This window comes from Diprion similis, chromosome 2 (assembly GCF_021155765.1).
Source record: "Diprion similis isolate iyDipSimi1 chromosome 2, iyDipSimi1.1, whole genome shotgun sequence".
Taxonomy (NCBI): Eukaryota; Metazoa; Arthropoda; class Insecta; order Hymenoptera; family Diprionidae; genus Diprion; species Diprion similis.
The window spans coordinates 361943-434031 of NC_060106.1; the positions used below are offsets into that span (position 1 = coordinate 361943).

Here is a 72089-nt window from a genome sequence, read left to right on the forward strand (position 1 = left end):
GAAACGCAACACAAACACAGCACACAACCCAAGTACACGCACACGAACATCATCACCGACACAAAGGCTCAGAGACCGGGTAGAAAGAGCACTGGACGAGGCGGAAAAACTAGACACGTGGGTGAAACAGACACGAACACACGACCAGACACCCACACACCAAACACAAAGACCGACATACTGTTAGATATAAGTTAATCTAACAGTTTTATAGAGTAACATCTAGAGATATTTATCTAGTCTATGACTGAATCTCTTGAGTTTTGGTTGTCATGGGTGTTCCTAAATTCTCTCACTTGTTTTGCATCTGCAAATGGCTGTAAACACGTTCTAATAATAAAAACTTTTTCATCGCAAGTTATCGGGTCCATCCTTTCCCTAATGTGACATAACTATAACACATACGACACAGCCATGGCTATTTACGGACTACAACCAGCACACACCAACGAACGACCACCACACACCGGATACACACCCAAAAACACACAAACCACTGGAACAAAAACACAACACCATACACGATACGCCACCACACCAAAAACCCTACAGATGACACACACGAGACAAAGGACAAGGGACTACCCACCCTTTCCAACAACCCAAAAAATCAAGACACACGACACACGACAGGCTAAACGCACATTACAAACCCTAAACGCATACGACCCCGCCTCCCTACCACCACGGACACAGAAACGGACACAGAAACGGACACGACAAACACCGACTCCGACACAGGCACGCTAATAGAAGTCAGGACACACACAGACAACGCGACAAAACGACCAAACACACCAAAACGAAAAAGACAGATGAAAAAGAAACAATTACAAATGGAGAAACAGGACCGGAAACGCGGAAAACGATAGGACAAAAATTTAAACAACGCACATAGAGCCGCACGCACATACACATACACACACACAGCCATACACACAACACAAGGACCGCCACTTTTTTTTTGCTTTGTTAAGAACAGTACGTAGACAGACCAAAAGACAGACCGGAGACGAGACGACAGACGGGGCGAGAAAAAGAGAACACAAGCCAACCACTAAACGCAACAGACCACACACCGGGTGCAGCGCAACACAACAGGTCAACACAGAGAAGAAACACAGACGAAGAAAACACGCAGACGCAACCCAGAAAACGCAGAGAACGACGCCACAAACCGGGGAACCAACACGAAAATTTAAGTACACATTTACGTAACAATAAGTAAACAGAAAACACACAGCAAAACAAAAAGTAACAAAAATGTGATAAGACAGAAATCGAAAGTACAAAGTAAAAATAGAACAAGAGCACTAAGAATAGAACAACAAGTATTAGTAGATCTAGCACGACACAAATTAGGATTAAGACAGGACAAATTAGATTTAAGAAAACACCAAGTAGATTTAAGGCAAACAGTAGAATTAAGAGAAAGAATAATAGGTATAGAATAAAACTAACTAGAATAAGAACACACACACACATCAAACACGCACACAAACACACCAAGTAACACACTACTCATCATCCCTTAACCCCTCCCACAGATTGGCAGAGCGACAGACAAACGGAACGACACCCAAAAAGGCACGAGGAGAAACAACAAACATTCAACCAACAACGACATCCAGAACAAACACACAAAAAGGCACGTGGAGAAACAACAGACATTCAACCAGCAACGACATCCAGAACAAACACACAAAAAGGCACAAGGAGAAGCAACAGACACGCACTAACATCGAAACCCAACACGAAAACCAAAACAAAACAAAAAAAAACACACCCACACGACCACACCACCCTTCTCGCTCACTCTATCGGCCTCGCCCCGTGTAGGGAGGGGGGAGTTGTGACGTTGCACCCCGCGTGCACGTCACAATAAGCCCCAAACCCGCGGAGCGGGGCCGAACAATGCCGAACCGGCCCGGGCGCACCCGAAGACGCGCCGGGCCGGCCGGAGAAGTCACTCTTGTGACAACCGCCGGCCAAGACGGAAGCACCGACGAAGTCACCGCCACGTCAGAGAAAAGGTCAGCTGATCCGTATTTGCTCCTCTGTGCAACCCCCACGCTAATCGCCCCCTCCTCCCGTCACTGCATCGCACCACGGCACCCTCCCCAGATCTTACCCTTCCACACACACCCCCACATACCCACACACTCACACACACACCCTCTCAACTACACCATCATTTATACATCATCCGTAGTTTTAAGGAATTAGATTCAAGTACACGCTAATCGGCCGGGGCGTGACCGGCCGCCACGTGGGACCACGCTGTGTAATTTAGTTTTTAAGGCCCCTCGGGGGACAAGAAAATATACGTCCGATATTTGTTCTGCACGACTCAGACGCGTGAACTCTTTCTCTCTCGTCTCTCGTCTCCTTCCGCTCTCCCCAAATAGGTGCGAGGCTCACCCCTTGTCACAATTTAACCAAAAAATTATCAGCTGTTTGGCTATTGTGAGTACTTGTAACTATCTAGTGAAAAAATTCAAATTTGGTATTCGTGTGACCTTATATATAACAATATTTGAGAAGTTATTTTCATGCAATTTTATTTCATGTGACGGTGAATCTGGACATGAGAGGCGAAGAAGATCAACTTCACAAGGTCATATTTGATGCTGCAAAGGGCAGAGACATGATGAGATGCTTCGGTGCTACGAGATGCAGGAGACGAGCAAATACAAAATGTAAGATGATTTAATCAAAACATTCGATTATATGCGTTACTGAATCATCTTGGACTATATATTGAAGAGAATATAATTGTTTGTGTTGGATTTCACTAAAATGCGATTTACTCAAATTGTATTTTTAGTTACTCGAATTGCTCCTTGCGCATGAGTTCTGCTCCGATCAACTTGTCCTTCGTAGTGAAGACTCACACATATGTTATACACAAAATGAAGGGTCGATATCATTATACTGTATACGGAACATAGTTTTTTATGTCCCAGATAACATGAAAAATGCTAAAGTTTTGTGGAAAAAACATGTTTTTTGTTATTATGTAGGGATGAGTAGATCAATTTGAAATCCGATCCTTAAATTTCTTATTTCTCTGCCTGGGTGCGCTGAACACTCTCTGCGAAGATGAGGATCACAGGAATTTTTCTAATGCGCAAGGATCATTTTGAAGTTTGTTATGTTTTCACTACTTAACGGTGCGTAACCTTTGTATTTTTTAACCAATTCTTAAGCTCAAGAAGGCATTTTCTTAGTTTTTGAGTATACTTTCACATGATCTAAAGGGTATTTCGACGTGACGTACATATCTTCAAATATCGAAGCTCACGTAATTCAAAACCGAAAAAGAACTTAACAATGCCATTTTATACGAAATTCGTCACAAAAAGACTCCAACACATTTCAGATGATGCAGAAATAAAGAAATGGCACGAAACCCACGGAATCGCAATAGTAAATTTTTAATTTTCGTGCCATCTCTTTATTTATGCATCAAATAAAAATGTGGTGGAGACTCTTTGTTCAGAATTGCGTATAAAATGGTGCTGTTAAACCGCTTTCCGTGTCTGAGATCCGTAGCTTCGATATTTGGAGGTATATACGTCAACTTTGAAATCGACCAGGGCACCCCCTTAATATAGGATATCAAATTGGACAGCACATCTCATTATCAGTCGTGCGATGTTTACCAGATCACATATAAAATGATAACATAAATTAAGTATGAATAATAGTACAGTACATAAAACATTTTCAAAAATTCACAGAATCATCGAATATATATTAATGAGAATCTATTTGTTGGTTTTCTGCCTTATTCTGCGATTTGCACAGCATATCTCAGTGTCAGTTGTGAGATTTTTACCAGATCAAATACAAAATGATGGGGCGGTGTCGAAGTTCCGAATTTGAAAAGTTCCGAAAGCGCAGAATGCCGAATTTTTTTGTGGCGAAACTTAAAGTAAAGAAATCAAACTTTAACGAAAGGTCAAAGATTCGAATTATCGTTAAACCGACGGATCAAAGTCCCGAAATTCATGGTCCCGAAAAGTAAAGTACCGATAGAGCATAGTTCCGAAAAGAAGAGTTCCGAAAGAGCAAAGTTCCGAAAATGTGAGAGAAGAGTGGTAGCGGCTGTCGGTAGATGGCGTGAGTGAGTGTGCATTAGGAGAGATAGGCCTATCGAATTCCTTATATGCTTATAATAATTTTTTTGCAAGCTTGAAATGACTTTTTCTACGATTTTTTCCACGCTGCACGAAGGTATTTTTTATTTGTATTTATTTCCATTATTTATACTATTTGTTAACAACAATTGTGTCATAAAAAATTGTTCGACAACGATTTTCTTTTATTCCTATATTCATACCTTATTGATATCACCGAATCATAATTCCCGAAAAAAATTCTGATATCAGAACATGAATATTTTCAATCGTGTTTTCATGGCTTTTACTGATTATTAGCGAATAATTTCTGAACAACGCAAAAAATGAAATACATTTCAATGGCAGGATATGGGTAAACATTTGTTAAGCATAAATGGCAGTAACGAGGATGTAAATAACTTGAAAACTCATTGACATTCACATAATATATTTTCAGTACGACTAACATCATTCAAAAAAAATATGCAATAATCGCCAAGTGCTGCCAGCTGGAAAAAAATTCTTGGAATAATAGAAACGATCGATTGGTTTATACCTGCTCTCCGAAACGACTAGAACTTAATTGGGAAATTATTCCAATGAACAAAATATTTTGGAATATTATTTCCTTAAAGTGTATTTCGATTTTTTTTAGATAATTTGAAATTATTCGCTAATAATCGGTAAAATCCAGGGAAAAACAAATGAAAATATTTATGCTTGGATATCAGAATTTTTTTCGGTGATATAAATTGGGTATACTTACAATAACAAAAAAAATCGCTGCTGAACAATTTTTTATAACGAAATTGTTATTAACAAATAGTATAAATAATGGAAATAAATACAAATAAAACAGACCATCGTGCAGCGCGAAAGAAATCGTTGAAAAATTCATTTCAAGCTTGTGAAAAACTTGTTACAAACATATATTGTTATTGCAAAAATCGATTTCGTGATAAAGTGTATGCTGTTTGCATTACTCAAAAAAATATTGTATCGTGCACAAAAATTATGGTTATTTTACACATGTGTACCTGTGACTTTATTCTAGCGTTTCCCATCATAATAATATTGGTATCATTGTGATTTGTTGAACAATAAAATTTTCACCATGGCGTATTGTAATAGCAACATCAGAATTTTCACTCAGTGTATCGGTAATAAAATACACCAATATCAAAATATGAAGTTAAGGAATTGAGAATACACATCTGGTGAAAATTGACACAGTTGAATAATCATGTAAAATGTTCGTTTATTGGAAATCATAAATGCGAATAATTAAGAATTCAAACGGTTAGAATTACCATGGTAATCTCATAGAAGGCTAAAAATATGGAGTTGATGCAGACACACGTCCGATGCACCTGTTTTAAATTCGAGATTCTCACTCTTATCTGAGTTGACCTGTTCAGGCACATATCTTTTTTTATCGCGATTCATTGAACAATTTCGCGTCTTGGATAGTCCAATTTAAATCTGGTATCAGAAAGTATATTGCGAAATGGCTGATCTAGTAGTGAAACGTTCATGCGAATTTCACGTTTTTACGTAAGGTGCGTAACATACTATCATAATAAACAAAGTGTGTGTAGCGAGTACACTGCGCATCAGACTGTTGCACTATAAAATAATTTTCAAATTGCCATCGTGGTACCCTCTGGAAAGTTTGCTTGGGTTCGAAGAGAGATTCCCCACACATATGAGCGTTCTATGTTACGTTTAAGGTGGGCCTCATTCGATTTTTGACTTCTCTTTTTTGAATTTACAGTGGCGATGAGCGTATGTCGTACGCTGGTCTCATACCAGGAAAGAATAGGGAAGGAAACATACCTCTGTGTTACAAAAACAGACCACATTTTGGTCAAAAGTTTGTATAACGGATAGCGCTACTCATAGCGCTGGTATCGTATATGGCAATCTACGGATATTGTTTGTCGTCCGATCTACGGATAGTCGGGTGGGAATGTATGAAACGTTGTTCGACGAATAATGCAGGTCCACCTTTTTCATACAAGTTCGTCACACGCCCATGGCTATATCCTAAAACGTGCTCCACAAGTTGTTGCTGGATTCACACGCAAAATTTTTGTTTCTTAATTGAAAAAGTTGTGATCCGACATTAGATATTTTTTGATTTTACAATTCAAGGAAAATGTTTACCACCAAAGTTCTCCGTCGTATCACCCACTATAAAATTAGTTTTGTACAGAAATCACGTATCATTGATTTTTCAGTATAATTTTTGCCGTATTTTTCATGATACGTCAGGAAACTCATTCGCCGCGTAGGACGATCGTTCCTTGAATTTGTGGCCCAAAGCTTAACCAGCTACGTCGCATAATTAGCCAACAATAAGCAGTCCATCCGAATCCACATTTCTATTTCTATTACTTCTGACAGCCGAATAAAATAGTGTGCAAACGAATCGTGATGAAAGTTTTTAGTGCCTGCTTTCAAAATGTGTCACCAAAAAGTACTTCTGAGCGACTGTGCGCGATTGAGACAAAAGCAGTACTCGGAGGGTGAGTAGTCGAATGCACAAATGTTTGTGGGTACTTCAGAATTGGTCAGAAGAACACTATCCTGAAATCAAAAAAGTGAAAATGGTTCGGGCACCCCTCACCACTATATGAAAACTTTCACCACAGGCCCGGTACGAGGCCAGTTCCACCGCCAATGTCGCCAACTGCGGCCCCGCTTTCAGTCCCAGTACCGTATTATTGCTGGTTATCATCTAGGATGATGAGGTAGGTCCTACGCTCGGGGTCCAGATCCGGACCTGTATTGTTAATCAGCATTGCGCCAATATATACCAAACGATGCTTAGATGCCAGACTTTGCTTGCAGTAGTAAACTTTTCATGGGTCGTGGTCCGGCTGATGGCGGCCACCGACCTGGATCCATCGCACGGCCATATTTACTGGCTGGTTGCAATAGCATTGATACTATGTGAAAACTTGATAAATATTTATTGTCATTCCTAACGAACTGACGAATACTCTAACTTATACCGAATTAAAATCCCAATTAGCAAATTAACCCGGAAGTAAAATGAGGGAGGAGAGTTATCACCGCATTACATAAGTGGGCTGCATGTGGTCCGAAATCCGTTGTATCAATAACGCTATTTAAAGCGCTGTAGGTAATGTGCTCTGTAGCGGCACTCCACATGCGTAAAGCGAAGAAACATTTCAATTGTAAAAGTCGCTTACCTTTGACGTTAATATTTTTTGACTGGTTTTTTCAGTCACTCTTGTAATTGGCCTGTCTGTGGTGAAAATCTGATTGCCAATCTACCAAACAAATCGTAAACAATACATTTATGCACAATCGGTTCCGGCCTTCATACAATATGAGTGCCATGACTAGAAATGGTTCGAATTCGAACGAATTATTGTTCATCCCCACAAACCATAATTCCGTTCGTATAAAAAAAATAATCGTCTACTTGCAGCGAGATGATGTTCCAGCGCATAATTTTCCCTGATGTGTCAGTTATTTTCATTGGGTGAAAATGCGCTGTGTTGTCAAAACGGTAGTGAATTAAATGAGAATAATTCATGCAGAAAGAGGAAGGATCCAATTTTTTGAACAGTTCGGCAAAATGACAGGTAAGTGGAAATGACCAATTTTTAACTTGTTGTTCCGCAAGCGTTTTATCTGCCAGAAATTCTCAACATTCGTATTATGTTGATGAGAAGTATCGATCATTCAGAAATATTACGATGTGTTTTTTGGAGTTGCGTTGAGAAAATGTTTACCGTTAACCTGATTGGTATATCATGACCAAAGTTTCGCCTGAATTGAAAGTGTGAAACCACACGCAGATGTTCCCGGCCGTCTCGCCGATTTTTATCAAACGTGCCGTGGATCAACGTAAATCAATGTGGATTGAGTGAAAATAACCGACGCAGATAGTCGAAGGAATCAATTTTTCGGATGCTAACAGGTAAGTGAGAACGTCTGATTCTTACATTGTTGTTTCGCAGGCGTTTTTACTACCGGAAATTGTCAATGTTTAAATTACGTTGTTGAAAACTTCGGGCTATTATGAAGTATAATATGTTTGTCGGATTTGCGTAAAGAAAAATGTCTGACCGCTGTCCCGATTAGTAATTTATGACCAAACTTTCGGTGGGATTCAAAGTGTGAGATCGTGCGGAGATATTTACTGCCGTCTTACTGATTTTAATCATACGTTCGGTGAACTGAGGAAAATTTCTGTGAATTGAGTGGAAATAATTAACGAAAATACGTGCAAGAAACCAATTTATTGGGATGGTCGCGCATATTCGCAGATAAGTAAAAATGTCCGATTCTAAGATTGTTTTGCAAGCATATTCTATATGGAGAAACCTTGAGATTTAAACTGTCTCGATGTCAAACGTCTATCATTCGGGAATGTGATAACATATATATACTATAAAGCTGCGTGGAAAATAATGTTTGACGGCAGTTCTGATTTCTGAATTATGAGGTTAATAGGATCAACCTACTCACCTCCCTCACCTCGTCTGATTATGTTCAAACGTTTGTAAAAATCAATGATAACTCCACTTTGTACGTGATGAATATTGCCGTCCCGATATTGTACACGCAAGACCAGCGACGCTTTTGTAGGTTTTAGTTCCTGCTATTTTGTTTGACTGATCCCGTAATTTTTTGTGAACTTCAAAATTGATTCGACTTCGTGCATCGCTAATTTATATTCGCGCCTCGTGATTTCGGGCCTTTAAATTTCTTAGAGATTTGAAAACTATACCACACTGTACAGCGTAGTAAAGAATTTTGATTTCCCGTGACTATATTCGAGCATTCGGTGTTAATTGTTTACCGTTTTGTGTTCTCGCTTCATTGGTGTGATTTTTTTTCTTTTCAAAATTTCTGAATTAATTCAATCTCGTGATCCGTCAATATTTTCGTCTTGTTCAATTTCTGTATCAGTCCCGGTCTCGTTTACTTTTTTTTTGAATCTTAGAATCGATTCCATTTAGTGCTATTTTTGCACTTCGAATTTTTTTTTCTCACTCTGTTTCTTTTGTGTTCCATCGTGAAACCAAAAACTGACGTGCGATGTGAATATTTCTACTTCGCGTTCGTCTGATCAGGTAATTTTTTGAAATTTAAATATGTTACCACTTTGTACAGCGTAGTCGACAATTGAGGAAAACCTCATCCAAGAAAATGCCTGCTCGTCCCAACCAGAGAGTTTTTATCCCACGTAACGAAAGGATCAAAAGTGGGAGGATCTACAACGTGAACAAGAGGACAGCCAGAGGAACTGCGTAAGCATAAAAATTTTCATATCTTATACAGTGTATAAACTTGGCCCAGCGAAAATTAATCTTTCTGAAAGCGTTTATGTTAGAAACTCATGGATGATAAAAAATAAATTTAAAAATGTGAAACGCGCAGGAAATTATTGTTCCGTTCACTTTTGTGCTTTGTTTCGTCGCCGCTGCACTATACTCTATGACCAGCATATCTGCGGATATGACGGAAAAAATCAAATCTTTTAAACATTTATTACTAGCCACGTTTTTCGAGAGTGTTCTCGCTGCGCTTCCGTATCGACATCGACTTGTGTTATTTGTCGGTTGTACGTGGACGTACAACAGTCAGCTGTTGATATCCTATTTACGTTATCCCGTTTAGTACACAAAATCTGATCTATTCAGAGGAACGTAGATCGCTGCAAACATTTGATATTATCGTATTCATAATTATTCGAAAAATTTGTTCATGCAGGTTGGGTCTCTTCTACGCTAAGCTCAGCGGCACGTGTCGTCACAAAGGAAGTTGAAATAGTGTAGATTTAGATTCCGAATGATCCAAATGCCGGTTGTCGTAATGCTCAAAGAAATTCTCATCATTGAATTCTCAGTTGACCTTGCTGATTATTTCTTCACATCTCTCTCTAATATTTGATGTTCACGTATGATTCGGAATTCATGATTGCTCGGAACGCACTGAGTTCGAACATGAAATGAAAGAAAGTCCATAGTTGAATTCATCATGCTCATATCCTAGTTTCTTACATTCTGAATCCATAATTATTACATCTCAGATTCCATTAAATCAACTGTACAAACTTGTACTACGAATAAGTAGTTAGATTTTACTGTGATTGTATTTTATATTCTCGTTTATCGCCAATTATAAGATGGTCACGTGGTGGCAGCACGGAGATGATTGGCCAGGATCATCAGGATTGCAGCTCAGACCGATACATTGTACGTTCAACGAGTCCATCAGTCATCCGTTTCTTCGAATTGTATCATTGTTGAATATCGTTACCACTATCTATTTTATACCTAGTACTCCTCTTCAATATTTCCATACTTGAATAGTATCGCATACCTTTTTTTTATAATAGCGGAGCTTTTCGCACTTTCACGTTCGGTTAGTTTTGTTTTCTCTTCTTCTCTTTCCTGCTACGCCGCCATATTTTGTTGACGCTTTGTCGTGGTTTTCTAGTTTGCCATATTTTGCGCCATAATTATTTATCATTTGTGGGACTGCCCAATACCGCAAATAACTTCTATTCCTGCACGTATTTACTACTTATTTGTTTGATCACTTGGCATCCGTAATTTCGTAATTCAATTATGATATCATCTTACTAACCCGGTATATATCTGCCATTTTCGTATCACTGGCTTCACCTTGCTGTTTCACTCAAAATTCATCATAATCAATCTTATTTATGATAATATCATTCACTGTCCTCTTGATATTTTGCTCTGCCTTCACTTGAATTGTCAACCCTTACTTTGATTGACTTCAAATTGTTTTTGCATGCTAGCCTTTCCATAACCGAATCATATAAATCTTGTCGACCGTCATCAATTTGGAGTTTGGAACGTCATGTTTCGCTTCATTTTTTTATTTTAATTCAACTCAGAAAAGCGCGGGCCTATTTTATGTTGGGAATTTTCTGCCAACTTTTCTGCTTGATACAATATTACGAAAAAGCAACCGAATCTCTTAATATTTGATACTCGAATGGTAAAATTGTAACAGCCACTAAAAAATTCTGTGTGGCTGAAGTAAGTAACGTTAACGTAACTGTACATCGGAGGAAAAAGTTACTATTTCAGAAGTTTATCGTGACATTGAAGTAGTCAAGCTTTCCAAATATTAATACGTTCCGCTTTAATGTGACTTACTGGCTTTCAGGCATTCCTACAATTGCGAAATAACAATCTTCTCTAACGTTAATCATTACGATAATTTTATTAACTTCAGCCTCATAAAATTCCATTGTGTTATTCCAAACACAGATGAATCTCTATCGCTGAGAGTGATTTCTAGCTCAAACAAGAATCGCTTATAGAAAATATTTAAACGCAAACCAAAACCAAACAAGAAAAAGGTTAAGAATACAAAAATTTCCAGCAACGGCTTAATCATTTCTACGATTTTCGATTAACTTTATCTGTAACTTTTTATTGATATTTGATTTTATGAGACGTAATTACTCACACTTGTATTTTCTTGGGTGGAAATAAAATTTCTGTCAATTCGAAAAATTAGTTGGAAAATAGAGAGGATCCTTTCCGCACGAATGGAGTGGGCTTAAGATTTTCGAACAAGGAAGCAGTTTTTTTTTTTTAGGATTTTTTAAGGACACAATGTTCAAAACGATATTTTTATTTATGAATCGCAACAAATGTCGATTTTCTGATATATTTTGCATACATTTTTTGAAAAGTTAATTGAAAATTGAAAAATTGAAAGAATAAAAATTCCAATCGATGCATTTTTGAAGAATTTATGACTATTAAAACATAAATAATTTCGAAAAATTCAGATCACGTTAACCACTTGATGAAAAATTGTATAAAAATCATGCAGCCCTTATTGACAGAGTACAAAAAGATAAACAAAAATCAGGACTAAATCAGGTCATTTTTTTGGTAGGTGTGTTAGCATGGTAGGCCCCATATACAACACTCGTGACAAGGAGTTCATTCAACTTTTCCAAAAGATATTGGAAGTTTTTCAAAAATTTGAAGGGGTGATTACTAACATCACCAGAGTTGACTTTTCTTACTTGAATTGGCGTATCTATGCTGATATCTGTTCACTGCATTCCGACGGCTGCTTCTTGCACCTAATTAATTTAATATTATTCCTATCATCTAATTTTTCTATATCGCTCTCTTAGCGTAACTACTACTGCTGCTATTAGTCCACCGCTAATACCACACTGTTTCGATTTTGTTTTCGTACAAATTCACATAAGCAGTGACCATTTCTTGATTGAATTATAATAAACGAAAATTCACAGTTACTTGAAATGCGCCACCCAATTCTGCCGTGGTACTGCAAAAAAACTGGGCGATGGTCCAATTATTCCCAGCCAAGACCATTCGGAAATCTGTAATGCAGATGCAGATGCTCGGTTAGTAGCCGAGTTTAGAGCAGCGTTGAAATCAGCACTCGAGCGGCATTACTGGAAATTAAGAAATTTATACGACGTGACGGTGGCAGTGTGAGTATGGATTTGAACTTGACTTCCATTTTTGATATGATGAAAATGTATAATTATTACATCTTTCGTGACAAACTATTTGTTTCTTGATTCATATGCAATCGATGTAAGTACACGGAGAGAATTTTATGGTAAATACTATAATCAAAGTATTGTAAAAAGCTCTAACATATTTTAGTGATAACGAATACTATTTTTTATTATCATAAATATGATATGAATAATAAAATTTACCACCTGTATATTAATTTTTATTATCTGTTAAGTTCTCATCAGATTGTAACCTTAACTATCAACTCGAATCAAGTTAAATATCTGAATAATAACTTTTAAAATTATGTTGATAACTCCTATAATCAATGATCGTGATCATTACCATCAGAGCTCATATTATTTCGCGTCCTATTTTGGCCAACATTCAGCGCTGCAATCTCAAGTCTAGACATTCCAATAATTTCGATAGAGATAAAAAAAATTTCATTCATAAGCGCGATTGCCTCTTTTTTTTCCGAGGAGTTGCGGAATCCAAGTTACGGATTCACGCCAGTCATACGGGCTAGCGCGGATGTGGGACTCCAGGGTGACCTACCCACTAAACCGCCACCTCCTGTGCAATGCCCCCAGCCAGGAACTATGGTGATATTACTTCTAGCTGGGGGCTCTGTCCGTGTATGTCTTGTCAGTCTGTCCGTCCGTTTAGTGCGGGCCGTCCGTCAGTCATGTTACGTCAGGCAGCCGTCCGCGTTCTTACGTCGTAAGATTGTCTCTGTATAGGTGACAACGAGTTGCCACCTTTCCGTACTGTGGAGCATCGCCCCGACAATGTTGTCGGGAGTAATGCCTCCCACGACCGTCTCAAGTCTCTGTCGCTGTTCTGTCCAGCGGTCACATTCAAAGAACGTGTGTTCCGCGTCGTCTCGTCCGTGTCCGCAGTACGTACAGTTGGGCGTCCGTACTCGGTTCATGTTATGTAAGTACCGTCTGAAGTAACCGTGGCCCGTCAGAAGCTGGGTGACGCAAAAATTCACATCCCCGAACCCCCTCTGGATCCACGGTCTGAGGTCCTTAATAAGTCGTCTCGTCCAGTTTCCCGTCGTTTCTTCCGTCCAACGTCCTTGCCACGTCTGCATCGTCGCGTCTCTTTCCGTCGTTGCCGCGTCCCGTCGGGTCACGTCCGCGTCTCTTCCGTAGACCCTCCTACGCTCGAACGCAAGAAGGTCTATGGGAATCACGCTCGCCACCACCAGAACAGCCTCTGCTGAGACCGTCCGATAGGAGCAAGCGATCCTCAACGCGCTCCGTCTCTGTACCGTCGTCTTCGCGTGAAAGTAGTTCTTAGTCTTTAGGGAATGTGCCCAGATCTCCGCCCCGTAAAGCAGAATCGAGTGTGTGGTGGACATTAAAAGTCTCCGTTTCCCCGGTCTCGGTCCGTTCGTGTTTGCCATCAGGCGGCTTAGGGATGCTATCCTTTCGGCCGCCTTCTGAGCTGTCCGTTGTATGTGAGGCCAGAAGGTCATCTTCGTATCCAGGGTCACCCCCAGGTACTTGACTTCCCCTCTGGTCTCGATCTTATCCGTCCCGACCGTCATGCGTAGTGTGGTCGGTATGCGTCTTCTGGTGAGAAGCACCAGTTCTGTCTTTTCCGTCGCGAGTTGTAGTCCGTGGTCAGTCATCCACCGCCCGACTCGTCTCATCGTCTGGTTTAATACGTATTGTGCCAAGTCTGGAGTGCGCTCGACTATCACCGCAGCCACGTCGTCAGCGTAAGCGACTAGGCGAACGCCGAGCGGGAGCTCCAGTCTCAGCAGGCTGTCATAGATCCCGTTCCAAAAGTCAGGTCCCAGTATGGATCCTTGGGCGAACCCCGCGGTGATCTGTCGCGTCACTTGACCTTCGGTCGTTCCGTAGTCAGTCGTCTGTTCCGAAGGTAGTCTTCCACAACCCGGAGCAGGTAAGGCGGGACCCCGAAGTCGCCTCTCAGCGACTCCAAGATGTCCACCCACCTGGCCGAGTTGAAGGCGTTCCTGACGTCCAGTGTCGCCAGCAGCACGATAGGTCGTGCTGCGTGGCAGTGCGTGTCTGTCTCCCGGAAGGAGTCGACCACCTCCTGGATCGCTCCGATCGTCGATCGACCCCTCTGGAAGCCAAACTGTCGGTCTGATAGTCCTCCTCCTTTCTGTATTTCGTCCGTCAGTCGTGGTCGCAGTAACTGTTTGAAAAGTTTCCCCGTCGTGTCTAGTAAGCTCAACGGCCGGTAGGCCGACGGTGCGCTGGGGGCACCCTTACCCTTAGAGATAAGGACCAGCTTTGCCGTCTTCCACCGGTCGCTGAAAGTCCCTGTCGTGAGGCACGTGTTGTAAAGGTCGAGAAGTATCTCCGGCCTCAGGCTTGCCATCAGCCGAAGAACCTCCGCCGGTACCCCGTCCCGTCCTGGCGCCTTACCCGTCTTCATTGCCTTGGCCGCTCCGACGAGCTCCTCAGCAGTAAAGACGGGGGCCGGCGCTTTCGCCAGTTCCACCGAAAGCTTGTGCGCGTCGAGTTTGTCTACGTTCCCACCGCGGGGGGTGCTGGATCCTCGTCCGTATCGTCGTCGTCTCTCCTGCCACTTCGAAGACGATGTACTGATGATCGCTGGCCGTCTAGCCCTCGAACACCCGCCACCGCCCTACCCGTGGCAGGATCCTGTCCGCCGTCATCGTAACGTCCGGGATGGAGTCTCCAAATCCCGGTCGTCTGTACGTAGGTACGTTTCCCGTGTTTGCCACTACCAGGTCCAGCCTTGCGGCCATCTCTAGCAGTAGCCGTCCGCGTCTGTTCGTCTCCGTCTTGCCCCACTCGATCGCCCTCGCGTTAAAGTCCCCCGCGACCACGAGGTCCCCGGGCAGGTCCCTGAGTCCGTCTTCAAGGAGCGCAACCTTTGCCACGAACTCCGCCGCAGCGCAGTTTGGGGTCAGGTAGACGCTGACGTAAGTGACAGCGCCCACCCTAGCCCAGACGTAGTCGTCTCCTACTCCACGAGCGGCTGTCCGGGCTCGGGCGGCGCCCCTTACCCAGATAGCTGCTGTCTCAGTCTCGTTCGTAATCCAATCCTGTGTTTGTCGTACCCTGTACGGCTCGCACAGGATCAGAATGTCGGCGTCATGTTCGTCCGCTATCTGTGGTAGTAGCATGTCTGCTGTCCTACTGCGGTTCAGGTTGCCCTGAACTATCCTGTCCGTCGTCCGGCCCGCTTCCTGCACTCCTACAGCGCAACCCGGTACACAGCACACCTTCCGGAGCCCGAAAAGTGCGCCGCATCCCCGTGTCCCGCCTTGAAGCACAGTGGGCAGTTTGGTCTGTTCTTACAGTCCGTCGCGAAGTGTCCCGTCTGGCCGCACTTTCTGCAGCACTTAGTCCTGTCCTCGTCCGTGCAGTTTGCCTTCGTGTGGCCGTAGCCAAGGCACTTGTGGCATTTCGTCACGTTCAGTCTTTGTCGAACGCGGCAACCCACCCATCCAATCCCGATCCGTCCCTTGCTAAGCAGCGCCTTGACTTCGTGCGATTCAAGGTCGCAGACAGCCATGTACTGCTCGGCTCGGTTCGGACCAAAGATGTGGACCCCGAAGTCCGCTTCTCGTCCCGTCTCTCGTCGCAGTGTCTGTATCACGTCGTCTCTAGTCGTGACACAGTCAAGGTCCATGATCTCCAGTTGTACTCTGGAGACCCCGGCCCTGACGTTGCCTGTGTCGCCGACCGCGTCCTGTGGGACGCGTCGGAAATCGTCTCGTCCGTTGGCGTCTGTCTTTATCTTCAGAAGACACAGACCATTCTTCGTCTTCCTGAGGGTCGTCACTTTTACGTGACTCCTCGCAGGATCGACCGTGGCCCGTATCCTCCTAACGATGTCAGAGTACGTCTTGTCTTTTCCGGGTCTGACGAGCACAGCCGTCCCCCATTGCTGGGGAGCCGCTCTGCGCCCTTCAGCCCCGGTCGTCGCGTCCGTCGTCGGGTTCGTTCCGTCCGTCCGCGTCTTCCGTTTCGTTTTGGTCGTCTTTTTCGTCACCGTTTGCCAGTCGGCGGCCGGTTCCACCGCCGTTGGCCTCTTTTGGGAGGTCTCCGGAGTGGTTCCGGTCGCTTCCCGTTTTCGTTTCGTCCGTGGAGTGTTTTGCGTCCGCTGTTCCGTCTGAGCGTCCGTTTCCGTCGTCTCGTTGTCCGTTTTGTTTTCCGTCGAGACTGCTCTGTTGCGCCTATTCAGTGCAACGTCGGTAGCCTCGAGGATCGTCTTTATGCCGCGTTTCACGGTCATATTTATGTTTTTTTGGATGGCCGCCGCCTCGGCCATCCCTGTCGCTGTCCTGTGTATCAAAGACAGTATGTCCGTCAGGTCCATATCGTCCGTGATTCGCGTTTCCGTGCCGACTATGGATGCAGCGGAAGCGCAACCCTTCCCGCTGCCTGTGCTCGACACGCTGTCCGTCCTGTCTCGTCGTGGTTGTCCCAGTGTCGTTCTGTCCGCTTTGCCAGTTTTCGTGTCAGTCGTCTTCGTCGCAGTGTTTGTCGCCAGGTCATCGCACAGTTTGCGGCCCCCAGAATCCATGCCACTGCCATGGGCCACCGGGGCTTTCACCCGATCGGAACCCAGGGTGGATTTTCCCTGTGCAGGGGCTACCACCTGAGGTATAGCGTTTTTTCCCTTGTGCATATCCATAAATGTTCCGTAGTGCTCGGGTCTCTCGGGGGTGCGAGTCCCCGTACCGTGCCGGAACGTCACACGGCCCCTGAGGTCGCCTCCGGGGCCATCCGTCGGTCTTGTGCCGACTTCAGTCCCCTTCGGCTTACTCGGTGTACGCAGGGTCGTCACTCCCCGAGTGAGAGGGTTTTGAGGCCCGCCCACCACCTACGTGAGCGATTGCCTCTTTATTACCATTGCTATTATCATTATCATCGCAATTGTCATTACTATTACGATAATTATTATTATCATTATTAATATTATTATTATTAAATTCAGGTTTCATGTTTACTGTGTCGCTTATTATACAATTGGTAACTTTAACTACCTTTGATGGTAAATGTAACCATCTAGATCGGAAATCGTACGATCGCTCAATTCTTGGAATTATCATTTTACGATTGTATTGACGATGATAATTGAATTATTATATTCATCATCTTGACTTTTAAAAAAGTAACTACTATCTGAGATAGTCAAATTTACAATACAAGTATTGTTAGCGCTAATATGAAATTCTCTTCGTGTAGATATATTGTATAGAGTGCGACTTTATCCCACGAACCTCGTTACAACTTCATTACAATTAGAAAAAGTGCCTCTGTTTTATTCAATACTAGTACCTGACGTGAAAACAAACGACTATTGAGATTCTCGTTACACCAATAGGTACCCAAGGCCGTTGACTGAAGAATATAAAGACGGTTACCCCTGGGTAAATTTTTGTGACCAGTTTTCGGCGGGTAAGTGGGCTCAGGTGGGCCTGGAAGCGTAGGAGGTTTCTGCTGAATCGACTCTACCCAACAAGCGCATACCGACATTCGTAGCAACCAAAACAGTGTCGATATGGAAGCTCGAGGTCGAGTCGGTACGAAGCGAATGTGTGAAACTAGTTATCGACTGTAAATGTTAGCACAATATCTTTAGCAACACAGTCGTTATTTTATTCCAATAATACGGATTCGGTTCTCGTTTGACATAACTTTCCTGCACTCGCCTACACTCATTTCTCTGTATATTGGCAAATGGTTGCAAAATTAAATGCAACGAATTAATTTGAGACATACACAAATTGTGATAAGTATCGAAATAATTATATTTTCCACAATCATAACATGAAAAGAACAGTTTTGTTATGAATTGTGCAAAATTATTGTCGTAGTGATGAGTATTTTCTAAGATTGCACAACTCAAATGTAGTCAATATATGACAATGCTTCATCTGCTTGAACCATCTACGGCACGCAGTTTTACTATTTAATGGCAGAAAAAAAATCAAATCAAAATTAAATTATCATCAAAAACTAATTTTATTGATGGCACTGCGTAATTAAAATATCATGAATTATTATTGTATATCGAAATAAATTTTAATGTTAAATTGAAATTATGGTACATCATAATAAAAAATAGCTGTATCATAATTATGTCAGCGCATAAATTTTATTTGAAATTATGTTTATGCTTTAAAATAAATATAATGAGCTCGTAAACAATTATACTTGTGGTAATGACTATTGGAAAATTGCAAGTTTTATTATAACAAAATAATAATTAAATTTATTTTCATTATGATCAGGCCAAACAGGTAATCTGAATTAATTTTATGTACATAATTGAGAATTAAAATTATGTACATAATGAAATCGCAATAAATAAATTTAACAGCTGTAACAATACTATTCGTCCAATTACTATTATGCAACAACATAATTTTTATTCGATAAATTGTTTTATATACTTTCATGATGAATTATCAAAATTAAAATTACGAAATGACATAATAAAGACTCATGGTTGCTAATAAAATTTATGACGGTACAGCATAATGATTCTATTACATTTAATTATGTCTTTTTGCACATTTATACTATCAGCGTTGTCATAAACGAATTCCATAAGTTACTATTACGATAAATCGTAACGAAAATTCCATGTTAATTTTATGTGTGAGTAAAAATAAAATCAATCAATTTATTAATATGTAGCGTAGGGTGGGTCGAAAAAACCGACTATTTTTTTTCATTGAAATCAACAATCAACAAACTCAAATTTGTATAAATTTCCCTGAAACTCATAGACTGAATTAAAATTTTCTGAATAATCAATAAAAAACTGTGAAAATTTGCAACCATTGGAGTTTGACGATGAATATCTTTGAAACACTTAATTTAATCGACAAATCATAAGAGACCATTTTTGTAGAACAGTCAATTTCCTACACAACTATGGACTGCGCATTTCATGAAAAAAATTTTTTAACGAGTCATAAAATTCATAAGCAAAACAGAAATTTGTCTTGAAATAATCAAACTTAAACCTTTGATATCTTTCAAATGGTGAGGTTGACGGAAAAATTATACCAGACGTTTTTTGTAGAACGTTCCATTTCCTATAGAAAAATATAAGGAGAGATATTTTTTTAACGAACATTTAATAGAGAGATATAAATTTTCGTTTCTAATACTGAGGAACAAATGGAAAACTATAAAGCGGAGGACCTTCCTATCAAAATTAAGAGCTCATATTTGGTGAGTATTTTTTAGAGGTGTATAGCAACCGATTTTTCAGAGAATAAAGTGGAAAAAGAAATTGTCGGCTTTTTCGACCCACCCTAAATTGTAGTGGCATATTTATAAATATTTGTGATTACGATAATGGCTAGTTAAAAGAATTATTATTATTTTTATGCATCATTATAATGTCATCAATTATTATTATGACATGTCACAAGATAATACAAACTATTATGTTGGAAGATAATAACTAGTAATTAGATTTATGTTGCGACATCATAATATTCGATCTTATTATGTTAGTACATAAAAAAAATTACCAGAACAATATTAACTTAAAATTAAAAATGATAAAATAATTTGAATTTTTTATGCAAAATATTCTGCGATTGACATTAAAACAGCGTGCCAAAACCATCTGAATCAGACAACACGTTACGTAATTCAACCAACGACGAACATATATTATAGACATGTATATTTGTCCGTCAGTCGGGGTATGCATATGTAACTTATGCAGTATAATAACGTTTTGTTCGTGTATTATGTACTACAGGACTGTACGTTTAGGGTAGTTTCTCTACAATTCGTTTTTTTACAATCGTTCTGAGAAAAATACATATCCATTCATTCCAATATTTTACATGAGCTGTCAAAATCTGACGGAGCTTGGCCCTGCCGATCTCAAAATATTAATTAATAAGGTTTCAACTTTCAACACGTGATTATCCATTTTGATGCTCCATACTCGAGATCTCGATTTCGGTGAATCCCTCAAGATCGTCGATTAGAATCTTCATGAAAACGAGTATGCTGTAGGGGAAATCGCGTGTACATAAGTCGGTTCTTTAGCCGTAGAACACACATTCTGCATAATTGTTACTGCCTCTATGCACGTCATGTTGCATGTCAATTAGGGTGGTACTACGTCGTATGAAAATCGAATTCCAAATCTGTTTCAAATCGTTCAAAAATCTGTGCTACAAATGTTGACCCTCTACAGCAATGGGAACCCATGCACTACCAAGCTTGCATTTTCCCCGTTCACGGTTGTTTTTCGGGTGAAATAATTTTCAACAATTCCTGTTGGCGGCAAAGAATTATAACCAAACGTGTTTTACCAAATAAAAGTTTAATCTTTCCAAATATACAGGGTGAATTTTCTCCGGCTCCGGATAAGGAAGGGGCTTAGCACTGCCGATATGTTACACCTCTTGTTCTATCACACTGTTATAAAAAATTAACCTCTACATTGAGCCGTCAAACAACACCTCCCTGAACAAGGCTAAGTAATTACGGCTTAACATAAGAGCTGGTTTTTTATAACAATGTGATGGAGCAAAGGGCGGAACATCTGAAAAAGTAGTCAATTCGGTGATCATCCAAAAATTCTTTAAGTGAGATGAAAATGGGTTTTCATGGATACGGTTAAACGAAAGTTTGGAGATTATCCTGTACACAAAAAAAAAAAAAAAAAAATGAGCAGTCAACGCTAGTCCACCATGGAATTGACTTTTGTCGCCTGACGATAAATTTCTCATTTTAAATTGTCTGAATGAGAGACACTAAACGGTTATTATTGTAATTGCCGAATATCTCATCTTATATGTTATTAAAGTACTAGTATTGTCAATTGTTAGCTACTCGTATGTTGACGAGCATTTCCAGGAGACGCCACGAGGAGGCCAACTGACATTGTCCCCCACAGGTCGATCAGCTCGATCTTCTCCGTGAGGAAAAGCGAAACCGCGACTTGGTCGATCAGCTCGATCTTCTCCGTGAGGAAAAGCGAAACCGCGACTTGGTCGATCAGCTCGATCTTCTCCGTGAAGAAAAGCGAAACCGCGACTTGCGAATGTCGATCAGCTCGATCTTCTCCGTGAGGAAAAGCGAAACCGCGACTTGCGAATGTCGATCAGCTCGATCTTCTCCGTGAGGAAAAGCGAAACTGAGACTTGCGAATGTCGATCAGCTCGATCTTTTCCGTGAGGAAAAGCGAAACCGCAACTTGGTCGATCAGCTCGATCTTCTCCGTGAGGAAAAGCGAAACCGCGACTTGGTCGATCAGCTCGATCTTCTCGTGAGGAACAGCGAAACCGCGATTTACGAATATGTTTTCTACGCGCTGCATATATTTCACAACTTTTGACTCGGTTTTTCTGCGCTCGCAGTTTTATTGCCAACTTGATCTCTGTATTTTTCCCCTAGCCATTTTACGTCTTTATTGATTTTAATGCGGATTAAGTTATGAACAAGCTGCCTTCGATGAAGACCGCATGTTTCGTCTACAAACCACCCACTGCACCTACTCTGGTTTACTGCGGCTTGCATATAAGGGAAGAGCTTGTCTTCGATGTCATACTCTCCTCTGATTTTCGGATAACCTGCATCGAAAACCGCGTTCATCAAGTTAAACACAAACGAGAATTCCGCGGTTGCTACGCGTAAGTTGCCGAAGTCCTTGACCTCTTTCGTTTCGTACGCCCGAAAATACGTAAGTATTTGTCTTGCTTGACCAAGTACAGGCTTAGATTCAAGCAGTGCTTCCTCACAATGTTTACACCCAGTTTTTTCTACAGATTTTTTCGCGATGTAACCTGCAACGTATTCGACCGCACAGGACATCAATGATTCGTCGGTGGTGTGTGACGCGCTTGCTTCGACGACGATTCTTTCTACATCGACGAGTGGATCCTCGTCGATTTGTTCATTCAAATCGCTCCAGTAGGGAAACGCGCTAGAAATACCTGCTGCTGAGTTATTTTCAAGGTTATTCCCTATCGACTCAGTCTGCACAGGCACTTGGACATTATTAGTTAGGAGTGCCTCGTCCTCGTCGTCTAGGCAGTTCGCAGATTTGACCGGTTTCATCAAATTCAGTACGATGAGCTTTTGGTAATTTAGGCGGAATTGTTTTGCGGTAGGATTTTGGTTATAAGTGCCACCGTGACACCGAATCATAGAAAACATATTTTCTATGGGATCTTGGTTTAATCGCGATGTCATTAAAAATTTCACTCCTTCGCGTTGCAAGGTTTTTTGGTTTGGTTTAGGATAAATATGTCGTTCAGACAATTTACATGCTGCCCTCGTTAGTTTGTCTTTCTCCAGTTCCCACAAAAATCGCAAGTCTCTCCAAGAAGCTGTACTATCGATATCAAATCGTATATCATATTTTAATAATTGATTTCGGAAATTTTCAAAGATATGCGGAATGTCAAATATAGCATAAATTTTCTGACCATTTCGCACGAAATAAGGTTCGTCCATTGAAGCTATTTTACCGATCGCACTCTGATTATTGGTGGCTTGATCGCAAACCATCGCTCGCACTTCTAACCCAGCTTCGTGTACAGCATCAAGAACCGAATCAATTATTTCAGAAAGTGTCTTGTTAGCAATGGTGCCGGCTGTCAAGTAATATCCAATCGGTTGTTTCCAATTGTGAATCAAACCTCTCACCATGAAAACTAGAGCACTAGTTACTACCGCCGGGGAAGACCCAAAATTACCAAGATCTTCGAAACCTTCAATCTTTTGGCGCTTTTCGTTATAATCAATCCCTCTCTTTAATTTGACCTCGTCGAAGAGAAGAACACATTGTCGTTCGTTCGCGTCCATGCATGCCACCTTATTTTGTAAGCACTGGAATAACTTGGGGCATAGACCGGGCCAAAGTTCGATTTTTCCGAACCAATTCTTTAAAGACGAATCCGAAGGTGAAACAAATCCGTAATTATCGCGCAGTTTCCTGAACAGACTTGGTGATGAATAATGCATCGCCATAGTGAGTTGTCTTTCGCTGTCGGAAAATTTGGTGAAATCTTTGTGAAAAAGTTGCATCATTACAAATGTGCACAAAAAGCTCTGAACTCTTCGCACGATGGCTTTACGGAGAGACTCGTCAGATAAAATGCCGGTTTGTATTTTCTCTTTGCAACGAGCAAACGCTACTTTAGTTGTACGCAAGATCTGTTTAAGATGGGAATTTTTTTTTTCCAGCCTATGGATAGCTGGAGTAGATTTGAGCCGAGAATTTTGCTTTCGCAGACGAGAATTTTCCGTTTTCAAATTGGTGACAGCTTCTTTGAGAAACGAATTTTCTGTTTCCAGAGTTACAATTATACGGCATTTATTTTTAAGTTCGGTTCGCAAATGCAGGATTTGTTCCGATTGTGAGGCTTGTCTTTTGGCATCGATCGATTTTACTGGGCTGTCTCCAGTTACAGGTTCGTATGGAAAAGGAACAGCATCGCGTTGCAATCGACCACGGTGGCGAATTGCAATCGCGGGAAAATGTCGACTACAAATCCTCAAGCAATCTAGTTCCTGCTCTGAAGATTCGGCAAAATGATCGAGGCCGCTATTAACTAACCATTGTAGCACGCGAGCGGGATCATTCGCTGGTAGTCGATAGAAATGTATATTCGGTATTGTATCTCTACTGCGCGCACCGCTTCGCTGATACGCACACGAGCTGCTGTGGCCAGGCATTGCGAACATTGTCGCGATACAATTGTTGTTTTACTCACCGTTATTGAAGTATACAGCAACAGTATTGTGATCTTTTTATTTTTTAAAGAAATTCGTTGAAGAACACAATTAACCATCAACTCAGAAAATGCAATTCAGAATGACCTGATTACTGCAAGATAGACGACACGCTGTTAGACATGCAAGCACGTTGCCAACCACGTGAAGACTGCTGGGCTTCGTCAGGACGCGATAAAGCGCGGTAAAACGAGGACGCGTTGAGTCTCCGCAGGGCGCGAATTAAGCGGCGAGGGAGTGGACTTGCAGCGACAGACCACGTGACGCTTCTTTGACTCTACTCCCCGTCTTATTGGATGCTCTTCGTGCGGGCCCATGGCGCTTTATCAACCCGTCATGCCGTAACTATGGACCCTCGGACATTTCGCTGAGACTACCTTATGTAAAATATTCCCCATATAAACTCAGCTACAGTTTGTCTATTCGGTTTATCGTATTCTACGTCTGAAAAAATCCGCTATCGGCCACCTCTTAGATTTTTTCAGCCTTCTAATAATCACTTGGATTTTAATACCTTAGATGACTGGCCCATGCGTCCGACCGGCTGACACGTGCTTGCGGTTATCATCCCTTCAGCACAGCGCGCAGTCCCGCGCAGACGTCAGTTAATTTCCAGACGCCAGCGGGTGAGGACTAAGTGGACGAGTAAAGTTAGTTGATTGTAAATTCATGTGTGATAAATTTTGGTCTAGCATTTTCGGAAATCTTTTGAAGCTCTTTAATTGATGCGTTATTATTTATTAGTAACTCTTAACTTGTGTCAATAGATTGTACGTAACAGTTTTTGGCTACAGATGGATAAAACGCAGAAAAACGCGATGGAGGAAGAGAGGAGAAAATTAACGGAGGAGTGGAAGAGAATGGAGGTCCAGCAGGCGGAGATGGAAATTAATAAGCAGAAAATCGCGGACGAATGGGCGAAATTAGAAGCAAAACAGAGCGAGCTTAATGAACAGGCCAGGATGTTGCTGGAATGGCGAAAGGAAATCGAGGCAAAGGCGACGGAAGAAGCCATTTCTTAAAGAAGAGACGAGACAGAAGGCCCGTGGCAGGTCTTGCTGCTGGAGCAGCCATCGCCAGCAGGCAGTGGAAAAAGCCGGGCCGAAAACGTCGCGGATACGGCGGAAACTGATCGGCAGCGCAAAAAGCGGGAGCGCAATGAAAAGTATGCACTGTGTTTAATTTATATATAAATCATTTCGTAGGCGTGGTCGTGCCAATAATCAGCGAGAAGAAATGGAATAAAATATGTAGTCTCTGAAAGAGAAATGAAAATATCTTTCGAGGGACAATTTTTTTCTGGAGTTTTTTTAAAAAATGCATCGTTGCATGAACGTGACGAAATTCAAACTAGTAACTTCAGTTATGTACTTGCTAATTTATTTCAAAATTCACTTTATAAAATTTAATTGACCATCGGCAAAAAATACATTATTTTTTTTATTTACATTTAAATACATATTATTCAAATTCAAAGCCAAAATCATGCAACCTAAAGTAGAAACAAACCAGTCAATCATATTTGCTACGTAATCAACGTTTCGTATTATTGTTATGCATGGGCTATTATTTACGTATTGTATATTATAGATACCGCTGGTGTAATAGACGCCCAAAGAAATACGGCGGTGGCCGTGGCGGTGGTCGTGGCGGCGGTCGCGGCGGCGGTCCGGCAGCGGGGGGCAGAGGGGGGCGAGGAGGCAATGTTTATTGTTTTTACAATTAACTTATACTAGCCAGATATTTTATTAAATAAATTTAGTTCTTTAAATTTGTGATTCTTAAATTACTTTTTCACCCATAGGTTACAGTTAGTCTGTTCGCTATCGATGTAATTTACAGAGTGCATCAGTTCGACGGGGTTTTAGCAAAAAGGATTTCAATTCTTCGTTGGCAGACATGACTATATGGTGTAAGGCTCTTCCAATTGCCTCGGATGAGAGACAAAGAGGCACGACAGTCTTGCCAGCACTGAGAAAATTTTGTGGCAAATAACTACACAAAAATATACTGAATAACTACTGACAGTATTACAGCGGTAGGATTTGCCGAAAATATAATGAATATTAAAATATTGTAAATGAAAAAATACTGCATGGATTTTAACAAACTGCACATACTAAAAAAAATAGCCGAGTACAATTCAATGTAGCGCACGACGTTTCATTATTTTGGCAATATAAAGTACAGCTGGTTTGGCCATGCAGAATAGGAAAATGATCCAAAGTGATATACTGTTTCAAACGATATTGAGCATACTGCGTACCAAATATTATTTAAAAATTAGAAAGCGAAATTGGAAAGAAGTCAGAAGGAGCTGATAAAATATATAGTCTGAAAATAACTGTGGGAAATGAAAGAGAAATATTGTTTTTATTTAATATGATATTTATTTATTTTAATAAAATTTTTACGATTAAGAAAGCGTTACAATTCTTCGTTGGCTGACATATACATATATTGTGTACAGCTCTTCCAATTGTCGCGGATTGGTGGCAGTTAGGCACGGGGAAGGCACGGGGTAAGCGACGCAGCCAGACATAATACACACGCATACATTGTATGGCCAGGCACCTTGTATTGCGCTAGCGTTGGGCGGGTGATGGCGGGAGGGAAAATCGTTGTCTGCGCGACTCATGCGAGACGCGAGACAAAAATTCGCATAAATACGATTATGCCTTACGCCTCTCCTCCGCTGGTCATGGTTAGGAGAGGGGAGCACCGGATTGTTGTCCGCTCTTGATTTAGAGGCTTAAAAAAAGCTGATTGTCAGCGATTTTTTTTATCGGGAGAGAAACAACGAAACTTCGTAAAATTTCGATTATATTTTAACACACATTTGAAAAGTACGAAAATATTTTTTGATCATCAAATTGTCGCAAAATAGTGGAGTTATTAGCCGTTGACTGATATATTCTTCAGTCAACGTATTAGCTGACTATTGAACCCTCGCCGCTGGATTCTCGAATTAGCGGAAAAGATAGAGCGCATAATTCTTGCTTTAAATGTACGAATTAAAACTATTTTTAATTGACACATAGTTTTATTATCGATAATAGAGATATGTGTTGTGACGTGGCGGGTCTACCAGCCCGTCACCGACCCGCACCTCCACTCCCAGGCGGCCGTGTCAAGCGCTCTTAAAGAGCAAGGGAGAGTCCTGCCGTGCCGCAAATGAACAACCAGAGTTAGCTTTAAGATTTATGTATTGTTGCTAATGCTTTTTGTTACTCCCCCAACCCATTCTCTGAGGTGACCGCCACTGCCGCCACCACTGCCGCCGCCAATGCCGACGCCATCCAACGACCACCCTGCGCTGCCGTCGCGGGAAACGCGGAGGGACCACAGGACGACCGGCGCGGAGTTCGAAGCCCCGGACCCAGTAGTCGCGCTGTTGCTTGCTCGGACCTCGATGCCGTCAAGGACATGCTGCCGCTACCGCCCAGGGGTCGAGTTGCCTCCACCTGAGCCTCCGACAAGACCGGCCTTGCCACCCGGCACCCACAAATAACCGGACTCAGTCTCCCCCTGGGCTCGCCAATGCCGACCGGACATTTCCGCCTTCGCCAGACCACCCTCGCAACACGCAGCACAGCGCGGCGAACAGACCGGCTGCCTAGGCTCCCGCCGGTCTCTCGCCAATCTACCTATCATCCCCTCCCGTAGCGCCACCGCGGGATCGCGATCGCCGAGGGCCGGCGGCCACCTCACTCTCCCTTGCGCTGCACTGTGAATAGCTCTGTAGCTCATCGTAGTGGACCCTCGCGTTGAAAATTATCTTGAGATATTTGAAGTCGAGTTCAGTTTGGTTTGCCTGTTTTCTGTGTTTCTGCCGAGGAGGAACCGTTGCCGCTCTCATTTTTTTTGAAGAACCGGACGTTGTTTGCCGTAAAAGGTAGGCTGTCGCTATCCCGAATCTCGCTGGCTATAGATTCTCAACGGCCTCAGGCCATTTTTCCTTTTTGCAACAGGTTGCCGGCCGGCTTCGGTCGGCCATTTTGTGTGAAAGCCCGCGAGCCTCGTGGTAGCTAAGCTTCTCTAATTGATTAAATTATTGTTCTTGGTTGCTATTCTTATTTTATAACTAATATTACATGCTCTGGTTGTTCATTCGGTAATTTTTTGCCGCTTTATTGTAACGCATAATTTGTAATAGATCGTGTACCGTGCCGCTTCCCGGCCGCGTACCGAGTACGTGAGTGTGAGAGAGAGAGAGAATCTGTGAGTGAGTGTGTGCGCCCGTGCCGTCGTTGCCGAGCGTAACTACCACCGTCAAGCGGCGACAGGCGACCGTGCCGATAATATAGAAAAAGTGAAGGAGGATTACCTCGTGTTTGTGAAACCGTTAGATTATTAGCAAGCTTGTTTCTAGAATTGTTCTGCCTTGGTTTGAGATTTGAAATTGTTAACGAACTTGCTTCACCACGAATCCGTAGTCGCACGAGCTATTGAATTGCTACTGATTTTATGCCGCTTATTATTCGCTTATCTTGGTCGCTTGCCGCTCGTCGCTTCTAGCTTATACTGCTTGATTTTGCCGTGTTCTATTGATCTGTTTAATTTTGTTGCTGTGTTATATTGTATGCTATTGTGTGTTATTTTTAGTTATTTTTGAATTGTATCGAAGCGTACCGCCACCGATAAGACCGCTTGCCGTGTAAATAACTATTTTGTTGCCTTCTGCCTTGCCGTAACGGCATTACTTGTTAATAAACGCTGGTAATTACATCTATAATCATTCGATTATCACATATACTATTTCACCTCCGCGCCCACGTTCCCCTCACCGCTAGCTAGTCGGCTGTTTTTGTGTGTGCTTGCCCCTGCTATAGTTTCGTTTGAGATTTGGTGGTGTGAGTTAGGTTCGCCGTTCGAGTCGGCGAACGAATGCTATTGGACGGTAAATTTTGATTCTGGTAAGAGTGTATTCTCTTACGGCTCTCTCGAGCCTGGCGCCCAACACCTGTTCTGCAGTGCCGTCAATCTTTATTCTTTTTCCATCTTTCCATTGCCGTGTTGGTCAACGCCATTTTTGTAAACGAGCCTCTGTGCCGACCCCGCTTTCCCCCGGGTGAAGTAAAAAGCCCGTTACAGTGTCAATTAAAAACGTACGTTCCAAATGTGTGTTAAAATACACTGGAAATTTTACGAAGCTTCGTTGTTTCTCTGCCGCAGAAAAAAAAAATCGCCGAAAATCACCTCTTTCTAGGCCTCTACATCAGGATATGTACTGCGTTAAATACCATCTCATGTACGGAGCATCCCATCTCATCTGGATCAAAATCAGCGGGTCCGTGATGTATTAGGGTTGCTCTGATTTTTTTTACATACGAACACTTTTCGCATAATTATACTGCTTGTCTACCCAATGAAGGTACTCCACTTGCGACTTTCAACTATTATTGCTAAAATAGCGTTTCGATTCTGTGTATACGTAAATTAAAGATCGAGTGGCAAGGAAATGTTATTGGAACAATTATGAACATTAGTGTTATAGAATAAATTAGGCGCGCGTCGAATAGAATTCCACTTCGAAATGAATAATTTTCTCATATTCATTTTATACACGCATGCATTATTATTGATAATCCGGTTTGTCTCTTGGAAAATTATAAAATTTATAGTATGCACGAGGGTGATGTGAAAATATCGATATTTTTTTTCATCAGAGCTCCATCGAAAATCGTTAGTACATAAAAAATAATAAAAATAACTATACCAACATTTGAGATAAAAAAAAAAAAAAAAAAATAATCCATAGTACTCAAGCGACTTTTCGGTTTTTGAAGCGAAGCTTTTTAACGCCTAACTCATGAATAGTGAGACGTCAGAAACGGAAGTTGCACCGCATATCGTTGTTGCTAGTGAGCGAAACAGAATACTAGAGAAGGGAACTGCGTTAGGCAACTCGTACTTGCTGTTTTTGTTTATTGTTGCGGTGTATGCTTATTTAAAATAAATAATACAACATAATTAATATTGTATGAAAAATATGAATAATAAATAAAATTGTGCAATGAATATATCAGAAAGCGACAATCCAGTGGATTTCATATACAAAGCGTAAGAAGCTTCGCTTCTGTCAGGTGTCCCACGACACCTCACTTTTTTTCTGCTTTTTGTTAAAAATCGCGATGTGAATTTTTTTTCTTTTGATTCTATAGCAGAGAGTGGTCGTATTCAATACCATCATGATTTTTTTTTTTATTTCAGAACTCTGAAATTTTTTGAAGTTGCCTCAAGTAATTTATTTGCCGTTTTTGTTTTGCATTTTCAGCTCAAAATCATAAGATTAACAATAGTTCAGCCACAAATAACAATTTTTTCATCCCTCTAAATCAAGGAAACAATCATTTTTTGCATGAAATATAATAAATTAATAACAAATAAAAAAATAAATAATTTAGTTGAGGCAGCTTCAAAAAAATTTCAGAGTACCGAAGAACAAAAAAAATCTAACTTGTATTGAATACAAACACTTTTTGCCATGCGTGAAAAAAAATTCACGTCGCGATTTTCAAGAAATCGCAGAAAAAACAGAACGTCGCCTGAGCACTAGCTAATTTTTTTTTCAATCATAAATTTGCCTAAAATTACTATTTTGAGAGTTACTAACGATTTTTGATGGAGCTCCGAGAAAAAAAGTTGTAGATTTTTTTTTGCATCACCCTAGTATGCATCCGCATTAATCATACATGGATCATATACAATAATATAATTTATAGATCGTATGTACAGTAATGTTCATCGATGCATGCACTGTGGCTAACTTTATTTTTTCAATTTTTGTTTCTTTTCTACTCGTATTTTATGTGTCCATGGCCGGTGAGACAGTCGACAGAAGAAGTGGGAGAAACCACGACGACAGCCTCTCGGCGCTGTCATCCATATAACCTCTAAGATCGCGAGGGCACGAATAACTTCTTTCACAAAGAATCGCTGGGGTTTATCTCACCACTTCACGCTTTGCGTTCTCGGTAATGTTAAATATGGCACCAAATTAAACCTAATACGCGGGCCTGTACGTGACTTTCTCGAGGAGGGGTGAAACTCGTCGGTTGAAGCAATATGATATTTTGCGTTATAATCATCGAAACGATACTCTCAAGCACTGTGGCTGTTGAGTAAAATGAAGCAATTCTTTGGTTATGTTTTAATTTTGAAAAAGGTTCGCCAAGGCGGTACGTCGGGACGTAACAACAGTGAAACTTATCAAGTTAACATCAAATGCGGCAGATGACATTAACAGCCTCAGGAATAACAAAAGGATCACGCGGCATCCACGCTATGCGACTGTATATAGGAAAAAGAAGCTAGTAAAAGGTTTGTATTCGATGCACTGTATAATATCTAAGTACTCATTGTAAAAATTGGGATGCCATTCGCTGCCTGCTGAAATATTGCTATTTTTTTAAAATAAATGTTAAAAAGAATGTTTTTTGCTAGATTAGATTAGGTGAGGATGGGAGTAAAATACGAATCACAGTTTTTCTTAACAAGAAACCAAAATTAACAATTTATTCAATAGGATAGAAATTGCTTGACGAGGTTCGAAGTTTACATCCTCGCTCAAGCTCTACAAGAGTGTAACTGAGGTAAACAGGCATTTGCTGCCTTGAGAGTGTACGTAGTGAATGTGTTTGTGTGGTTGCGTGTGTGGGTTTGTTTTGATAATTTTAGGAAACAGTTCACGTGTGATTTCGAGCTCTCTCTTATGAATTCGGTGAGAATGCTGAACATTCCGCCCGCCTCGTCGGAGGACGAAATTGAGTGTCGAGTGCTCAGCGTACTATGAAATGGTTTTTTTTTGTTTATTGGGCTTCGTCACTTTTGAGTAAAGGGCAAAGCTTCACAACTGGGCGAGTTAATGATGATGTTGCTGTCTTAACAGTAGCAACGCGGATTTTTTTATCTTCTCCCGAATGAACGTTAGTGACACGAGCTAAAGGCCACTTAGTCGGTGGTAATTGTTCGTTTTTTATAAGAACGAGGTCACCGATTTGCAGAGAAGGCTGAGGTTGTTGCCACTTGTGCCGGGACTGCAGAGTATGCAGATACTCAGATGACCATCGATTCCAGAAGTGACGTTGCATTTGCTGAATGAGCTGAAATCTTGATAGGCGTGAGTGAGGTAAGTTGACGAGAGACGGTTCCGGGACGGCAGTGAGGGGTTCACCTATTAAAAAATGAGCTGGCGTGAGCGCTGACAGATCGTCAGGATCGTCTGTGAGAGCTTGGAGTGGACGAGAGTTGAGACAAGCTTCCACTTGTGTCAGTAGTGTAGTCATTTCCTCGAAAGTCAAGGTGTTCTCGCCTAGCACTCGTCGAAGATGATGTTTTGTCGATTTCACCGCTGCTTCCCAGAGTCCGCCGAAGTGCGGAGCCGCTGGGGGGTTAAACTTCCACAACGTTCCATCGTTGGCGAGAATATTCGCGATTTTCTCGGATTCAGCAGAAGTAGTAGCAAGGAGAGCTCGTAGTTCAGCGTCTGCTCCTACAAAATTTGTTCCGCAATCACTTGTAAGTGTAGCGCACTTTCCTCTGCGCGAAACAAATCGCCGGAATGCCGCCAAGAAGCTATCAGTGGTGTAGTCGGATACGGCTTCAAGGTGTACCGCTCTTGTCGAAAAGCAAACGAACACGGCAATGTAAGCCTTGTACGATTTGTGTCCCCTTCCTTTCGCAGTTTGAAGGTAGATTGGACCAGCGTAATCTACTCCAGAGTGGAGGAAGGGTCGAGCTCGGGTGACTCGAGCCTTCGGAAGATTTCCCATGATTTGAGTCGCTGTCGTAGCTCGGTGTCGCACGCAAATAAGACATCTGTGTATGACCGCTTTCACTGCAGTGCGACCACCAATCACCCAGTATCGTTGTCGGAGGGTGGCGAGAGTGAGCTGCACTCCGCCGTGAAGAGTTTCCTTATGATAATGTTCGATGAGTAACTTAGTCAATGGAGATCGGCTTGGTAGAATGTAAGGGTGTTTCTCATCAGGATCGAGAAGTGAGTTTTTTAGCCGTCCGCCCACGCGGAGATGACCTTTGTCGTCGAGAAGGGGGCTCAGTTGGAGAAGTTGCCCTTTCGAAGGCGTTTGTCCGGATTCGAGAAGACGAATTTCAGTTTTAAAATTGCGGTTTTGTCAACTCGAATGAGACGCAGGAGGGCGGCAGCGATTTCAGATGGCGTGAGTGCTGGAGTTGGATTGCGTTTACCATTTTTTGTGAGATTGACACGACAACACCAAGCAGTGATTCTTGATAACCTTGTCAAGTTCGAGTACTTGGTGAGGAGATGGTATGGCTCGTCAATTTGTTCGGCGACGGCGTGAGACGTTAAACGAGTTTCTGGAAGATCATTCGGAGGTTTACGAGGACTGGACGGCCAGTTGTTAGCATCTTCGTGCAACCATTCAGGGCCTCTCCACCAGAGAGAGTGGTCTTGAAGGTCCGATGCGAGAACTCCTCGAGATGCGCAATCTGCCGGATTGCTTGCTGATTCAACGTGGTGCCAAATAGCATTCGGGAGAGCAAGTTGAATGTCAGCTACACGATTAGCTACGTAGGTTGTCCACTTGGTCGGGTGTGCACGTATCCACGCAAGTGTTATCGTCGAGTCTGACCAAAGGTGAACCGGACAATCGAGTTTGAGCATAGCAAGGATAGTTTTAGCTAGTCGCGTGACGAGGTTAGCAGCACAAAGTTCTAATCGCGGCAGGGAAACTTGTTTGACCGGAGCGACTTTCGTTTTGGACGATACGAGAGTAACCGAAGATTGTCCATCACGAATAATGCGCAAATACATTACAGCAGCATAAGCAAGCTGTGACGCGTCCCCGAAACCATGAAGCTCGACAGTCTGTTGCGATGAGTTTAATCCGAGCCATCGAGGAATGCGGAAATTCGAGATTGCTGGTAGATCTGAATGAATTTCGATCCAACGGTTGACTTGTTCGTCAGGTAAAGCGTCATCCCATTCGAGTTTAAGCAGCCACAGGGATTGCATGAATATTTTTGCGAGTATAACAACTGGTGCTAGCCATCCGAGCGGGTCGAAGAGTTGAGCAATACGCGACAACACATTTCTTTTTGTTAGAGGATGCTGAAGCTTGGTAGTGTTTAACTGGAAAAGAAAAGAGTCACTGCTCGATTGCCATGATAGCCCCAGCATGTGGAAGGTTTCCGGTTGCCAGACGATCGACGTTGTCGTGGCTCTGACTTCAGGCGTTAGATGTTCAAGAAGTTCTGGAGTGTTTGAGGTCCATTTCCGTAAAGTGAAACCGCCCGCCTTGAGCAACTCGATTAATTCGTTTTGCTTGATCAAGGCACTGGTGATGTCGTCAGCACCAGATAAAACGTCATCGACGTAGACGTCGCTTGAAAGTGCTGAGGCTCCAATTGGGAAGCGATCCCTTTCATCATGAGCGAGTTGACGGAGCACTCTTATTGCGAGGAAGGGAGCACACGTGAGGCCGTACGTTACCGTGCGACGACGGTAAGTATTAATTTCCAATGAGGAGTCCTTTCTCCAGCAAATTCGTTGAAGATCACGATCCTCTTCATGCACCAATACTTGTCTATACATTTTTTCCATATCGGCGGAAAACACGACTGCGTGCGCTCTCCATCGAAGTAAGATGCTGACGAGTTCAGGCAAAATCTTTGGGCCCACGTGAAGATGATCATTTAGAGAATGTCCGGCGTTAGTTTTCTGCGATCCGTTGAAAACGACTCGAAGCTTTGTAGTAGTACTTGACTCTCGCATTACACCGTGATGCGGTAGATAGTAGGACGTTTTTGGTATTGAGCTCGTTGACGAAATGACTTCCATGTGGTTTAGAGTTTCATACTCTGTCATGAAGGCAGAGTAGGCTTCGAAGAATTTGGTGTCCTGTGAGAAGCGATGTTCCATTCGGTGTAGCATTTTCGTTGCCGGAATGTAGGAGTCACCTAGAGAGTCAAGAGGTTTCTTTAGAGGTAGACGTACTGTGTATCTACCATCTTGCTCACGAGAGTGTGTGTTGATGAAATGATTTTCGCATTCGGCTTCGTCTGGACGAAGACTCGGATGCGGAGGTGCCATCTCTTCTTGTTCCCAGAATCGCTGGAGAGATAAAGAAAGAGAATTGTCGAGCGAGATTTGCATGCTGTTCAGTGGTAGGCAATTAGGCGAGTTTGCTGCAATTTGGCCAGAGATTATCCAGCCTAATTGCGTGTTTTGAGCCACCGGAGTATTAGCGTTTCCCTTTCGCACTCCATCGAGAATTAGTTGTGCGTAAACGTCAGCACCAAGTAATAGCTCAATGGGACGTGTTGAAGAATAGTCTGGGTCAGCTAAAGGGAGGCCATCAAGGTGCTTCCATCGTGATGTCAGTATGAGACTCGGTGGTTGATAGGCTGTCAATTTCGGGAGAACGAGGGCGCTCACTTGACACTTAAAGTCCGAATTTACGCGAGACGTTAGCCAGAGAGAAACAGATCCTCGTGATGTCGTAGCAGCGTTGGCTCCTATGCCAGTAATAATTACCGACGTGGATGATCGCGCGACATTCATTCGTTGAGCGAGAGATTCGGAGATAAATGTTGCTTCAGACCCTTGGTCGATGAGCGCGCGCACTAAAAATTTGTTATCGCTTGAAGTCGAGACGTCGACGAGAGCAGTGGCAAGAAGAATGCGAGTTGATGCAGCTCTTGGTGCTTCAGCGTTGTGAGTTGCGAGTTGAGTTGACGTCGAGGTAGTTGGTCTCTCAGGTGGTTGCTTAGCACCAATTGAGTTGACCGTTGTAGCCGGTGATGAGTAAGAGTCATGAAGAGTGGTATGATGCTTGCCCTTGCAGGCTTGACACGTTTTACGAGAACGACAGTCGCGAGCGTAGTGGTGCCCAAGGCAGTTTAGGCACAATTTGTTTTCTAGCACGAAGGACTTTCGGTCTTCAGCCGTTTTAGCACGAAAGGCTTCGCAGAAGAGAACGAAATGTCCTTCTTGGCATAAAGCGCATTTCTGATTGGTTGGAGAGGTGCTTGATACGTGAGATTTGACTCCCTGATGAGGCGACGAGCTGGATGGTTTTTTCGAGTTACGAACAATGCTTGAGGGTGCGGTTTTCGTAGATGCTGAGCTTTCGCGAGGTTTTGTCGCTCCTTCGAGGGCCTCGATGGAGCAAATGCGATTCTCGAGAAAGGATTGCAGTTCCTTGAAAGTAGATGGTTCCTTTTTTGCTCCGACAGAGGCTTCCCACTCGCGCCGAGATTGCTTATCTAACTTTTGCACTGTCATATACACGATAAAATCGTCGCAATTGTCAACGGGGCGTCCTAATGCCCTCAATGCACCGAGTGCATTGGAGGTTCCGTTGTAGAGGACCTTCAGATCCGAGGAGGACTCCGAGGTCATAGCTGGGAGTGAGAAAAGGCTAGCAATTTGAGCATTGGTTAATAAGCGAGTTTTGTCATATCTAGAGGAAAGAAGCTGCCACGCGACTTCAAAATTGTCAGCAGTGGAAGGCACTGAAGCAATTAGGGAAGAGGCTTCCTTTGTTAGATTAGTTTTTAGATAGTGCATTCGCTCTATTGGCGACAACGGTGCGTCAATCACCATAGACTTGAAGAGATCGCGAAAGTTTAGCCATTCGGTAAAGTCTCCCGAGAATTTTGGGATATTGATTTTTGGCAGTGATTGTCGTACTATTGGAATGGGGTCATTTCTTGCAACTTCGGGAGGTCTGTCAACAAATACACGAAGATAGTCCAATAACTTTCCTTTTTGCGTGAGATAAATTTCTTCCGTTGTTGAGAAAAAATCTTCTGTAAAGTACCTCATTTTCATGTCGTCGCTTGATGCTTCATTTTCAATTTTATCGTGATCATTTTGGAATTGTCTCCATTTTTCTTCGAGTGCCTGAAGTCGGGCTTCAAGTACTCCTTGAGTTATATTTGCTTGACCGAGCCTTTTGGTATTGTCGTGAGTACGAGAAATTTGCCCAGAGAGTCTGGCTTGCTTCTCCATGCGTGACTGCATAATTTGAGAGAAGGAAACAAACTGCGACCGGAATTCTAATCGTGATAACAGTCTGAGATCGCGAAACGTGAAAAAAACCGAGACAGCTGCGACGTCAGCTGAGCGCGCGAGTAAGAGAAGGAGACGGGTAATAGTAGTAGTGGGAGCGATGCAGGGGGGGAAACATGCTTACGGCCGGTCGGTCCCACGTTTTAGTTCGGTACAAAGTGGGATCTAAGGTTGGTGGCGCTGGTGCTGCACCGACGCCATGACGACTGACCGACGCCAAGCCATGCGCCATATTTCTTTTCCATTCTTTTCGTATCAAGCGTTGATCGTGGGTGTTTTGTGCGAAAAGAATATTTCCGAGCCTCAAAAGATTTTCCAAAGTTGATTTTCTTCTTCTTTGACTAAGATATTCGTATTCTTAGTATATTTAGTCTTATCCGTGAATTGTATTTTGTTTTTTATAAGAAAAGTAAGTGTTTAAGTTAATTCTAGAAATTTTATTCATCAGTTTGTAGGTTATTTACTTAATTCACTTCATTCTACGTTAACAATTTAGGAAATAGATTGCATCAAATATTTTTGTATTAGATTATATTAAGCATTTTTGTTGATAGTCTTAATATTACACTGATAAGTTAGTCAACGTTACTCTAGTTTTACGATTTAGAATTAGTATTATACTGATAGGTTAGTTTATGTCATTCCAACTTCTCAGTTAAGGTATTTGATATAATATTCGGCATTTCAAATTAGGCTTCTAGTAATAAATTGAATATTGTGTAGTATTTAGCCAAGTATAATTTTTGTTAAGTTGTGTAAGGTTGATTTAATAATAGGAGTTTCATATATATATATATATATATTATATATAAATATGAGTAAAGGCCAAGCTTGTGTTGTGCGTGGGTGCACGAGTACAAAGCGGAGCCTCAGACATCGTTTTCCTAAAGATCCAGTGAAATCGTACGTCTGGTCATGTGCTGTCCAAAATCTTGGATTACAGCAGATGAGTGCCGAACAACGTACCAAATTTTTTGTCTGTCACCAGCACTTTCCTGCGGAAGCCTATAAAGTTACTTCCGTTAGGTTTGAATTATTCATATATTTTTAAATACACAATTTTATCCATGCATAGTGTTTCTCTAATAGTTTGAATTGATATTTCATAGATGCCAATTGGCAGATACTGCAATACCTTGCCAGAACATACCCATAGAATCAACCCCGATCATAGAAGTCAGCGAGAAACAGTCATCGGATGGACATCTACAACATGTAGCACCAGGTAAGGTACCTCTGGAAATAATCGATAATGCCAAGCATTCTTCCACAGGTCCTTCGATTCAAGATGAGGATTTCCATGGAATATCAGATTCTTCCGAAAAACCCAAAGAGACTTCACTAAATACAACCAAACAGCCTCTCCATCATCTACGAGATGACCAAACTTCCGAGAGTATGGAAAGCTGTCTTTCTGCTGGCTCTTCTACGAGAAACGAAATCACACAACCGACAATTCCGAAAGCAAGTATTCTTGGCTCTACCACACGGCAAGCGTTTCTGGATCCGAAGGCTAAAGCACTATACAAGAAAGCAGTTCTGTTCAAAAAAAAATATGACCGACTAAGACGGGAATTCAAGAAACATCGCAGGGACATGGATCAAACAACAACAGCCCAGTTAGCAGAGAAGTTTACAGCATCGCTCAGCCGGGTTCAAAAACAATTTTGGGATATGCTGCTCCGAAATTCCAACAATGCACCAAGCGTAAGTTTTATACATTTGCTTGCATAATATAATTCAGCTGAATATATTGTACCCTTCTTACTCAATATTAATTATCGTCCATTCTAAACTATACGAAAAATTTCTTCCCAAAATAATGAAACTACTTAGTGTCTGCATATTTATAAATATGTATTTGTTTTCAGGCAAGACGGTTCACGGTAGAACAACGTTTATTTTGTTTATCCTTGTATAAACAATCACCAAGCTGCTACCGCTTTCTCTCGAGCTTCTTTCCTCTACCAAGCCGTACGACGCTGATGAAACTTCTTTGCCAAGTTCCGGTAAAGACCGGGATCATGGATGAAGTCATCCAGCATCTACGAGACAAAGCCGAGGGACTGAAAGACGATCGAGAGAAAGCGTGTATTCTGATATGGGATGAGATTTCATTAGAGCCCCATATTAAATATGATGCCGCTGCAGACAAGATTGTGGGATTGGAGGATTGGGGAACAAAGAGAACCCAAAAAATTGCAGACCATTGTCTCGTGTTTATGTTGAAAGGAATTCAGTCAGGATGGAAAGTTCCAATTTCATATAATTTTTGCGAATCCCAAACTTTGGGTCCTCAACTGATGTGCTGCATCAAAGAAGTGGTTCGGGCAGTGCAGACGACAGGAATGCAGATTATTGCATCAGTCTGCGATCAAGGCACCTCAAACGTTTCAGCCATTGAGAATCTGCTGCTTGAAACTAACAGGAAGCGTTTTCATCATGGCGAACACCCAGGTTCGAAATAACATATTTATCACATTTTTTTTTCTGTATAAAATACCATTTGTTTCAAAATAATTATACCTACATTGAATTCTCAATTGATGCATTGTTCACAGGAAATGCGATCGAGATTGGAACCACAAAATTCTTTCCCCTTTACGATGTTCCTCATTTATTGAAAGGAATGAGGAACAATCTCCTTACCAAAGACTTAGAAGTGGACATACATAGCAACCAGATCAGATCAAAATTTGCAAGCTGGGATATTATACAGCTTGCATACAAGATCGATGTCAATGGCCCGAGCAGGCAACTGAAGAAATTGTCTGACGAACACATCGTAATTGAAAAGATAAAGAAAATGAAAGTCAAATATGCTGCTCAAGTTTTTAGCGAGACACTGGCCAACTATATAGAGTTCACATCATCAATTTCAGGTAAGTGATCATCTGTAAGAATTGATTTGTAAAGTAACTCGTGATATTTAATTAAATTCGTTCAAAAATCTACAGGGCACGTCAATACTAGGATCGGACCACTCAAAATGCCCAAAGCCGAGGGACTTGAGACTGCTCGGGTGTTGAAGTTTTTTAATAATTTGTTTGACTCCCTTAACGGACATAAGAAAAATTTAGGTTCTGGGCTGAAGGGACTGGTTACTGCAACGAGTGAGCACCATGCATTCTGGATGGAGGCCTGCCAACGGCTTAGAGGCATGCGCTTCGTAAAGAAAAACTCCAAGCAATCAAATTCCAAGACCGATGTTCCGACAATGCGTAATTGGGTGAAAACAATTACTTCTGTGCAGAGTATCTGGAAGGTCGTAAGGGCAATGGGATTTGATTGCTTGGAGACGCGTCACCTTAACCAGGATTGTTTGGAAAACTTTTTCGGGCAAATGCGCAGTCATGGCAGGCGAAATATTAACCCAACTTGCAATCAATTCCAAGGATCATTCAAAGCAGCGTTAATTAACAATTTGACATCAAAGCACTCCGTTGGTGCAAATTGTGAAAACTTGTACGACGGTGACACTCTTACGCCTCTCCGACGATTCGTGGAGCTCGCTAACAAAATGAGGCATCCTGTGGATATTCCACAAGAGTCTTCAAGGAACACAGATGCCGAATTGAGAATTGCAGAGCTCTCAGGTAATTACAAAATAAATATTACTGTACTTCTGTCCCAAAAAGTACAGATTCTAAAGTATGAATCTTAATATTTTTCAATAGATTCCGGGGAGATAACTCTTCGTCAACCGACCACGTAGAAGAAGTGTCTGGAATGATTGCAGCTACTGTCAAAAAATTATCGAATTCAGACGAGGTTAAAGGATGTGAACAATGCAGCGAGGAAATCCAGACAATAAAAACAGACGATGTGGACTTCCGCAGAATATATAACATTTTCGTAAAAAGAATCTGCCACATATGCCAGGAAACACAGGTTTGAACACTTTTAATAACAGGGTTATCCGATCAAGCAATTTCGCACTTCAAGTGCACCAGACACTCTGCTGAACGGATGAAGGCTGTCATCGCATTCTGTGGACGTTACTTCCTGGAGCTGTGGGCTAATCATCTTAATGCTATTCTTACAGGTAAACGCACTATCTTAGTGCAGAATGATTATTCTATAGAGCGACAGGCCTATATAAAGGCTCAAAAGCGCTTACATAAAAAAAACAGGTGCTTTTAAATCATTTTAAATGCACAAGCTTGGCATATAAGTGCCGAATAAACAATAACGCTTAAGCGTATACACTAAAATATATGGGTGAAATCCGTTGCACCTTAAGGTGCCGCTGATGTGACTTGAAAATATCAAATCGTGACGTCATAAATACGTGCAGCGCCTCTGAACGTTGAACGGTGAACTAAGGCCGCTGATTTCATTGGCTTGTTCTGTTAGATCCAACCAATGATGTCAGTTACAGATCGGAACATACTTCTTGTGGACCGTAAACGGGCTGCTGTCACATGAAAAACGCGTATACGAATCGAGCCATGTTTACAAAGAAATAACTGATAGTACATGATAGTATAAATTTTCCCGGATAACGTGAGTGCTTTTGTACGTGTGAATCTCCCTGGCGAGGGTGAAAGAAATTGTGGAACAGTGCAATCAATGAATATTCAACATGCGGTAGCTCCGATCGGCCATGTTTGCTGTCGCGTGATTTTATTCACTTCATCATTCTTTATTATAAACATTATCAGCGATTTGCCTGAGCAGTGACTGAGATTCACACGTACACTATTATTCAAGCTACGATTTAAAATATTTCCGAGTAAGATTCATACTCTCGTTATCGCAGGATTCGTATAGGCGTTTTCACCCAATTTCGCCGCTTCTGACGTCACGAAATATATATATGACATGCCAGGTCAGCGGGGCCTTAAAGCTGAAATGATATTTGAGCATTTATGCACAAATCAACGGATTGGATCCACTACACCTAAATGCTGAACATAACAAAGACGTCGTCGTGGGAATTGCTTCAGAAATTTCATGTTCGTATACTCCACGTAATAAATTAGTTCCTCAATTCTAACTACAGCCTTACTCAATACTTTTGTTACGAGTTTCAGAAAGTAACCATGGGGTAGGTACGTGTACCTCAACTGATTCATTTTGACGAATTACGCTGATGACGAGCCAGGAAAATAGGGAAGCAGATTTCGCAGTCTGGATTTTGGAGAGTAAAATCATATTATTCCGTACGTATTAAAAATATATATATATATATATCATGATAAACTTTTCAAAGCGAAATAATAATAAATTCGCAATGGCAAATATGAAGAATAAATACATACATGGATGTAACTTTTCAACAACAACTATGAGTTAACACTTATATTTACTAAACAATTTCGTTACTTAAATGTTTCAGTGACACACTGATATGGGACTGTTTACGGCGTTGAAGCACCACAGTCTTTATGTATATATTGAATAATATTATAACAACCCATTAATTACAAAATTTTATAAAAAATATGTATTGCGCTCATTGAGAAAGATAATTATTTGAAATAGAATGTAGTTTAAATGTAATAAGATAAGGTTTTAGAATAGATTTATATATAATATCGTATATTATTATTTATAATTTTGTCAGCTGGAAATTAATTAAACTTATTTGTATAGGTCGATTCCCGATGTGTATAATGTTTCATTAATTGATTATTAAAATGTAATTCTTCAGTGAAAATATCGAAATTCTAACAATTGATAAATTTAGTTCACATATATTTCATAATTCCAATAAATTATCTAGCACAAAGGAATTATGTATTACATTATTCTAGAATAAGCCAACACAATCAAATTTAAAATAAATTCGTTGATGTGGTAACCAATTCAATTTCCGACTTATTCTTTTCCCGTCACTATGGCGTTGACTGAATCTTCAGTCAACGATTGCCGATTCGAGATCTAGGTTAGGTAGAGTAGACCAGCTTGGAGCAAGTTTTTAAATAAAGCGGGTCGTGTATGTGAACGGCGCCATTTTGAAATTTAGTTCAGACAGAGTGGGTCATAGCGCAGATGGCGCGCTAAACAGGGGACCGAAATTTAACATGGTAGGTTTCCGCCCCTGGAGCGATGGCACACCGCGTGGCGAGGGTCTATAGTCTCTTGCCACACAAGGCCACAGCGACACGAGCACGAAGAGCGCTTCACTTGTATTAGTTTCGTAGCGACGCGCACACACGTAACCGATACACTTCGTTGGAACAACGATACAGGACCCCAATACCAGCGATACTGGGGGGAGCACGCACTACACGCGGACACTGATAGATACGATAGCGATGAGACACGAGACGCGAACACACTCGCACAACTATATCACCACGCACCAACACTACCGCGACCCGTATGTGTGAGAGCGACCGAGAGTGTCGATGAGGTTGACGAGATTTTCGTTTCGAAATAATCGACACTTTTCCGAGTTTCTGTTCGTGTATTCACTCCAATCCGGCTCGAAGGACCAAATGTTTTTTGCTAGATTAGATTAGGTGAGGATGGGAGTAAAATACGAATCACAGTTTTTCTTAACAAGAAACCAAAATTAACAATTTATTCAATAGGATAGAAATTGCTTGACGAGGTTCGAAGTTTACATCCTCGCTCAAGCTCTACAAGAGTGTAACTGAGGTAAACAAGGCATTTGCTGCCTTGAGAGTGTACGTAGTGAATGTGTTTGTGTGGTTGTGTGTGTGGGTTTGTTTTGATAATTTTAGGAAACAGTTCACGTGTGATTTCGAGCTCTCTTTTATGAATTCGGTGAGAATGCTGAACATTCCGCCCGCCGTCGCCGAACAAATTGACGAGCCATACCATCTCCTCACCAAGTACTCGAACTTGACAAGGTTATCAAGAATCACTGCTTGGTGTTGTCGTGTCAATCTCACAAAAAATGGTAAACGCAATCCAACTCCAGCACTCACGCCATCTGAAATCGCTGCCGCCCTCCTGCGTCTCATTCGAGTTGAACAAAACCGCAATTTTAAAACTGAAATTCGTCTTCTCGAATCCGGACAAACGCCTTCGAAAGGGCAACTTCTCCAACTGAGCCCCCTTCTCGACGACAAAGGTCATCTCCGCGTGGGCGGACGGCTAAAAAACTCACTTCTCGATCCTGATGAGAAACACCCTTACATTCTACCAAGCCGATCTCCATTGACTAAGTTACTCATCGAACATTATCATAAGGAAACTCTTCACGGCGGAGTGCAGCTCACTCTCGCCACCCTCCGACAACGATACTGGGTGATTGGTGGTCGCACTGCAGTGAAAGCGGTCATACACAGATGTCTTATTTGCGTGCGACACCGAGCTACGACAGCGACTCAAATCATGGGAAATCTTCCGAAGGCTCGAGTCACCCGAGCTCGACCCTTCCTCCACTCTGGAGTAGATTACGCTGGTCCAATCTACCTTCAAACTGCGAAAGGAAGGGGACACAAATCGTACAAGGCTTACATTGCCGTGTTCGTTTGCTTTTCGACAAGAGCGGTACACCTTGAAGCCGTATCCGACTACACCACTGATAGCTTCTTGGCGGCATTCCGGCGATTTGTTTCGCGCAGAGGAAAGTGCGCTACACTTACAAGTGATTGCGGAACAAATTTTGTAGGAGCAGACGCTGAACTACGAGCTCTCCTTGCTACTACTTCTGCTGAATCCGAGAAAATCGCGAATATTCTCGCCAACGATGGAACGTTGTGGAAGTTTAACCCCCCAGCGGCTCCGCACTTCGGCGGACTCTGGGAAGCAGCGGTGAAATCGACAAAACATCATCTTCGACGAGTGCTAGGCGAGAACACCTTGACTTTCGAGGAAATGACTACACTACTGACACAAGTGGAAGCTTGTCTCAACTCTCGTCCACTCCAAGCTCTCACAGACGATCCTGACGATCTGTCAGCGCTCACGCCAGCTCATTTTTTAATAGGTGAACCCCTCACTGCCGTCCCGGAACCGTCTCTCGTCAACTTACCTCACTCACGCCTATCAAGATTTCAGCTCATTCAGCAAATGCAACGTCACTTCTGGAATCGATGGTCATCTGAGTATCTGCATACTCTGCAGTCCCGGCACAAGTGGCAACAACCTCAGCCTTCTCTGCAAATCGGTGACCTCGTTCTTATAAAAAACGAACAATTACCACCGACTAAGTGGCCTTTAGCTCGTGTCACTAACGTTCATTCGGGAGAAGATAAAAAAATCCGCGTTGCTACTGTTAAGACAGCAACATCATCATTAACTCGCCCAGTTGTGAAGCTTTGCCCTTTACTCAAAAGTGACGAAGCCCAATAAACAAAAAAAAACCATTTCATAGTACGCTGAGCACTCGACACTCAATTTCGTCCTCCGACGAGGCGGGCGGAATGTTCAGCATTCTCACCGAATTCATAAGAGAGAGCTCGAAATCACACGTGAACTGTTTCCTAAAATTATCAAAACAAACCCACACACGCAACCACACAAACACATTCACTACGTACACTCTCAAGGCAGCAAATGCCTGTTTACCTCAGTTACACTCTTGTAGAGCTTGAGCGAGGATGTAAACTTCGAACCTCGTCAAGCAATTTCTATCCTATTGAATAAATTGTTAATTTTGGTTTCTTGTTAAGAAAAACTGTGATTCGTATTTTACTCCCATCCTCACCTAATCTAATCTAGCAAAAAACATTTGCTAAATTATTTATCCAAGAGAAATGGATGAAATTATGTCATGATCCGTCTAGAAGAAAGTTAGAATAGAGGTTTCCTGTATCATAGATGTGATTATTTCACCTCAGAATTTTATTGACACTATTATAGATGTGATTATTTCACTTCAAAACATTATGCGTCTTATCTTACTATTACTTCTTACTTCAACAATGGATATCGAATCTTCCAAGTTGGCAGCTAGGTTCGTAAGAGCGTCACTAACCATTCAAATTGAGTTGGCACAAAACGTATCTGATGCTTTGCGAACAGATACCTATCTATTTGATGGGAACAATCTCTTCCTTGATGCTGAAACGAAGATTGTTAATAACATCAGATATCTCAAAAAAGGAAATAAAATAGCTGTCTCATCTCGAGCCGCGCAACTAACATTTAATACCGGAAACACCTATATGCAGTACGTGACTGATACCACCAACATATCTCCTTCTGATAATTCTGTAATTCTTAAGCGAAAAAGTTAAATTCTGTGTGTAGGACTAATGGATCCTACGTTAATATATTCTTTTGTTTGTATTTTGTTGTATGTTGTTGAAGTAATTCAGTATGAATCCTATGATTTTGGGTGTTAATATTCCAGATGACTTTCCTTCTTCCCGTAAGTCGTTGAGATTCTTATCCGGTAAAAGATTCTGGGACTTATTTTGTATTTACGATCTTTACGCATACTCGCCTAAAATGGCACACGCGTTGTTCGGCGATGTTGTACCTTCTAAATTCAGGATTGAAGACATCACTTCAATACCTGTGTGTATCGATAATGTGGTATTTTCCCTTGAAGAGCGTGTAGTTAACAAGCTCGCGTTCTCGAACTATCGGTACACTTGTGACGTTGACGATACTGAATATGATCATCTCAACACCTTGAGCAGCGTTGTTGATGACGCTGTTGTGCATTTTGATATTTGGCAAACCATAATGCAATACTGCAATTGCAGTACTAAATTACGTATGTTTACATCTGTCCCGGAAGCTCTCGATTATTCTGATCCTAACTTCCATTTGCATATATTTTCTTCTGCCCGGCTATCTGATCATGTTCTTGCACCTTTGAACTCTCTCACTAAAGTAACTAAATCTATAAGAGCACCGGCTAAGACGCGATGCATTTGCCAGACTATTTTCTTTAATAATTTCGGATATTTTTATGCTAGAAGACACAGGTTGGCTTACATTTTCAATAGAGTCAGTGTTTCATTGAAGGTAGATGATGAACCGGTTATTGATATAGCCACATTAGTGGATTACCATAACGATATATCGGCCGGTGATGAAATGATAACAAGTGAAATGTTGGATCTTCTGCATGACATGGATGAAGAGGAGGTGGCTGATTCACACTGGTCAGATGAAGATTGATACATAGTCGGTTTGGGCCAGATATGCTCGTACTAGTTTATTATGGATATACTTCAGAGATTTGCGAACTTAACATCAAACATGAGCAGGTATACAAACTGGAACGATACCCATAAACTTTTACGTAGACAACCTTTCGTACCTCTTGATGATTTTATCACCTTTATCAGGGAGACTATGTCATCTTCTTTCTACATTAAAACCAATAGAGATCGTATCCGTACGGCCTACCAGAGAATGAGTCAAGGAGTTGCTCCTTTTCGTGAAGATCTTCGTTTCCCGGACGATTTTTACGTCCACATCAGCGACACAGGCGTCGAGACCTGGTTAACGCAACTTGTTCATTCAGCTGATGTACCTGATAGGCAGATAGAAAGAAGAAACGACGGTTCCTTTGATTCCTCCCTTTCCGACGCCAAAAAGTCTCATGATTCCGCACTGGATTCCCTAAATCGTTTAATTACCAATCTTGATATAAATTCCCTGTCCGCAAAGGGTATACATAATAGAGATACCTTTGAGAGAACATTCAAATTAATTTGGCAGTAATGCAATAATCGCCCTCTAGCGTATGAATGATTGAGTGTATGTAAATCTAATACGTAAGTATTAGACCGAGAAATCCCTGCCGCGGGGTGTACAATCTCGGGAATGATGTAGCCTATTGTAGAGGCTACATAAGCGGCACCAGCCCTTATGGTGCATGCTGGTACTATTGGATATATAGCTGCTATTACTAAATGTAAAAAAATGATCCTATTGGGAGACGACAACCAAATTCCATTTATAGACAGGGATCAAATATGCGATATGAGATATAGTAAGGTCGAAAATTTTTGTGGTGTTTCACGTGAACTTTCGAAATCTTATAGGTGTCCTCAAGATGTGTGCTATGCTTTAAAGGGTAAATATGATAATATTTATTCCGCGTCCGACGTGTGCAAATCCATGAGGATTTTGGCTTATTCCGGTACCAAAATCCCTAAAATTGAGGGAGCGCTATATCAAGTATATTTTCAATCAGATAAAGAAATGTTAATTAGAGAAGGTTTTGATAAAATAGGTAAGGTGCTAACGACCCATGAGTCTCAAGGTTTAACTTTTGATCACGTCATAGTAATACGCACTAGTGCAAAAGCATTGAAATTGTATGATAGTCAGGAACACGCCACTGTTGCCATAAGCAGACATAGAAAGACCTTTATCTATATGACCGATACATCTGACGCGATTACCGCTCCCGTCCGAAAAGCAGAACTAAGTGCTGATATGATATCAAAGTGGAATAATGAGAGGAAGCAAACGGACGTGCCAGCGCTTTTGACTGCTGGTTATACTCCGGCAGAATTGATTTTGAAGAGAGTTGACAATGGTGATACGTGTGAGGAAGCTATAAAGAACCTACCACATGTCACCCATTCACCGCTTGTACCTGTAACTATACTTCCTGACACTTATACACCGTTTGTGCGCGCGTCTCTCAGGACACGGCAAGATTCTGATCTGATGTATTTACAGGCCTGGTATGATGACAAAATGCCGGGACATATTGAGACAATTCTGGAGTATGACCAAGACATAATAGAGTACAGTAATTTGACTTTAGCTATAGATCGTATAGATATAATCCGGCTCGAAGGACCAAATGTTTTTTGCTAGATTAGATTAGGTGAGGATGGGAGTAAAATACGAATCACAGTTTTTCTTAACAAGAAACCAAAATTAACAATTTATTCAATAGGATAGAAATTGCTTGACGAGGTTCGAAGTTTACATCCTCGCTCAAGCTCTACAAGAGTGTAACTGAGGTAAACAAGGCATTTGCTGCCTTGAGAGTGTACGTAGTGAATGTGTTTGTGTGGTTGTGTGTGTGGGTTTGTTTTGATAATTTTAGGAAACAGTTCACGTGTGATTTCGAGCTCTCTCTTATGAATTCGGTGAGAATGCTGAACAGTTTCTTCAATACACAGAGAACCTATTCACTCGTGTGATAACTTGCTGATTATCCATGAAAAGAATTTACATCCATGACACAATTGAATTTGAGTTCAAATATCAGGAGCATAATAACATTTTTTGTTGTGCTTTGTTGTGAGGTAGATAAAAAAAAATCGATTTGTTATTTGAATACAGTTATACTGGTAGATGTATGTGATACTTTATGTATAGTAGACTGGTTTTTGGGAGAATATTCGCAGTCAGGGTCAGTAACTAGTCACTTTTCTTACTATTAGCCCCCTTTGTTATTAGAGTCACTTTACTATGACGTTTTCGGTTCAAAAGACCATGATCACGATTTTCGGTGCCATCGCTAAATTTTTATTCCCATCAAATCACGTTTCCGGATGCACAGGGCCGTAAGTGCCCTGTCTGTCTGTCTAACAAGCTCCCTTGATGATTATCAACGAAGCGACTTGAGGTGCAAATTCACAAACTTGCAGGAGGATTTCAGAACCCAATAATCGACATGAAAAATTGCCATGATCCGTTTGATTAAAACTTCTGGTTCGACCGGAAATAAGTTGATTTTCAATGTTTTCCCAATAAATCTGTACCTTCTCTTTGTTACTGCTTGAAAAAAATAGTCACGTTTTTTCGAGTTGATTGACAACTTGCGAGAATTTTTTATAAGCTTTAAAGTTTTTAGATTTTTCTCGCCACTTTTCCTGGAATACTATTCGACTTCGTTGCCAAGTCTTGTCAGTTCCAAATTTTTAATTGAACCGTCTTAGAGGTCATCGCAGAAGTTTGTCGGACAGACTGATAAGCTATTCCCGTTTCATGGCGATGACAGGAATCGCGAAATAACCTATTTCTTTCCGCTTGGTTTTGACATAATGGTCTTAGGAATGTCTAGGAAGCATGAGAAAATCTGAATAATCGAAATTGAAAGAATTTTTTCAAAAAACTATGGCATTAGACAAACGATGTCTTAGACGACGAAATGTCAAACAAAATGCTGCTTAAGGGGGGCGATACATGTACCGCCTGAATTTTGACCGTTTTTCAGAGGCTTATTTAAAAGCGAAGGAATAAATGAATCGTTTTAAAATTCAGTATGTTTATTCATTATATATTAAAATGCAAGAATCAGATTTTCTTGTTTTGTTTTTTCAAAATGGCTGCCGTAGTAACTAATCTCCTGAGACCCTCGCGGCAAAAGGCATCAATCTGCGGGATTTTTAGTTTCTCCTACAGTAATCTTGAATCAAAAATTTTGATTTGAACGTGTTCATAAAACATATATCTTCTAGTTGAACCAATAAAAAAAACAAAAAGGTCGAAAAATCGTAAAATGGCACGCCTCAGAAAAAAAAGTTAGATATTTGACCCTCTTTTCAATGGTTGTTGGGTAAAAACCGGTCATTTTTGAAATTTTCTTGGCATTTTTGAGGTTCAACTGGAAGCTTATACTATAGAGAAGACGTGTGCCGAATTTCATCAGAATCGGTTGAGAATTATTCGAGTTATCTTACCCGCCAATTTAAAACAAGTAGTTTTGAGAAAAACGCGTATAGCGCTCAAGCGCCGAGTTGAGGTGGACACTCACATGATTTTTGAATCGATAAATAATGCGAATTTCATTCTGAAAATTTACAGGTATATTTTTGAGATGTTATTTTAATTATTTATGAGAAAAAAAAACAATTTTTTTTATTACATGCATTGCCCCCCTCAATGCAGTACAAGCTGTACTGATTTGCAATTAACATCTTTAAATGATTCTGATCAGTCACTCTTTAGTCACTTTATTTAATTAATGTAATCACTTCTTTCACTTCTTTTATGGCCTGTGATCTGTAAATTGACGACACTTTTGTTTCATCTCATTATACCCAGAAACGATAATATTAAAACTAGGACTACGAATAATATTGTCGACTTATGCCATTAGCATGGAAACAGCTGCATTCGGGTGAAATTAACCCGCAAGAATTCTTGGACAGAACAGCGATGTTGAAAGGCAACATCTCACAAAATTTGGACAGGATTCCTGACGATATACCGGAGGATGAAATGGAAATGGATGTCAATATAGACGAGATTCCATTAGGTAAACCGAATGATAAGCATATGGTAGGGGAAGGGTGGGTCATCCTTTAGAATAAAATTTTTATGGAGCAGGATAAAGTATATATCTTCAAAAATGGATAGAACGTCCCAGTTTCCGATTAATTTCACACCTTTTGCATTAAAATAGATCATGATACTTTTTTGAAAAAACAAGATTTCGTTTTTTGATTCTGTATGTTTGAAATAAAGCAAATCATTTGTTATTTAGGATTTCTTTCGATTATGAATGTGTCGTGTCTTGCCCTAATGTTTTATTTTCTCGATGCCTGTTGTTAAAAATTGTTTGATATTGAGGTAGCATCTTGTCGGTCTAACAGACACTAGACATACTTTAAATGACTTAAAACTTGCGTCACAAATTACGAAAAAGGCCGTTTACCAATGTATGTGGTAAATTCGATTGCAAATATGAGTATTCGCACAGAGCTCGCTCATCTTTGAAGCACTGCTCTTTAGTAATATCAAATGCATTGGGAAAAAGGATACCACGGCCCTGTTAGATGAAATATAGATCAGCGGACAAAGGAACCACTTGTATTTAGATATAGAAAACGTACTGCGATTAGATCTATGATTTCGCTCATGCCAATCCTGAGTTTACATGATTTACCTATGTCACACAATGCTTTAATTAAAGATCGCGATCCGGACTACGAACCTGACGTACTTCAAGGTTTGCGCGTCGACGATGCACCATACGAAAATGTTGCTGCGCAGGTTCGACCATATGATCTTGGTAAGTTATAGTCTATCAATGTTATAGGTTTGGTGATATTTTTTGGGCTTCTAAGTGATCTGCTGTCAACTTCTCTTCAAATACAGAACATCTGACTATAATGTGGACAATTTATGGGTTCACAAAAATTAAAACATTCAGATAATTTGTCTTAGAATTGGACTTGGAGGATTCAGATGATTCAGAAGTGAATCCAAATGATCTGGACTCGTCTTTTTCCATCCGGTCGGAAGCAGAATACGGTAATCAATACTCAATATGCCTATGATTTTTCATTTGTTGACTGAGGCAAATAATCGAAGCCAATGCTTTAGGAATTAAGTAAAGACTTCAGGGAGGTGTCTACTTTGTTGGGCCAAAAAATGTTAGATTGTTCATCAATTTTTCATACAAAAAATATTGAATATGGACTTTTGATATTTGGTATGTTCATTAGGCTGTCTTTATTGAACATAATATTCTTAAAAGTTTGAACAAACATGCTACCGGGAGGGGTAGTAACCACGTATATTGGTGTGCCGACGGTGATATTCTTAACTTGCGGAAGTGCCCCTCTACACCCTAGATGAGTAATCTTTATGAAATTTGGCAGACATGTGTACAACAAACGTCTTCATCAGTTGAACTGGAATCAAGAAGATATATTGAGAAATAAAAAAACAGTGACCAATCGAAGGGCAAGTTGAGCTTTTTGCCAAGAATGGTTGCAGTTTTCTATTCATATAATAAAAACGTTTGGATAGTTTTCGGTAATTCTGGTTCAAATGAAGGCGTTTGGTGAGGACGAAGATTTGATACGGTTGTGAGGGGGGATTTTGATATTGCGATGCTGTCGAGTTCGAGTGTCAAAGTTCCATTACACGATTTGTCATAAATTTCTTGCATTTTTGTTTAAGATGTACAACTGGAGCAACTCGGCAACGACAACGTCGTTGAAGTGGCTAATGACGGTAAAGATGAAGATGTAATTCGATTATGAAAGGGGATTTGATATTGCGATATTGTTGAACCGGGTGTCGTGATTTCATTTTATGACTTTTTTCATGAATTTCTTATGCTTCTGTCCAAGGCGAGCAACCTGAGCAACCTCTCAACGAGGACATTGGCATTCTCGTCGATTCAGATGTTTCAGACGACGACGTTATCTTTGTACTCGATAACGGTAAAAATTATGATACAAATTATGTGATAGGGAGTTGGATATTACTTTTGCAGTTTCCCAAATAAGTAATCACAATGTTACGCTTTTTTGCTACCGGTAAAGGTTCCGAGTGTTACGTGAATTTTAATTCGTTCTTACTGATTGACTATACTATAATTCCAGGAATGGAGCCTATAAATGTTGACGAGGAGGTCAATCTGAACTCAGCTGCCAATAACGGTAAGAAAGCTGATTTGCACGTCAGACTGAGGAATATGATCATTTTTGTTACTAAAAAAAATATTGAAATAGTTAGCAAACCAATTTCTAAGATTGTAATATTTATTTTGTCCTGTAGATGTTCCTGCAGCTGTTAACCAAGGGCCGGCTGACGCAAGAGGTAATGTAATAATTCACATGAGATATTAGGAATAACCAAGTAAATAAGATGATTAATTGATCTGACTTTAACAGCGGCTGCTAGCAGAAAAAAAAAATTGCGAAAAAAGCGAAGCCGCAGAAGGAAAGCCCAGGAAGGCCAACATGTACGGCCGTATGGGCACAAGCGGCGAAGAACGACGACGACCAAAGGTAATATTACAAATTTGTTGTGGATAGAAAATAGACTTACCACACTATAACTAGCTGTAATACTTATTATAATGTGACAATAAATGCTACCGTATATGAAAACTGTATGCTAAAATTTCAGTGAGTCTAATACGAGTCAAATACTGATTTGAATCATTATAGGTACGCCTACAAGAGTAAGTAACTCGTTGCGTAATATAGTGTGTGAGTCTATTTGCTATATTTTGTAATGTTATTACTAGTGTATGTCATAAGAGTAAATCGAAGTTTATTACGAATATTCGGGGTGGTCACCGACATGCAAGCTGTAAATTGAAAACCGAACAGTTTAAACAAGGAGAGAGATCGAAGGAAAAGTGGTCGCGCAAACGCTGAATAACTCAGAATATCAAAAAACCCGATTAGCAGAAAGAGCGAAGTACGATCCGCAAAGCGAAACATTGTAGCTTTAGGTACTGTTAGCTAGAATTTAGTAAAAATATCGACTTTGAGAGAGAAAATTGAATAGCAATCAGACGATTTATTAAATCATTTTGATGGCAAGGATTCTACGACATACTCTTGAATACTAGTCCAGGACAGGCAGAAGGATCGAAGTACGACCCGCGATGCGTAGACTTGAAGCTTTGAACATTGATAGCACAAATTTTATCGAGATAGTTGGTTTTGACACGCAAAAAAATCGGAGGACATTTCGCGTTGCGTTACAAACCAGAGGTTTGATTGAGGAATTTTTATTGTGAGAATATGACGTCAACCTCTTGACCACTAGCTCAGGACCGGCGAAGAGAGCAGAGTTAGATCCGCGATGCGTAGATTTGTAGTTTTAGATATTATTACCAAGAACTTCAAATATGTATTGAGTTTTGACAGGTATCGTCTATTGTATCATACTTCTCATCTTTTGAAATATGTATTTTTCTATAACTACACCTAATGACGTCAAATGGATGAATGTTAATGAAAGTGGACACTTGCTGTCAGTTGACTCAGCTATAACTTTGCTGCATGCTTGCATTCGTGCAGCCGAGAGTACGCATCTGCTTTTGTGGATTAGCATGCTTTTGCCCACGTTTCCGACAGCGTGGAAGCGGGCAGCAGTGTTTTAGCTAGCTCAACAAAATAGCCCGAGTTCGCGCTTTTGATTCGTCAACCGGGTTTCGATATTGTCTAAGCTTGCATTCGTGAACCCGAAAGTACGCATCTGCTCCTGTAGATTTGCATGCTTTCGCCCACAGTTTCTCAATGTTTGGAAGTGCCTGGCAGTATTGGACCTACGGTTGACAATCGGAGGTGAAATTCGCATTCACGTTCAATCTGACGTTTCTCAACAATTTCATCCAAAATGAGAGCTTGCGAGAATGTGATAGAAATACCAAGTTTTGACATATAGAAAACCAATAGACTGATCGCGTTGACTCGTCAACTGGAAGATGTATCGCATTAGTTTAGTAGCTGATATTCAACGTCGAACTTATTTTCGTCAGCGAAGCAGCACAAGAGAGACCGAAGTGGGATCAGCGATGCGTAGACTTAGCAGCCTTGAGTATGAATGGCGAGAAATTTGAGAAAATATCGAGATTTGAGAGAAAGAAACATTTTTGGACAAATTGCGTTGCGTCGGCACAGAAGGATGTGATAATTTATGGGTAAGCACCGTACGTGACTCTCAACCACCAGCTCAGAACAGCGAGAAAGACTTGAGCACGATCCCCGATTCGTAGACTTGTAGGTTTAATTGTAAGTGTCGATGTTAAGTATTTCGCGAAAAGACTGCGTGTAGACAGGCAAAATGATCGAGAACAAATCGCGTTGAGTTGCCAAGAAGAGGATTTTTCAATTTACAAGTAAGCATCGTACGGAAGCAAGACTTGAGCACGATCCGCGATTCGTGGACTTGTAGGTTTAATTGTAAGTGTCGATGTTAAGTATTTCGCGAGAAGACTGCGTGTAGACAGGCAAAATGATCGAGAATAAATCGCGTTGAGTCGCCAAGAAGAGGATTTTTCAATTTACAAGTAAGCATCGTACGGAAGCAAGACTTGAGGACGATCCGCGATTAGTGGACTTGTAGGTTTAATTGTAAGTATAGTCATGAAGAATTTCGTGAGAATACTGCGTCTAGACAGGCAGAATGAGCGGAAAACAAATTGCGTCAAGTCGCCAAGAAGAGGATTTTTTAATTCACAAATAAGCATCGTACGTAAAACTCTCAGACACCAGCTCAGAACAGGGAGAAAGACTCCAGCACGATCCGCGATTTGGAGATTTTTAGCGCTTACATTAGTATTGATGGCAGGAGTATTATTGAAACACTGACTTTCAGCAGGCTTAGAAAGAGACGAAGTTTTTGCGTTGCTTCGCCTTGAGAGTAGGATTCATCGAATCGATTCAGCAGCGAGTATCCTACGTCAACCATATTACGACCAGCGGTGGACGGGCAGAAAGACGAAAATACGATTCGCGTCTTGTAAACTTGCAGCTCTAAGTATTGATAGCAGGAATTACATTGAAATACCGACGCCTGACAGGCTAAGAGAAAGATTGAATAATTGCGTTTCGTAGCCAAGAATGGGATTTATAAATTAATTCAGTACTGAGTATTCTACGTTAAAATTTTCGTGGCTAGCCACAGACGGGCAGGATGACTAGAGTCTGATCGGCGTTGCTCAAATTTGTAGCATTCTGTATTAATAGCAGGAATTTCATAAAAATACCGAGATCTGGCATGTTGAAATAGAAATGGAGACACCGCGTTGCGTCGCCAAGAAGAGGAGCAAATTTTGTTTTCAAGGAATCAATTTAATGGCTTGTATTCTGCGTTAAATATTCACTACTAGCCTTGGACGGGCAGTAAGACCGGGCTAGGATCAGCGTTGCGTAAATTTGTGACCTTCTATAACTAGCAATAATATTTACTGAGGCTTGAGTTTCAGTGTAGAGTGACCTTAACAAGTGGGAATTTTCAATAATGGTTTGTGACCACCCTGATTGAAGTCATTCATGTTGGCTATAAAATTATTTCTCATCATGTTACTTGATTGGTTTTGTGGTCTTTGAAAGTAATTATCTGATTATACTCGTCATCCACCATGCGTCGAATCATTCAAAACATTTATCTTAACTTGTCACGGTACCTTATGTCATCGAATAGGTGAATGCGAATGACAGTTAAGACTTGCCATCAGTTGACTCAGCTATAACTTTGCTGCATGCTTGCATTTATGCAGTCGAAAGTACGCATCTACTTTTGTGGATTAGCATGCTTTTGCCCACGTTTCTGACAGCGTGGAAGCGGGCAGCAGTGTTTCAGCTAGCTCAACAAATGGACAGAATTTGCGCTTTTGATTCTCCGACCGGGTTTCAACATTGTCTGTACTTGCATTCATGCAGCCGAAAGTACGCATTCACTTATGTCAATTTGCATGATTTTGCCCACATTTTTCCAAAGGTGTAAAAGTACCTGTCAGTGCTGAAGCTGCGGTTGGCAATCACGGGTAGAATTTGCATCCACGTTCGATATGACGTTTCTTGGCAATTCCATCAAAATGATGACTTCACTGGTTTATTTCAGTGATTTCATACTTTATTATGCTTCACTTTGTTACACATGGACTAACGATCTTTCTCTTTTTTCTGTATAGTTGATTATTTAATTATGGCTGCGCATGTTGATAAAATCGACTCCAAGTTGATCAATATTTATTACTGTTTACTTCTTTGCATAAATTTGTAAAATGATTTTAATTGTATATTTTAATTTCTAAAATATTTAAGATAAGCTGATCAAGACGGATGCAAACTATTGTAATGACTTATTATCATTGTATCAGGTGTGGTAGGAGGCGGCAATGCTCATGTTTCTTGCTTACCATGTTTCCAATACAAAAGATCAAGTTACACAGCATCACTTCATATTTAACCTACATAATTATGACACACGCTAATGGGTTTTTATTTTCTAGGCAAATGCGTGATTTGTCGGGAACGTGTACCGACGCAGTGCTTCTTCCCGTGTGGGCACAATTGCAGCTGCGAGCAATGTTGCGGTTGTGTATCGGGCAACCACAAACACATGTCCGGTGTGTCGGCGTGAATATACAAATGTAATAGCAATATTCCGACCATAAGTGGCAATCCGCCGCAAAATTAAAACGTATTATAGAAGTTTGTAAAAAAAAATTATATTATCAAAATAAATTTAGTGTTTCACGTGTGTTTTATTTGTTGATATGTATATAATATGTATGCATATATGTATAATAACTAACCAAGGTATAAGTTCAATGATGGCTCGCATTAATATGTAGTGACCTGTTAGTACGCAATGAAATGCAGGGCTCATAGTGTGTCACTTTTCTCACTTGAACTCACTTTTTTTCTCAAACTCTCTTCCTTTTCACATTTCCAGGCGAGAGTCACCTTCTTCAACTCACGATTGTCTAAATAAATTTGTTGGGATTGCTCTTGCGGATAAAATTTTATTATTTTTTGCTTCCCTTGAAATTGCATTTATTATGTGTATAAAGTTGCGCTCTGTACGTTAATTCATTTTATTGGAATTTCATATAGGCAAAAATGATTCAAACGCGTGTCTCGTGAAATGGGGTCGTATAATTTCACATTTGAATTAAATGTAATAATTTTGAATCGTAAATATAAACACGTCTTCTGCCGGTTACAATATTGTGTCATTAATGAACGTAATTTTGTCTAATAATGCTTCAAAATACATCAGTTATTAGTCTCTTTTATTTATAGTCACTTTTATCGCTTATTTGTTATGAAGTAGCCTCTACGAGTCCTGGAAATTAGACAAATGATTGGGATTTTGTCATAAGTGGAACTATTTTTTGCTGTGTCAAACAATCATGATGTGTGTATGAGGCACACTATTGATGCAATACACATCTTGTATAGTCATAGTATATTTGAAAAATAGTATATTGTGCACCAAGGGACCAAAGACCGTTTTCGTTCCCAGGGGCAGCAGAATACACCGAGGGAACGAAAAGGTTGCTCCCGTGGCGCATACGATATTTTATTTCACACATGCATGGAAACCGATTGCATTGGTGTATATGATCAATACTTCGTTAGTGTAGAAAATGTTCAAAAATCTTACGTGTGATACTCAATGATGTTTTGTCCGGTATAGGTTAGGCTAGATTAGGTGACTTTAAAACTTTCGCAGGACAGATCCGGGGGGCGAAGCCCTTCTAGACAATTTCAATAATTGTACAAAAGACCAGAATTCATTCTTCAGGACCAAAAAAATATGTATATTTTTTTTTCTTGTAACTCAATCTTAATACCAATGGTATTAGAAATACCTATAGCTTGATTGTAACATTATACTTATTGGGATCCAACATAGAGAGACATGACATCTGGTGGCCGAGAGTGGAAACAGAAAAAGGAGGAATAATAGTAGTCAGTTACACGTGTTTTTCTGTGGATTTTGCATCGATTGCAAAACAATTTGTATGTGCTGCAATAATGCACCCCGCGAAATATTCGTCACGTACACCACCAGAAAAAAAGAATTTTTACTGTGTTGTACAAGGGTGTGAAAGTTCATAAAAAAAAACACAGAGTTGAGCTTTCACGCCTTTCCAAAAATTGGTCAGCGCTCCGTTTACGTTAAAAATTATTTTGATAATGTTGAAACGATTGACCGTTTTAAAGCATGGGCAAAGGCTTTAAAAATTAAGACAGTGACGGGTGAAATGAGAGTGTGTGCATTGCACTTTACCAAGGAGGATTATTTATTTTCTGGTGAGTAAAAGAAATCGTAGTATAACATAACCTACAAATGACGAAACTCCAAGTGACTGACTTTTTCATGACAAAATTAATTCTTACAGATGTTGCAGCAAAAAAGCATTTTTTAAAGAAGAACGCTATCCCTTCTGTTAATTTGCCATCTAGCAGCGGTCTCATGCAATCTGCGAAAAAAAAAGAAATTGATCGTCAACGATGTGAGAGACGTTTCAGACGAAATAACGTCAAGAGGCTCGATACAATTGCATCTGAAAAAGAGACCATTCAACTCAAGAAGTGCGATCCCAGTTTCCAAGAAGAGATAGGAGAAAAATTGGAGGTGATAACGAGTGATTTGCATGACCCTGGAGATGTCTCAGCGCAGCGGTTACCGGCACAATCCTTTGATCATTCGTTACATCAGTCGCTTGGAGACTCAATTGACAGTGGTGTTTTAACTAATGATGTCCTTACGCATTGTAACAAGTCAATCACTCCTGAGTTGACTAAAGATATTGGAGTTCAAGTCAAAACGAGCGATATCTTGCCTAATTTTTTGGATTTGTTTCCCACTGACAGTGCTTTGAGCACTGCCACAGGAATAGAATCATATGCGATATTAGACTGTATTGTCAATCTTGTCGGCATAACGTTACAAAAACATCCAGATCAATATAATTCAAGAATGAGTTTAAGAAACAAAGTGGTCATGACGTATGTAAAGTTAAAACAAAATATAACATACAGCTTTTTGGCCGGCTTGTTTCAATATTACACAGCACAGCACTGTCAAAGAGTCTTCCTAGAAATGATCCAATTGTTGAGTGAGAGCTTAAAAGTAGCAATAGAGTGGCCTTCAAAAAAAGAAATATCGCGAAATTTGCCACAATGTTTTGAGGGATTTGAAAATACCCGAGCAGTTATCGATTGTACTGAAATTTTCATTCAAAGACCGTCAAAGCTCTGCTGTCAAGTAATTTGTTATTCTCATTACAAAAAGTCTGAGACATTCAAAGTTATGACTGCAGTTACACCCGCAGGAAATATTTCGTACATTTCAAACCCTTATGGAGGCAGAGTCTCTGACACCGATATTTTTGAGCAATGTGATTTAAAAGACTTGTTGGAGCCAGGGGATGACATTATGGTTGATCGTGGTTTTTTAATTGATAAAATGTGTGCCGAACGTGGTTGGAAGCTCATAAGACCACCGTTTTTGAAGAAAAAAAAACAATTTTCTAAATCTGAATCTTTACTGACATGCAATATTGCGAAAGCTAGAGTTCATGTTGAAAGATCGAATCAGAGAATAAAAACTTCTAGTATTTTAGGAGATACAATGCCTGTAAGTCTTCTCCCATTCGCTGGAGAAATATTTACAATCATATGTGCCACAATAAATCTCGGTTCTCCCATCTTGGCAAAGGATAAATTCATGAAAGACCAATGAAAACATTCATTCAATTAATTGCTAATATATTGATATTGTAAACGAAACAAATAATTGTAAATGAAATAAATATTTTGTAAATAGGGAAAAAATCATGTGTGAACAATAAAAGTATTTTAAAACGTCGATATTTAGTTACTTTCTTTGGCTTACAAATAATTTGGCTTACAAATAATTTGGCAGTCGTATCACATACAATTGAATTGTATCACAGAAAGCTAACTTTCAGTCATTGCATTATAATTTCACTAATCGTGTAATAAAAGTTAACGACCACTGGAGTTGTTGTTCGTATCAATATTCTCGTTATTGATATCGATATCAGCTGACTTTACACAAATGTTGTGCACCGCAATATCAAAATATACTTTTTTTAGCGTTGTCAACATTTTTAACGTAAATATATTATCAAAATTGACAGTCAAAGTAATAAAACTCTTATCGTAATCTGCATACATAATGAACAGACATTTTTCAATATTCAGCACAGCCATTCCCAATTGAACTTGACCATAATAACAATGCTTTTTCTTCAAGCTCATTTCACCTTTGTCATTTTGTGACAGACACTTGCCGAATTGCGATTTTATAGCCTCGTCGATAGGCACCGATTTGCCTGCAAATGGGCATTTAATTTCGACCAATGTATTTGGCTTTCCCCTTTCAAAAATTACACCATCAGGAGAGTATGCTAACCAAACATTTTGTTGTGAAACAACGAGCCCAATTTCCACAACTTCTTGATTCGTCACTGTTTCAAATTGACAACGTGCTTTGGCTTCTGTGACTTTACCATACTCAGTGTATTCGGTTTTGAAATTTCTCGGTTCAAAGAGTGTAGAGCACTTTTTATCCCAGTTAGGTTGTTTGTTGCTGGAGTAGGTAAACAAACTGTAGCAAGTGGTGCCGGTGATGCGATATTTTCGTTCATCGAGCCATTTGCCGTACGACAATTTCGTCTCTCTACAGATTTGACGACAATCTGTTTCTAACAACAGCAACGTTTGTTGACAGCAATCCTTCAACAGCTGTACAGTTGTTTTTTTAATTATTTCCATGAATTCACTCGACTGATTGTCAAAGATTAACTCGATGCTTTTGAGCTCAGTTTCTGTTAAAACTTTGACATCGTTCGACACCGGAAAAATGGGCTTATGGCGGCCTTCCCTGAAAAAATATCTGTTCGTTTATATTTATTGGACCGCTTGTACACTCAGTAGAAATTAGTCAAAATTCACAAAGTACTTGTGGTCTTACTTATGTTGCACATAAGCCGAGTTGGGGAGATTTTCCATAATCATTTTTTTGCGGGCTTCATCCAAGCTCTCATTACTCCGGATTTTCTTTTCTGGAGGCTGAAGGCACTGATGTTTATTTAAAGGGACTGGCTCGTACGATTTCAGTGCAGCATCTTGCAAGTTTCTCCATTTGCACGGTTTGTCAGTGCAAGAGATGGTGCCAATTTTATTTACGTCATTTCTGAAATCAAATTAGTAAAATTTTTATAGAATTGCTTCTCCAAATTCACTATTTTTTATTTTTCAGTTTTTTTAATTCACATTAAATACATTCAAAAAGACTTGTAAACAATTTAAATAAGTTATTTCTCGTTTTTTCTAATTTCACAACATTTTTCAGATTTCAAAAAAAAAAAGGATATTAATTCGCAAGGCAATGTATTTGTAATTTACACTGAGAAGCAGTTTTTTGTGTTTTTTTGGGGGATAAAACGTATACTTGAGTAGGACACAAATTTCAAGCTGTTGGCGTAAAAACTTTGAAAGCTGTCACATTTTTAGGTTAGCTTATATCTTACCGGTAGCAATAGAGGAGAGTTGCAATGATGTGCTTGCACTTTTCACTTTGCCCTGCTTTACACGAACACTTGACCGTTATTATTTTTCCGTTTTTTTGTAGCTTGCCATTTATTTCGTGCGGTGGACCACGTATACAAGATGTTTGTAAACACAAAGCTGTGAAACTTATCTCGTCACTCGATGCATCTTCATAGCTTAAACCACATTTTAATATATGATTCGCAGCTAACACCCGTTCTCCTTCTACAAAATTACGTTGAGCAGGATTTGTACCTGCCCAATCGCAAATATTTTCCAAATTTATCAACATTTTGACAGGAATCTAATGCTACACAACAGATTTAGATGCATCACCGGAACTTTTCTGCGCCATATTGAATAGGCCCCGCCCACATGTTGGATCCCAATAGACGAAACTGCCGGAGAGCCAGCCGAGACTCAGTAGGAAAAAAGAAGGGGAAACTGGCAGCAAAGCCGAAAGAGAACTGGGAGCAATAAAAGCATTCCTTGGAGCAAAGCATAAAGAACGGCTCTTCGGTTGGTAAAACAGTACTTTGCTACCTCGAAAATGGTAGCGGAATCGGCGGTCCCATGCATGTGTGAAAAAAAAATTATTTCCATACTAGGATGTCATTCAAGTATTACGTAACGCCTTTAGTGGGGCGGAAGGGGGGGAGGGAGGGGGGGGCGTGAAATATTGCGTAACAGATTTTTTTTTTGCCTCCTTAACTCGAAAAGTCGTCTGAGTTTGAAAAATTGTATTCCCATCGCCAAATAGTCTAATCATTGTCCGCGGAGTAATAAGCTTTGTTTTTGTTGGAAATTTCCAGCGCCTGGTCATAATGCTAGGAATTAGTCGCGTCACGTAATACTTTTCAGTGGGGAGTGGGAGGGCTCCGTAAACGGTACTATGTGTTATGGGGGGAGGTGGGTGAAAATGGCGTTACGTAATGTTTCAATGATGCCTAGTTGATTTTAGTTAATTCCGCAGTGATAGATTTTACATGAAGGCCGTACAAAGAATGATGACTTTCGTACGAGTGATGTATTTGCATAATTTTTTCTACAAATGATATTGTGTAGAAGTCATCATTTATTTTCTACCAGGATTTAGCAAAATTTAACCCAAAAACCGAGGCTATTTATGCCGAATTTTTTCAATCTTCTCTCGTCGACGCATGCCCACTTATATATTATACGTACACGCAAAGCTTATTCATAGAAATAAGATTTGTTTGCCTTATAATCAAATGTAGCATTCAGAATGTTAATCTTTTTTTGTTTACTTGATTCGTAAAAGTAGCAGTGAAAAAAGCACTCGCTACCCTCAAGTAAAACAACATTATCTAAGTATCATAACTAAAAATATAGTTATAAAATATGAATTTTTTCAAATATGGTATTGAAGGCGCCAAGATGAATGCAACGTTGTAAATGGTGCGATAATGTTGCTCGGAATGTTATAACAACAAAGTACTGGCAATTCGTTTGCGTGCTTTATATTTGTTGAATTAAAGGAACGGGTTGGTAAATAAATGAGGGTTGTATATCTTTAATTAATAAGTATATTGACTAATGTTATAAACTATATACATCGAGCTTGAAGCACGTTTCTTGATACATGACCATTTCGGCATGACTCTGCTGATCGACTGGTATGTTGGCGCTCTCGGCGCTCACGCATGCATACACACACATACATGCTTCGTGCATGCTCGTCTATACTCGCGTTATATCAGCACATTATGTACGCGCATTCTAAATAATTGTTCAAGACGGGCAAAGTTACTTATTTTCCAATAATATTTTCTGCATTTCACCTGAGATCCCTTTACATCCTTTATCCGAAGTTTTAGATACATACTCGCAAGCTTGCTGTGGCTGTCAAATCCGTTATCGTACATTTTTGTCCAATGGAGTGTGAGTCGCTTAAAACGACATCTGATAGCTGGATATGATCTATTATGAGTAGGTTCTGTTCTGAACGGTAACTATATCTATCTATATGTAATAGAAACGGCCTACTCGAAGTAGATTCATATAGCGGATGAAATCTATATAAATTCTGACTGTTAGTAGTACAGTTTTATGAAATATTTGGAAATGAAGAATTCTGATCAGGTACGCCATAGATAAATCTAATACGCAACGTAATACATACAAAAGGAGTAATACGAAGAATTATAATTAGAAAACGAACAAATTTTAATTCCTAATGAGACTCCCTTCAATCTACAATATCGACACGTTTCACTCACGAAGATAAATTTTGATCGTTACTGTCTTATATAATAAATGTTTCAGCCCTATTCACACATTTAATGTTTTCATTCTGTATTGTCAATACATGTACGACCCTTTAAACTATGAAGCAAGGTTTGGTGGTTTGCAACATTTAAGCACACTTTTTTTATAGTAATTATATGAATAAATTGATAACGTATTTTCAAACACTCGAAATTATTTTGTGCATTACTCTCCATTCGTTCATTTTATTTTGCTGGCAAAGCTTGATAAAGAAAAAAAAATATTATGTTGGCTTATGGGAAAATTAATCACATCAAATTATGGGTATGACGTTTCGAATTGAAAGTTGCGATGTAATTCAGGCTCATTGCTACTATTGCCAAAACTTTACTTGATTACACAGAATTCATACGCATAGGGAAAACGAGGAAAACTCTGGTGATTTTTTACAGCGGAAAGAAGTCAGAGAATTTTTGAAAAATTGGATATCACAGAGGGTCAAAGAAAAGAAAGGCGTCTTTGTACAAAGTTCTATCGATATTAAAAATTTGTAAATTCCACCTCAAATTTCATTCTATACATACTACGTATGTAACTTCATGCCAAACCTGGTTAGGGTTTTTTTTTATGGAGGAAAATCGCAGGCTATTTTTCGTGAATTGATAGACAAAAGTATATTTTCTAGGTAATATTAAAAGTATTCGTAATAAAAAATGTCATTAATTAGAGGCATATTTCTTAAAAGGTTAGGTTAGGTTTCGCACTTTCGGAACTTGGACTTTTCGGAATTATATTGTTCGGCATTTTGTCGTTTCGGAGTTTTGCACTTTCGGCATGTTGCCCTTTCGGCATATTGCCCTTTCGGCATTTTGACCTTTCGGAACTTTGAGCGTTGGGTTTTCGACCATTCGGAACTTTGATGTTCGTTAAACTTTGATTTCTTTACTTCAAGTTTCGCCACAAACAAATTCGAGATTTTGCGCTTTCGGAATTTTTCAAATTCGGAACTTCGACACCGCCCCAAAATGATAATATAAATTCAGTACGAATAATAGCACAGAAAATAAAATATTGAGAGAAAAATTACAGAAACATGAGATATATATTAATGAGAATCTATTTGTTGCTTCTCTTCTTTATTCTGTGAAAATGCAACACAACCTTCATAACTAAATCAAGAACAAGTGTGTATGTATGTATTTACGTATAGAGACACGTATAGTGAGTTCTCCCTCAACTGATGCGATAATTGCTTAAAGTAGATAAAGTACGAAAAATGGCAAGTACAAACAAGCGAAGAGAAAGAACGAGCATGAAAGGAAAAAATATAATGTGACGAGTTAAAAATTTAAATGATGCGATGTTTGGGTGCGATGTAATAATCGAGAGCACCAAAACTTTGGTGATATTCGTAAGGAGTTTGGTGCGGCAAGAACTTTGAATGAATGACACAAGAATGGTTTTCAATTGCAGCGTTGAGAGCAAACGCATGGTAATGCTCATTAAAACCTGTTATCTCCCATGGCATACACACAGCAAATGCAACATTTTTGTAAATAACTATTTTTTTTATTTTTTGAAGATTGGCAATTTAGAATCCTTATCAACACCAGAGACAATAAAAAAACATTTTTGTATAAAAAATGCAAATCAACTTTATCGACTATTAACACGTGGACAGAAAGTGGTATTTTAATAGAACAGTTGTGTAACGAATATTTACTAACTACATTTTTGTACTGTATGTATTTCCCGGGTCCAGGACGTATTTTTAATTCTAATTCTCTGGAACACACTTTCCAGTGAAAATGCATGTAACGTTGATGCTGATTCGCGAGAGTTTTGGCAATATTTTTGAAGTTACAATATTTCCTGGCCAAGTCTTTAAAGTAATTATGTTTTCCTTCGAATCGCATTGACCACAAAAATATCAGAGAACCCATTCGTTCAATGACTGTAGCATAGTGAAGCATGAAATAATGCTTGGGAGTTGAATTTGTTTCAAATTCTTTCAGAAACAAAGTGTGATGTTGTTCGATTAATAGTCTAAGCTCTGATATCATGATGGCATTCATGATGGGAGAAAATATAATATCCATACACTTCAAAAGCAGTGTTAAAACACGCCATTTTTGTTTCAATAGATTGTAATGAGCGTAAGATGGTTGTACTAAATCTCCAATTATTAGTGGAAGGTATCTCACAAGACACCACGTGTGTGCAGCTCGTTTTCCGATTAGTACACCGGGTTTATCTAACGCAATTGGAGTAGGCTTATTTCTCATGTCAATGTTACCATAATTGAATGCTCGTATCCTTTCGTTTAGCTGCTGTAACGTTATTAATTTCAATATATTCACAATGAAGTTCAGAAATAATTTTATCTCACACTGTGCTACACCTTCCAAAATGTCATGCATTATATCAACCGACAAGCTGTCAATTATATTGAAATGCAGTAAGTCATTTAGAATAGACCTCATTTTTATGCCCAGTAAATGTAACGTTTTTTCCCTTAAGTCTTGACAAATTTGCTCATACCCAGCAAGGGTTTTTGATAAGTTTAATCGTTCTTTGCACATATTTCGTGTTTTCTCTTTGCTTGCTGTACACATACGACAGAAGTGAGTGACAGAAAATAATTCTACTAAACCAAGAAGAGACTGACCCTCTAAATTGTTAAAACTTAAGGCGCCGTTGACCTGGCATGTCACATCTATATTTCGTGACGTCAGAAGCGGGGAAATTGGGTGAAAAAGCCTATACGAATCCTGCGATAACGAGAGTATGAATCTTACTCGGAAATATTTTAAATCGTAGCTTGAATAATAGTGTACGTGTGAATCTCAGTCACTGCTCAGGCAAATCGCTGATAACGTTTATAATAAAGAATGATGAAGTGAATAAAATCACGCGACAACAAACATGGCCGATCGGAGCTACCGCATGTTGAATATTCACTGATTGCACTGTTCCACAATTTCTTTCACCCTCACCAGGGAGATTCACACGTACAAAAGCACACACGTTATCCGGGAAAACTTATACTATCAGTTATTTTTTTGTAAACAAGGCTCGATTCGTATAGGCGTTTTTCATGTGACAGCAGCCCGTTTATGGTCCACAAGAAGTATGTTCCGATCTGTAACTGACATCATTGGTTGGATCTAACAGAACAAGCCAATGAAATCAGCGGCCTTAGTTCACCGTTTAATGTTCAGAGGTGCCACACGTATTTATGACGTCACGATTTGATATTTTCAAGTCAGTTCAGCGGCGCCTTAACGCGATAATAGCACCTCGTATGAAACTTGTAACGGTGTTACCGGTCCTGGTCAGTCGGATTACCCTTCGGTGGTGGTTGCGCCCCCATCCAGCCGGATGCTCGGAGTCGACCAGGGTCAGTTTAGGAGGGAGTAGGGTAATTGGAATAATCGGACACGTTATTAGAATAAGAACTGTAGTTTATTGGATCGCGTCACTTTGGATCACTATAGAAAGACAGAAATATAAACAGCGTATGCTGCAATCGACTTGGTTTTTAATATATAATTATAACTAACATCTTTATACCTATGTACAACAGGTCAAAGAAATATCCTTACGTGCTAGACAGAGTATGACGGTTAATAAATCGGCGGAGCCGGTACAATAGTTATATCTTTATACATATATTGTAACGTGTACGCTCTTCTCTAAAGCTTTGCTTATGAGAATAGCTCGTTATGTGGGTGTCTTTGTCTTCAGACTAAGACTTTAGTGTTTTAATAAATAAAGGAGCCTTCTACGATAAATCAAATACGGCATAAGAAAATAAAAGCTTGACTCGATACGTCTAAATTCCTTGTGATCCAGACTCTGAATTAACGGAGCTGGCTTGGTTTTAACAAAGGTTTTTCCTTTGTACAGAATTTCGGAGACACTGTTCTAGCACGGTGCTCCCTTCTAATTGATTTTAAACAAATACAATATAACCTACAGACCAGTGCTAGAGGAGCCGTGGCTGTCTGTCAGATAGTTGGTTTATCGCTTCGGGTTAATCGTATTGCTACGGGAATGCCCACCTCGCAATTTACCTTATCTTTTACAAATTTATTTTATTGAATAAATGGCAAGGTAGGATACGTTATATATCTTTTATGTTTAATGATAACGACAAAAGGTTTATGTTTTACAAACAACAGAAAATACAATGTTTAAATTGTCAGCCTTAATGCTATTTTGCGTATTATTATCGCTTTATATTTTTAAAAGGTTTGAGCTACATCAGCGCTTTGCCAGATGCACTCCTTGACTTTACTTCTTTCCACCCTTTTGAGTGACAATAGCGCTTTACTAGATGCCCTCCTTGATTTTACTTCTTTCTACCACCGGAAACGGCTCCTTAAGGGACGCGTTCCGCTTTTTCTAGACGGTCAGTCTCTAATGCTTTGAGTCAGCTGGCCAAGCTCGTCACTTGTTAGTGAGGCGGCTGTAGGCTCAGAACTGCTAACTATTGCCTCATGTCGGCCGCTATTTATACTAAATTTGGATCAGGTGTCGACGCTGTGTTGTTTACTCCTGCGTGACGGCTCATCCGTGTTGCCTCTTGTTGATGTACGTGTCCGGATCCTCTAGCTTCACACAGGTGAGGCTCTTGACGTCATACTCATGTATGTCTAGCTGACTGGCAGGTCAGCTGACCGTTACAATATATATCTATAAAGAAATATAAATATATTGTAACGTTCGCCCTGTTGGCGCTGCTTCTTGCAGTGCCGACAGTGCGCCGGTGAGTGATCTTTGTCCTCGATTCTGATATGCCGTTCTACTTTACATTAATTTCTTAAAAGGACATCCACTATGACAGTCTGTACAAGGGTATTGAGTTAGTTCGATGTGTATACGAACTCAGCTCGGGTTTTATCCGTTGCTATGTTTGAGCGCGGATTTCACTCGTTGCTCTTAAACTAGGGGTTAGTGTGTTATTCCTGATCTAGGCGCGGGTTTTATCCGTTGCTCGTCCCTCTCTATGTGGTTCTGTTGATACCTGAGCTAGGCGCGGGTTTTATCCGTTGCCCTTCCCTTGCTAATTGCTTTGTTATTCCCTGAGTTTGGTGCGGGTTTTATCCGTTGCCTGAGAGCGCGGGTTTTATCCGTGGCCCTTCCCTGGCTAAGTTGATTTGTTGGTAATTATGCCGTCGAAGGAAATCAAGTGCCAGGGTTTCTAACTTGTAAAACTGAATACAATATAGTTTAATCAAAATATATACAACTTAATTTCTAAAAATATGGAATGTAATCTAATAGTTTACAGGAGAATGCCAACTTGAAGCCTTAGTGCTATTCTCCACCACGATGTGGATTTATCTATTTTATAAGTGGACCTTAACAGGCTATATCTTTATTTAACACAAGATGTAAAGAAAATGAAACTAACATATAAAATAAAAGAAAAAGACTATGAAGTTGATTTGAATATAATAATAATTTTAGAAACAAAAGAATATAATTTCATACCAAACTTTAGTTCGAATCTGGTCGCTGTAAATTGATTCATTTTCGCAGTGGAATTTATACTCAAGAACGCCTATAATAACAGCCGGGCTTTGACACCACAGGTCTGAGTTTGCTTTATCATAAATAGCTTGAGTCAGGCAGGTCGGTTACCTCAAGTCTGCTGCTCGGTCCGCGTATTGCCAGTCAGTTATTTGGTTCCGCGCGCTGTTATTGTTTCGGGCCCTGGTCATCGCGTCGTCCCCCTGTTGCTCTACGGTCAGTACTGTCGTTAGCGTCTGTCTCGTTCCCGTCGGTCTCTCTTGTCCGTGGTGGTCAGACAGCGGCTCCCGCTGGAGGTTCTCATCCGGTGACTAGGATGTAAGGTGGCCAGTCACCGGTCACGTTACAATATATAACAAGGCAAAAAGGTATACTGCAAATTAATGTATACTAATATTTAATGAACGGCGGACAGCCGGCACTGGTATATATATATATATATATATATATATATATATATATATATTGTAACGTGACCGGTGACTGGTCGCGTCACAACGTTGATCACCGGGTGAGAACCCCTGATTAGGAGCCCCGGACTGACCATCCACAACAACAGAGACCGAGTACGAGACAACAAAGACCGTCGACAGTACTGACCGGACGCCGACAGATGGACGACGCGACGACCGGGTCTCGCAGCAACGGCTACCCGGGCCACCAAATATGTGACCGGTAAACCACGGATCGGGAGCAGCCCTGAGGCAATCAACCCGGCTGACTCGCTGCATTTTTTGAAAGTCAATCGACATCAGACCAGTCTTCGAGCCGGCTGATAGCGTAGAAATCTTGCACAAGACATTAGATAAACATTTAAATAAATCCACAGCAAATTCATCGAATTATTGATTCCAAATATTCGTTAAATTCAGCTTTATTTTCTCAATTCGATTTAGTTTCTTTTATTTTCTTTTTTTTAAATTTCTTTTATTTTTATAGTAGATCGATTCATCTAGTTATAGAAATTCACACCTGGTGAAGAATAGTGTAAGGCGACGAGTGGGCAGACAGCTGTATATGGAATAAATTTATAGTTATAAAGTTGTGTATGTTATCCAAGCTTTCCATAAAATTAAAGTTATTAAAGAAAGCTTCTTGAAGTCATTCGACGGCATATTAACAAACAAGTAAATAGGGAACGAGCAACGGATAAAACCCGCGCCTAGGCCAGGAGTAACAAACCAATAGAGAGGGACGAGCAACGGATAAAA

At 40.4% G+C, this 72089-nt stretch overlaps 2 protein-coding genes and 1 long non-coding RNA gene across 3 annotated transcripts; 2 read left to right on the top strand and 1 right to left on the bottom strand.

Moving 5' to 3' along the window:
* Positions 1-12767: 12767 nt before the first annotated feature.
* LOC124413077 lies at positions 12768-18290 on the top strand. Its single transcript, XR_006929844.1, has 3 exons — positions 12768-12781; positions 14259-14262; positions 18017-18290. It is a non-coding gene; the product is annotated as an uncharacterized LOC124413077 (long non-coding RNA).
* A 13926-nt stretch (positions 18291-32216) lies between these two features.
* Positions 32217-37943, bottom strand: LOC124414006. Its single transcript, XM_046894857.1, has 4 exons — positions 37939-37943; positions 37590-37806; positions 33616-37438; positions 32217-33481 (listed from the first exon to the last, which is right to left on the bottom strand). The coding sequence occupies exons 1-4, from the start codon at positions 37941-37943 to the stop codon at positions 32217-32219; spliced, it is 5310 nt and encodes a 1769-aa protein (XP_046750813.1).
* A 6266-nt stretch (positions 37944-44209) lies between these two features.
* On the top strand, positions 44210-45739 carry LOC124414028. The gene has a single exon (XM_046894900.1). It carries the CDS (start codon positions 44210-44212, stop codon positions 45737-45739), a length of 1530 nt encoding a protein of 509 aa, XP_046750856.1.
* The last annotated feature ends 26350 nt before the right edge of the window (positions 45740-72089 follow it).

What these genes read in the sequence shown, in the direction of transcription:
- LOC124414028 (XM_046894900.1), top strand. Translation starts at nt 44,210, where the DNA reads ATGCTGAACATTCCGCCCGCCGTCGCCGAACAAATTGACGAGCCATAC.
- LOC124414006 (XM_046894857.1), bottom strand. An exon ending in AAACGTGGGACCGACCGGCC is followed by an intron (nt 37,439 to 37,589) that starts GTAAGCATGTTT and finishes TTCCGGTCGCAG; the next exon opens with TTTGTTTCCTTCTCTCAAAT. An exon ending in TGTCAATCTCACAAAAAATG is followed by an intron (nt 33,482 to 33,615) that starts GTAAACGCAATC and finishes CGCCTTCGAAAG; the next exon opens with GGCAACTTCTCCAACTGAGC.